The sequence below is a fragment of the Nicotiana sylvestris genome, chromosome 1, assembly GCF_000393655.2.
Source record: "Nicotiana sylvestris chromosome 1, ASM39365v2, whole genome shotgun sequence".
NCBI classification, from domain to species: domain Eukaryota; kingdom Viridiplantae; phylum Streptophyta; class Magnoliopsida; order Solanales; family Solanaceae; genus Nicotiana; species Nicotiana sylvestris.
In genome coordinates, this window is record NC_091057.1 from 183,790,826 (window position 1) to 183,862,914 (window position 72,089).

At 36.0% G+C, this 72,089-nt stretch overlaps 5 protein-coding genes across 6 annotated transcripts; 3 read left to right on the forward strand and 2 right to left on the reverse strand.

Annotated features, from left to right (window-relative positions):
- Window positions 1-11,144: 11,144 nt before the first annotated feature.
- Window positions 11,145-17,983, forward strand: LOC104212767 (kinesin-like protein KIN-7E). 2 transcript variants are annotated; one of them, XM_009762121.2, is made up of 15 exons: window positions 11,145-11,295; window positions 11,751-11,848; window positions 12,347-12,692; window positions 12,951-13,040; window positions 13,137-13,237; window positions 13,371-13,484; window positions 13,558-13,639; window positions 13,743-13,810; window positions 13,912-13,977; window positions 14,063-14,187; window positions 14,560-14,887; window positions 15,370-15,474; window positions 15,553-16,413; window positions 16,891-17,198; window positions 17,450-17,983. In XM_009762121.2, the coding sequence occupies exons 3-15, from the start codon at window positions 12,470-12,472 to the stop codon at window positions 17,766-17,768; spliced, it is 2,790 nt and encodes a 929-aa protein (XP_009760423.1). In that variant the 5' UTR covers window positions 11,145-11,295; window positions 11,751-11,848; window positions 12,347-12,469; the 3' UTR covers window positions 17,769-17,983. The 2 variants fall into 2 exon arrangements, with proteins under 2 accessions (XP_009760423.1, XP_009760421.1); XM_009762119.2 differs by having other exon boundaries at window positions 11,173-11,295; window positions 11,754-11,848.
- Window positions 17,984-25,930: 7,947 nt separating this feature from the next.
- On the forward strand, window positions 25,931-30,694 carry LOC104210302 (NADH dehydrogenase [ubiquinone] 1 beta subcomplex subunit 9-like). The gene is made up of 6 exons (XM_009759168.2): window positions 25,931-26,240; window positions 26,381-26,422; window positions 27,056-27,137; window positions 28,380-28,435; window positions 29,847-29,920; window positions 30,430-30,694. The coding sequence occupies exons 1-5, from the start codon at window positions 26,109-26,111 to the stop codon at window positions 29,892-29,894; spliced, it is 360 nt and encodes a 119-aa protein (XP_009757470.1). The 5' UTR covers window positions 25,931-26,108; the 3' UTR covers window positions 29,895-29,920; window positions 30,430-30,694.
- Window positions 30,695-34,843: 4,149 nt separating this feature from the next.
- LOC138877857 (uncharacterized) lies at window positions 34,844-35,341 on the reverse strand. Its single transcript, XM_070157504.1, has one exon. It carries the CDS (start codon window positions 35,339-35,341, stop codon window positions 34,844-34,846), a length of 498 nt encoding a protein of 165 aa, XP_070013605.1.
- Window positions 35,342-36,451: 1,110 nt separating this feature from the next.
- On the reverse strand, window positions 36,452-41,506 carry LOC104210304 (uncharacterized). The gene is made up of 10 exons (XM_009759170.2): window positions 41,460-41,506; window positions 41,017-41,063; window positions 40,203-40,280; window positions 39,717-39,741; window positions 39,591-39,623; window positions 39,358-39,479; window positions 39,143-39,273; window positions 37,842-38,062; window positions 36,799-37,058; window positions 36,452-36,659 (listed from the first exon to the last, which is right to left on the reverse strand). Exons 2-10 carry the CDS (start codon window positions 41,017-41,019, stop codon window positions 36,576-36,578), a joined length of 957 nt encoding a protein of 318 aa, XP_009757472.1. The 5' UTR covers window positions 41,020-41,063; window positions 41,460-41,506; the 3' UTR covers window positions 36,452-36,575.
- Window positions 41,507-49,849: 8,343 nt separating this feature from the next.
- LOC104210305 (V-type proton ATPase 16 kDa proteolipid subunit) lies at window positions 49,850-53,768 on the forward strand. The gene is made up of 3 exons (XM_009759172.2): window positions 49,850-50,181; window positions 50,257-50,542; window positions 53,293-53,768. Exons 1-3 carry the CDS (start codon window positions 50,103-50,105, stop codon window positions 53,423-53,425), a joined length of 498 nt encoding a protein of 165 aa, XP_009757474.1. The 5' UTR covers window positions 49,850-50,102; the 3' UTR covers window positions 53,426-53,768.
- Window positions 53,769-72,089: the final 18,321 nt, after the last annotated feature.

The following is a 72,089-nucleotide window of genomic DNA, read 5'->3' on the forward strand; positions in this document are numbered from 1 at the left end:
CCTTTTGTACCCTAGCTAAGGCCAGCTGCATTTCTTTCATCTCCTGTCTCATCTTATCCATTTCCTCCTTCAGCATTTGATTCTCCGTCCTTTCATCCTCGACACTTTGGTCTGAACTAGTCATGCTTTTTAATACGGGCCCTTTGGATCTTGTTTGGTAATGGTAATTTGCCAGAACGTTCTAACAAACTAACTTGTTCGAAATCTCTGGATAAACAACAAACTTGTTAGCGTTAGAGTTTAACACATATTGCAATTCCACGTTGGGGGATGCATTGTTCCTAAGCAGTTTAACCATTTCTAACATGTCTTTGCTTCGACCGCATGCGTCATTCCGGCTTACTTTGTTTGTGCCTCGTTTAAGTGTTTCTGAAAATTTCTTTATTTCTCTTTTTATTTCTTTCTTTTCCTTTCTTTTATTCACTTTGCCTCTTTTTTTTTTCTTTTTTCTTTTAGTGGTGGTCGAATCTTATGTGGATTGCCTACGTATCATGTCCCCGCATGAATCAGACCGGGCGTAGTTCTGCCACAAGTGCGAAAAATAAAGACACCCTTTTTGGAGTTTTCAACCTTTACTAGCAAAACGTTTTATTACAAGGCAAAACATTTTTGAAAGGAAATTGACAGACTTGATACAGACTACAGACTTTATGCCAAAAAGGGAAATACAAACTCCGACGGACAACAGACTCTGAAGACAAGGAAAATACAGACTCAAACTATGAATGCTTCCGAGTTTTGAATTTTGGCGCCCGCGGGGCGTCGTTCGGCCTCGCCGCGGGTTTTGGTGCAAGGCCCCTTTGCAGATCTTTCAAATCTTCCATGATCTGGTGGACATAAATCATTATTGAAGCAAAGAAGGTGGCCCTTCGCCACCTAAATCATCCCACCATAGCCGCAACTTGAAAGGGATTTTAGTCATTATTGGAAACAGTTCATTTTGCATCGTGCTCATCCTGCACATTTATTAAGGTGATTAAGAAATAAAATTTATTTGACTCAACAAATTGACTATTTTTTAATTTTTCACAGATTAAAAGGAAGATCCGGCTCCGCACACGGCTTTTCAGCACTTCGGGAACGAAGATTTTAAAGCTGGGTGAGTCAACCGGTCAAAAATCCAAAAATAACTAAAAGTGACCGCTTATGCAAAGTCAGCCTTCCGGCGTCCCTTTTGGGAACATTCGGCTATTTTGACAAAACGGCGTCACCCGACTTATTTATGACGATTTTTTTTTGACATTTTTTGTAAAGGGGAGGTTGGACCCGATGGGGGTTGCCTACGTATCTCGCGCCTTGTGAGAATCAAACCGGCGTATTTCGGGTAGATAAAACAAACTTCTTTTGAAAATAAGACTCTTTTCAATGGCAAATAAAAACCATTTTTCATAAACAAAACCCTTTTTTTTCTCAAAAATTCGACGGAGTTTCGACGCTATTTGGACATTGATTTTTTTTTCTTTCTTTTTTTTCAAAACAGGCGATTAACTACCTCTATATCTCTTTGCTCAAAGTATTCAAAAGCCGGTCAGCATGCAAGTCCGAAACAAACAAATGCACAGGTAGCAAGTTGGATGCATCAGGATGGTCTTTTGTCGTTTTGGTACACCTGTCCTAGACAGACCCAACCCCTGTGTTGAGCCTCCAAAGTCAAATGCACATGATGCAAACAAACGTTCCTACTAGGGATCCGGCATGAAGCTGAGTTATTCTAGGTTCGTAACCTGGGTATTTGTTCTAGACTGTGTACCCGAGCGGACAACTCGAGTCGAGGAGGGGGCTACGTACCGGGGACCCGCGAGATCGTCCGGCTTTGTAACTTGTCCGGCCTCTTTCTTATTTCAGGTATTGACACTAACAGAATAGGGAGTCTCGACCAGCGAGCTTCTCCCCGGAGGTAAGAAGAGAAGGGTTTCGGCACAGTTTATATACAGTTCAAATAATATCAAAGCGGTAAAAGCAGCATTTAGCACATTAGGCTCAAAACATGTAATAATCAGATAATAAATAAAGCCAAATAATAACAATTATTCTAAGCTCGAATTCTTAACCCTGAACCAGTGGTTCTGGGTGTAAAGTCCCCAGCAGAGTCGCCAGAGCTGTCACACCTCCTTTTGCACCTGCGCCCACAGGGGCGTAGGGGGAGTTTTTCCAACTAAGGGACAATCAAAACGAGATTTATAATTTAATTCAGAGTTTCCACTTAGGAGATTTATGGTGTCCCAAGTCACCGGTTGAATCCCGAATCGAGGAAAAGATTGACTCTGTATTACAGTCCGCGAACCAGAAATCTAAGTTAGGAATTCTGTTAACCCGGGAGAAGGTGTTAGGCATTCCCGAGTTTCGTGGTTCTAGCACGGTCGCTCAACTGTCATATTCGGTTTGTTTATCTGATTTTAATACATTTTGAACCTATGTACCAATTTTAACCTTGAACCGCTTTTATCATTATCATTATTATTTTAACAGAGAATTGCAACGTTGTGAAAACGTATCTCGAACCACGTCACATCAATGTACCCGTGGTTATCGACACATTTCGACTCCTTTGAGATTTGGATTTGGGTCACATAAATGTGCACCCGAGTTTAAGAAAGTAAATTATTAAAGGCGCGCCTAAAGCGACTAGCGTATTATCATTTTGGGGAAGGCCATGAACTTTTGCTAAACGGCCCATCCCGGAGTCTAAGGATTTTTACATACACTTATAGAGGGACCCGCATCTTATGTATTTTTGTTTGTCGAGGCTCGTCTCATTCATTATTTAAAAGGAATTTGCAACATCGTGGAAATGCATCTCGAACCACGTCACAATCAATGTACCCGTGATTAGCGACACATTTCGACTTCGTTGAGACTTGGATTTGGGTCACATAAATGTGCACCCGAGTTTAAGAGAGTAAATTATTTAAAGCGTGTCGGAAGTGACTTGTGTGGTATTATCTTTTGGGGAAGGCCGTGAAATTCGCTAAACGGCCCGTCTCTAAGTCTAAGTATTTTAAAACAAATATTTATTGAGGGCCCTGCAATTTTGTATTTTTTATTCGGCGAGGCTCATCTCATTTTTATTCAAGGATATCCTAAAGCGACTATGATTTTCTATTTATTTGTCTCTAAGAATAAAGAAAAATCCTAATCAATTAGCATTAAAAGTTCGGGCTTCAAGTTCAAGTCCGGGTCCAAACAAAAGGAAACACCTTCTAGTTTGAACCCGCTACCTAACTTAAGATCCGCCGCCTGCCGTTGTAGATATTGACAAACCAGCTACCATTTGATTCAGTTCAACTTTAGCTTTATTATATGAATTGGACTATTGGAATTAACTATGTGGAATACAAAGCCATTTTTGGACTATTGGAATTACTCAAGTGAACTCTCAATTTCAGAATTAGATCTATTAAACCAACATGCTGATTTCCATAAACTATTTGAACCTGTTTTGTGACATAAACTATTTGAAACTATTTCACGACTACTGAAAAAAAAGAATTAAATACAGTATATTTCATAATTAGTAATCACCAACTAAGATTAATTACAATTAATATTCCATGTTTGTAGAAATAGATTCAATCAGTCCATTTTATGCATTCCAAAGTCATTCCAATACATACTATGAAATATCAAGTGAACTACTGCTTATACATCAAATTAAACACAAAGAAACAGGGAAAATTCAGAAATCCATTCCAACAACTCTTTACTTCCTTTCCTTTAAATTTGAGAGCTTTAGAACGTGTACCTGGATAACGGAAATACAAGAAGATGAATGAGAGTGGGCGGGTGGTTTAGGATTTTTTGTTAGGGGTTTGGAAATGAAAAATGAAGTGAAGAAAGGGGAGTGGTTGTTTGGGCTATGGGGCAGACCGAGTCGGGGATGGGGTGTGGGCTGGGTATCCGGGTTTTAATTTCAAAGGGGAAGAAAAATTATTTGGGATGATGAACTTTAAATTGATTTGGCCCAAATATGACTTAACACTCCTTTATTTTGCCTTTCTTTTCTAAAACTAATAAAACTAAAAATTCCAAAAATCCTAAATTAACTTATAGGACTAGATTAATTTATAAGAGTACTAACTAACTTTTAATAACAATTAACACATACAATCAAATAAAATCACATAACTTGGACATGAAATGCTAAAAATGCAAAAAATACATTATTTTGTGATTTTCTTTCTCTTAAAAACAAAGCATGGTTCAATTAATTCCTAAGTGCACAATTAAATCTTAAATGTGCCTGCAACATATATTTTTGTATTTTTAATTAATTAAAACATGATAAACATTCACAGACAAAAATACAAACAATTATCCACAGATGCCACGCAAATTCTTAAAATTGTACAGCACAGAAATTTGTTTTATTTTTGATTTTCTTTGGGAGTAGTTTTCGTGAAGCAAAAATCACGTGCTCACAGGACGCCGTGGAGATCTTTGGCCAACGCTTAGGGAAGGTGGAAGACACCTTTAACGTTCTTGAGGGGCACACTCTTGAAGAGATTGAGAGTATCCGAAATGACTTGGAGGGATGTACACAGACTGAGGTGGAACTAAGGCAAACCATCACTGCCTTAGAGTGCAGACTCATGGAGGCTTTGAGTACGATCGATGCTATGAAAGCAAGATAGAGTCACTCAAGGAGCATGTCAATGCTGGCGTGACCGAGGTAGCCAACAATGTTGTGGTGACGAGGGATGCCAAGATCGAGGCTCCCAAACCCCCGGTGTTCAAAGGTATTCGTGATGCACAAGAAGTGGAAAACTTCCTTTGGCACTTGGAGAACTACTTCAGGCATGGCAAAGTGAGGGACGACGAGGCCAAGATCAACACTACGGTATTGTACCTCTCAGAGACTGCCATGCTATGGTGGAGAAGGAAGATGGCCGACGTGGATAAAGGTCTATGTACTATTAGCATATGAGATCAGTTCAAAGCGGAGTTCAAGAGACAGTTCTTTCCAAACAATGTCTTGAACGAGGCAAGGCGCAAGCATAGTGAATTGAAGCAAACAGGGAGCATACGTAACTATGTCAAGGAGTTCACTACCCTTATGCTTCAAATCCCCAACCTAATCAATGATGATTTGTTGTTCTAATTCATGGACGGATTTCAAAATTGGGCTAAACAGGAGTTACAACGCCGACAAGTCACTGATATAAACCAAGACATTTAAGGTGCACACAGATGCCTCAAGACATTTGAGAGCCACAAGTTAAATGAGAAGGAGCGGCGTTACACGGTGCATGAGAAGGAAATGACTGCCATTGTACATTGCCTTCGTACATGGAGACATTATCTGCTCGGATCGAGGTTCGTGGTCAAGACTGATAATGTGTCTACTAGCTACTTTCAGACACAGAAGAAGATCATACCAAAGCACACTAGGTTGCAGGATTTCTTAGCCGAGTTTGATTATGCGCTGGAGTATAAGCCGGGAAAAGGTAATGTTGTAGCTGATGCCTTGAGCCGGAAAGCCGAGCTTGCTACAATCACTTTAGCGAGATGGGACATTCGGGAGGCTATAAAAGAAGGCATACAGCATGATCCAGCAGCCAGACAGCTTATCGAGTTAGCTAATAAAGGCAAGATGAGGCGGTTTTGGATAGAATACGGCTTACTACTTACCACAGGTCGGCGGGTCTACGTTCCTAAGTTTGGAGATATTAGATGACAGATCATAAGAGAGAGTCATGATACAATATGGGCTGGTCATCCAGGTCAACGTCACACTAGCGCCTTGGTTGAGTCAGTCTACTATTGGCCACGCATGCGAGATGACATAAAGTGCTATGTGCAGACTTGTCTTGTCTGTCAACAGGACAAGGTTGAACAACAACAAACCGGAGGACTTTTGGAGCCACTACCAGTTGCATAGCATCCATGGGAGAGCGTGACAATGGACTTTATCACTTGCCTATCGAAGTCTGACGGTTATGGTACTATTATGGTGGTCTTGGATAGATTTTCCAAATATGTCACCTTCATGCCCGCCTCACCGGGTTGTACAGCTAAGGAAGCCGCCAAACTATTCTTTAAGAATGTGGTAAAGTATTGGGCTTACCAAGGCATATCATCAGTGATCGAGACCCCCGCTTCACACTGGAAACTTTTGGAGAGAGTTGTTCGACATACTTGGCACGGAACTGCACTTTTCTACTAGTTTTCACCCACAGACGGATGGACAAACGGAACGGGTTGCCTTACTAGGATGCTACTTGATGCATTATGTAAGCGTGCATCAGAAAGAATGGGCAAAGCTCCTAGACATCGCCCAATTCTCTTATAACTTGCAGCGGAGTGAGTCCACTGGGCGGACACCATTTGAGCTAGCCACAGGCCAACAACCACAAACTCCACATTCATTACCAGCCGCGTTCGAGGGAAAGAGTTTGGGGGCTTATCATATGGCCAAAGGATGGGAGGAACAACTCGACACTGCTAAGTCCTACTTGGATAAGGCATTTAAGAAGATGAAGAAGTTTGCGGACCATAAGCGGCGTCCCACATACTATAGAATTGGGGATATGGTCATGGTGAAGTTTAACCCAAGACAGTTCAAGGCACTACGGGGCATGCATCAGAATCTGATTCGCAAGTATGAGGGGCCATTTAAGATCGTCGCCAAGGTAGGCAAGGTCTCATACAAGCTTGACATGCCATCGTATCTTAAGATCTACCCAGTCTTCCATGCCAGCATACTTAAGCCATATCATGAAGATAAGGATGATCCGAGTAGGGGCCAATCAAGTCGAGCGCCAATAACTATCACCGCCTCGCATGATCGGGAGATTGAGGCTATCATAGATTACCAGGCCAAGCGAAAACAAGAGCAAAAAGCCACCGCTATGTTCCTCGCCCATTGGAAAGGGCAATCACTGGAGGAGGCCACATCGGAACAATATGAAGACTTGTGGCAATTCAAAGATAAAATCCGAGAGTTTATGCAGCAGCATTGCGCCGCGGTCGTCGCAATATTAGGTGGGGGAGAGTATGATGACCCGCCATGTCATCATGCCACATAGGCGCCATTTGGCATATATTAATGCCATGTGGAAGCTTACATAAGAAGAAGACTAGCATTTGTGAGAAGATTCTAGAGAGGTATGAACATTTCCTTAGAAAGAACCTAGATCCTTATGGATTTGCTAAGAAAGTCCTTAGAATCTTCCAGACTTGTAGAGAAATCTAGAGAAAGCCCTTATCTTGTAAATATCAAGGACTTGTATAATAATTAATATTTACACACTAGACCCTAGGAGACTAGTATATAAAGGAGGCCAATCATTTGTAATTCACTAAGCAAACAATTCAAGTTCTCTCTAATACAAAGCTTCCTTTAACAATTCTCTTGTGTTCTTTCTTCCATTCTCTTAGCGATCTTGAGTGTAGTAAGGCTGACTTGACATAGCAAGAACGTGAGCAAGTCATGCAAGATCGTGAGCGAGTTGTCAAGTGTCACACGTGTACTTAGTTAATAACTAAGGACGTGACATTAACCTATTAATTGATAATCTGAAAAAAGTAATAAGTAATATAGTACATAAGGTTAAATGTCATTAATAATATATATAAAAAATTATACTGTCAATACATTTACCTTAAAAGAAAGCTTTTCATCGTTAATTTGACTATGGAAAAGTTACTTGATTATAGCAATTACTCCCCAAGTGTATCGAGGGTCAGGGATTAATTATATGGCACTTGAAAATGAAAAGACATAAAGTCAAAAGGTTTCAAAGAAGTCATTGATTAAATATATACTTGCTCGGTTGCTTCGACTTATTTTAATTGCGCTGTCTGACATGACAATTTTAATACTACGAACAACCTCTCTATAATAGTCTCATCTGTTTTAAAGATATTTTTTGATTGTTATAGTGAAGTGTTGTGATAGAGGACATATATTATATCATAACATAAAATTGGTTCCAAGAAAAAATTTGGTTATTATATAGAGATGTTGTTATAAAAAGGTCTTACTGAAATACAAATTTTCACTAATTTACCTTTTTAATTTGATTTGACACGCTTATTGCGAAAATGGGTTAATTTTCCATTTTACTTGTCCATTGGACTAGTAGAAGGGAATGGATGAAGTAGAAGTTAATGCTGTTATTTAATTATATTTTTTGAGAAATATGTAGAGCCACATTTGACTTATTTGATATTGTAAAATTCTCGGCACCTTTTTTTTTTTTTTGTTAAATTAAACATATTCTACTTAGGAAGAATTAAGAATATTTTCAATCATAGAGAATATATATTTTGCTGTTCGGCTTCAAATGGTGCAACTGGTGGCGGAAATGAAATATAACAAATAATATGGTTTCTGACTTTTCGAATGAACCTAACATCATAATGATAATAATAATAAGTAATAATAATAATAATAATAATAATAATAATAATAATAATAATAATAATAGTAATAATAAGACGAAGATATATGGTTTCTGTTGGAGGATTACCTAGCTCACCAACTGTTAGATTGAAACAGTCCTTAATTATAATTTGTGTGTAGAAGATTGGATCTATCAAATCAGCTTATGTTCATTCCTCTAAATTCATTTATTTCCCTTCACTTCACCTAGTATCATAATGTTTGGGCTCCAGAAACCATTTTAGAATGAATTTCTTTTTTTTTTCCTAAACGATTTCTCATTCGATGTTTGGTACCCGTATTAAGATCAGTGGTGGAGTCACCTTATGCTAAGGGGTGTCATTGGCAGGAGGTGAAGTGCAGAGGCACCCCTTCATTGACACCCCTTCAATTTTGACAGGAGGTGAAGTGTTATTGACACCCCTTCGCCCAAAAGTTACATTATTTACTTATGTCAAACTTTTATTTATATACATATACTATTGTTGACTCCCCTTATTTTCTTCGTGTATTTTTTTTAATAAATATTTTGATAATCTTTAGTAAATTTTCTAGTTTTGCTACTGATTAGGACTCGATTAAATTCGCATTCGTATCGGCAAGTTCCACATTAGGAGTAAAGTATTTTCTAACAAATGTGACTCTATACTCACGGCTTGAACTTCAAACTTCTAATTAATATCGAAGAAATACTTATAGCTCCAGTGCAATCCTAGTGAGTAATTGATGTTTTTTTTAGTTGTAGTATAAAGGCGAGAGAAAATTGCGGTGGGTGTCACGAAGGGAAGCATCTTCATAATTAAACCATGTGGACTTTTGCCTTTTTATCTGCAATCTCTTTCACTTTTCAACTATGGACTTAATACAAAGTCTGCAAAAAACAAGTACTGAAAAATTACTTTAATTAGTTGCAGTAACTGTATTGAATTTCTATTAGACAGGTGAAGCGATCACTGATGCGTGAATGCCGGGTTTGACAATTATATTAACCAAATCCTTTCAGCTAAATCTTAGCAAGTTATCAACATAGTAGTAATTGATTTGATCTCCTTTTGGGAAATGAGAACAGGTGTGCAGTTCTAAATCTCGACAACAAAACCTTCCTTTTTCCTCCTGATGAGAGTTGAATTATCATCTTTTGGAATAGATTTACATAATGTACATAGAAAACGTTTACATTTTTGTAAATCTTTTGGAATAGATTACATTTTCTTTTGCATTATCAGTATAATTTAATCAATTAAAGGAAAATTATTTTATTTGAACCCACATGCTTGGTGCGCGAACAAAACTTTACATTGGTAGCTAAAAATATCATGAACTTACATATAATGTGTAAGCATCTCTTAATGATGTGAGGATTTTGGGAAAAATTATGTGGACCGGACAAAAAACGGACAACATCATGGCAAAGTGATAGTCGGGGGCTCAGTTTACTTACCGTTACGAGTTTGAAAACGCTCGCACAAGAAGAAGCCAGTTGCGAGCTTCGATTGCTAAACTCTAATAATGTGGGTGACACACATAAAATCTTGAAAAAGGACCCGTGGAGCATAGATTAAGGGAACAACCCATAGATCGTAGTAGTAGGCCATGTGAAACTTAGTTCGAGTGGAGAGATTGTTGGGTGTGTGAACAAAGTCTCACATTGGTAACCGAAAAAAATGGAGAGCCTACATATAAGATGTAGAGATTTTTTAATAGTATGAGGCCTTTTGAAAAAAATTGTACGAATTTCGTCCAAAGCGAACAGTATCACATCATATTTATTAAGAGTAATTTGAGCTGTTTTAGGCTTTTACCCCAACATCATAAACATATATTTGGTAAACCTATCTACCAAAACTGTAACATATGGTTTTACATTAGAACGCTGTCTATTATTTAAGTATGAACGTGAGATCTTCATGTTGTTATCTCTCTGTCTCAACTACTCAGCCATCTCCTTAGAGGCTTTCCATCACTTGTTGTAAATGATTGTTTTTTTTTTGGCTTGTGACCTTTTATTATGTTATTATTTCTTCTTTATGTGATACTACAATCTATTTGAAAAGTTAAACAATTTTTTATTTGATTATGATTTTAATATCATCTGAATATTAGGTGTAAAAAACTTTGACTTATAGTGTTTGGAATCTATTTTTCACCTTTAGTGTTTGTGATCTATATATATCTAGCTATTTTATATATACCGAAAAATTAGAAGTATATGATTTGATTCTTATCGAATTCCGTCATTCTTTTCGCGCTGAAGATAAGAATCATAATAGTAATAGGAGTATGATTCTAATTTCTAAGTATCGTGCGCTACTTGACAAAAGTCATGCTAATTTTGACAAATGTGTTTGTCCTAATAAAATACTAATAAAACGTGAAACTAAATAAAAAGAGGTCCCCAATTAATTAAAGTTCTGTTTGGTAGGAGAAGACCGAATGAGGGAAATAATAAATTAAACAGAACAAAAATAAGATCTCAAAATGGTCCCTAAACTAAACAAACAATGTTTTATAGTTTCCTTAATCTCACAGTTTCTTTCACTCGAGCCGTTTAGTGGTCCGCCACTGAAAAGTGACACGTGTCACATAACTATACGATGAAAATCACACTTTCTTCTCGTTGTAATTAAGCATCGTATTTATGCACCGATATTCCAGAGCCACGTGGTCACGTGGTTCATATCCAGTAACTCTTTTTTGAGAAAACAAAGAAAGGGTAAATTTGTCATTGCACTTAATCCTCACCGTCACACGAAAAAAAGACGTTGACGCTCTCTCCGATCCATAAAACTGCTCCCATATCTGATTTTTTGCAGTTCCCAGAAGTGTAAATTGTGTGTAACAGCGTGTTTCAGTGTGTGTGTGTGTGTTATTTTCTGTGTAATTGTTGTTTGATGGAGAATTTAACAATGGAGGTAAGATTTCGTTAATTACTATTCTATCTGAAAGTTTTATGGTTGCTTTTGTTGGTTCATCTTTTTTTTCCTTCTCTTTTGTATTCAATAATATTGACTTTATTCGACGCGTAAAGCTTCATCTTCATACACTGAGAACAATTCTTCAGTATTCTGGTGGCATCAAATTCACATTCTGTTTGTTATAATCACTTGAAGAAAAAGGAATTTTAATTTTTCAAGCTCCTTTAAAAAAAAAGTTTATTTGCACGCTTTGCTGAATATCGAATTACGTGGATCTTGTTATTTGAATATTTTTCTACCCTTGAAATCTTATTAAGAACAAGGTTATAGTTATCAATCTGAATAAACCGATCTTTTTACCGTTAGAATCTTACAGTTTTTATTGTGATAATAATTTAATACGTATCTCGGATTGTTCAACGTTATATTTTATTTATTTATTTAAATCTCAGCAGAGGAATTGAAGCTGAAGCAGAGAACATTGTGACCGTTAAATCGCAACATTAACAATATCTCAGGTTGCTACTTTTCAGTTGATACGGCAGAGGAGGTGAATAGTGAACCTTTTCTTTTCAATGTGATTTTTTTTTTATATCAACAATTGTATACAAAATTATGTTGTTTAGATACTTTTATTTTAATGAAAAAAAGATACTATTTGTATTTTATTTAGGTTTTGGGGTCCACCATTGCTGAAAGTTCCAAGCTTCAGAGCTACTGTGGAAATTACTTAGAATAGTACTGAGACTTGGTCTTGAAGCATACTTGGGTCCCAATATTGGTCCCTGTTAAGCAAAGTAATGTGGATTGAGTCATGGCGCTTTTCATGGAATTTTAGGTCTTGAAAATACTTGGTATTAAGGGTTTTAAGCAAAGTGCTTAATCACAACTAACCCATGAATCAACCTACCTAATCGTGTGGTGTTAATTGTTTTAAATTCTTTTTACAATTAGTTCCCTGGGGTCAATAGCTACTGTGTTATTTTAGCAATCACAACCACCATGTCTCAAACATTCTAACTGTCTTTCCTTTTTCTGTTGGCAGCAGGGTTTATGAGACAGTGAGACGTTTTGGCATCTTTTTACCTTTCGCTCTGAAACTTCGAATCATGGGTCTATTGTTGGCTATGTGATCGGGGCCTCTACAAGAGAAGAGGGGGGAAATTTTGGGATGGGAGCTATTGGTGGGGAAGAGTTGAAGAAGTGGGAGAAAATGCAAGGGGCTGCATTGGGCGGTGAAGAGAAGATCCTGGTATTGGTAAGGTTGAGGCCTCTAAGTGAAAAGGAAATTGTGAGGAGTGAAGTTTCAGATTGGGAGTGTATCAATGAGACCACCATTTTGTACAGGAACAGTCTCCAGGAACGGTCTGGATTGCCTACTGCTTATACCTTTGGTAAGAAGTTCCCCGTTTCAGCCTTTGCATTTTGAACTGATCTTTTTAGATTTGGAAATAATTAGTGAGAGGTATGTTGAGGTTTAGATCTGGATATTTTAGCTTGCAAACTGCTCTGAGATCACATCCTTGGTTGGCCGTTCTACTCTGTAGAACCATATACATTTACTGGGATAAATTTCAGTTTTAGCTTAATACCATTTAAAAATGATTTACTGATACTACACGTATCTTCTTGCTCTTCTCTTCTGAGATTAGATAGGGTATATAGGGGTGATTGCTCAACAAGGGAAGTGTATGAGGGAGGAACGAAGGACATTGCTCTTTCTGTTGTCAGTGGAATCAACTGTGAGTGTTCCAATCATATGCCTTCCACATTTTGTTGTAGATTCCTATCATTTGAAAGAGAACTCATTAATACGACTACCTAAACATATTATGCAGCAACTATCTTTGCGTATGGGCAAACAAGCAGTGGAAAGACATACACAATGAATGGAATTACAGAGTTTACAGTGACAGACATATATGATTATATGCAAAGGGTAATTTAATGTTTATCTGTTTGCTCCCTATAGCATCACATCATATTCTAACTTGTGGATGAGAAATTTTATCTGATCCTCTTTTGGTTTTCCTTTATTTGTTGCAAACATGATTTTTCCTTCACTTGTCCAGCACGAGGAAAGAGCTTTTGTTTTGAAGTTTTCTGCAATGGAGATCTACAATGAAGTTGTTCGAGACCTCCTCGGCTCAGATACTACTCCACTAAGGCTGCTTGATGATCCTGAGGTGAGTTTCTGTTTCTTTGTTTTAACTTTTAACAGGGAGTAGATGAAGTTTTCTAATGGTTCGAGTTCTGCAGAAAGGGACCATTATTGAGAAACTGACAGAAGAAACTTTAAGGGACTGGGACCATCTGAAAGAGCTCTTGTCCATCTGTGAAGGTAGTGTAAATCTCCAACTCTATGCTTTAGACTTTATCATAGTAACAATTAGCACCTATAGATGTTTTAACCAGAAGTTACAAGTTTTGTGGCCTTTCTGCAGCTCAAAGACAAATTGGGGAGACTTATCTTAATGAAAATAGCTCCAGGTCTCATCAAATTCTTAGACTGGTATTCCCTTCTTGTCTTTTTTTGATAAAGTTGGTATTACCATGTTTATCCTGGAATAAGGACACGTGTCTCCTTATACTTTTTCTTGGTTCTTTCTTCAGACAATTGAAAGTTCAGCTCGTGAGTTTATAGGGAAGGACAACAAAACAACTCTTTCTGCTAGTGTGGTATGCATCAAAATTACTATTTTTTCTACATTCTTGACATGGACGCATGAATTGCTGATGGCGAACTTATGATTTTCGAATGCAGAATTTTGTTGATCTGGCAGGAAGTGAACGTGCATCTCAGGCGTTGTCAGTTGGGCAGAGATTGAAAGAAGGCTGTCATATTAATCGTAGTTTGTTGACTTTGGGAACTGTTATCCGCAAGCTAAGGTTGATTGCTTGGTTTTTCTAATCTGAATCTGCTGCACTAAACTACATGTGTGTATGAATAATAAACATGTGACTCACTTTTGCTGTCCACATTCAAAGTTGGGGATTTTTTTTTTGGTCTCTCAGATTAGTGAAGATTTTTATGCTATTGAATACTGTTTGCTACCTGAAATGTGTATGTTCAACCGTACATGAGATGAACCTTACTTTTTCAAAACAGTTCATGAAATGACCTTTACTGCATTATCAGTGATTGGTTCATTTTTTCCATCACTTTTTCGCTGTTTATACATGCAAGATTTGTGCATTTAATTCATCCCTGAGTTCTCTACTACATTTACTTGTGCATGTAACGGCTTTCCTCAATTGCAGCAAGGGAAGACAAGGGCATGTAAATTACAGAGATTCTAAGCTAACTCGTATTCTTCAACCTGCTTTGGGAGGCAATGCAAGGACTGCCATAATCTGCACCTTGAGCCCTGCACGAAGCCATGTAGAACAATCTAGGAATACACTTCTATTTGCCTGTTGTGCCAAAGAAGTGTCCACTAATGCACAAGTCAATGTAGTCATGTCTGACAAGGCATTGGTGAAGCATTTGCAGAAAGAGTTGGCTAGATTAGAGAGTGAATTAAAAACTCCTACAACTACTTGTGATCATGTGTCATTGCTGAGAAAGAAAGACCAGCAGATTGAAAAGGTGAATGTTCTTTCCTATTGTTGCTCTTGTGCTTATGGTTGTGTTCTGAAAATTTCAGCTAGCAGATTTTGGATTGGTCACCTCTAGCCTTTGAATTGAATCTGGCAGACCAATAGTTAATCTACTTCCTGTTCATACCAAGACTTTCATCTAACTGCTGATTTCAGTTATTCTTCACTCAGTAATTTTGCATGTGATTGGAATCGAAGCATCCTTGCTTTCATGTTACAGCAAAAGTCCCCACTCATGCCAAGGCTTTCATCTAACGGCTGATTTCACTTATTCTTCATTCAGTTATCTTCCATGTAATCGGAATCAAAGCATCTTTGTTTCTTGTTACAGCAAAAGTTCCCGAGTGTTTATTGAAGTGTTTTTATTGCCAAATTCTTTCAATCTGAAAAATTGTTATTGAAGTGGAGTTCAATTAGATGTGACCACACTTTGTAGAATGTTCACATATTTTATCTGGTTAAAATCTGCAGTTAGAGAAAGAAGTGAGGGAACTAACTAAGCAACGTGATCTTGCTCAATCGCGAGTTGAGGATCTGCTGAGGACGATTAAAAGTGATAAAACCTCCAGCCAGAAGGTTTGTATTAAGTTACATGATTGAACTACCCATTAGAGATGTTCCTTTATCTGTTGCTTATTTTTTGCAAATTTTCAGGGCGTGTCGAGTCTACCTTCTAAATCGGTGGAAGGTAACATGTACGAAGGTGAAAGCTCTGTGTCTTGCTCATCAGCCATAGAGGAGTCCTACATCAGGGACAATGAAAGTGATGCTACATCCTGTGCTGTGCCTGCTGCTGATCAACATCAGAGGGGCAAAGAATCTGCAAATGTGACAGGAGAAGATTCTGATGACCTTTGCAAGGAAGTGCGATGTATTGAGATGGATGAATCTAGTGAAAATAGAAATTTTGAATCCATCAGCTTGTCAAACACAGCGTATGGAGAAAGAATGTCAATGCCTCCTGCTTCCAGTATCAGACATTCTGACATCCGGCAGTCATCACCAATGTTACTTGAACAAACAAATAGCACCAGCGATCGTTCTCTTCATGCAGCCTGGGAGCAGAAAATGCAAGATATCCAGAATACAATCAGTTCTCTTGTCAGACCTTTCCCTGATGATTCATCTTCACCTGCCCTTTCGACAAGTATATCCGGTTCAAGAAGCCAGAAATTAACAAGAAGCAGGAGCTGTAGAGCTAATTTTATGGTGGGATCACTTCCACCCGATTTTGAGACAGTTGAAGATAGCGAGACCACCCCGCCTAATGTGCTAGAGAAGGATTTTCCTGGAAGACCTGAAAGTTTCCAGCGGAAGCACTGGAAACTTCCTCTATTGATTTATGGAGCAAATAGACCTAAATTATCCAGAAACAATTCACAGTCTTCAATTGGTAGTGCTTTTATAGATGGGAGTAATGCTCCTGGAGATGAGGATATCCCAAGTGTTGACAATTTTGTGGCAGGTTTGAAGGAGATGGCAAAGCTTGAATATGATAATCAGCTTCATGATCAGGTCTGAACTATCTTGGTTCCAGCCATATGTTCTTTCAGAGTTGCTTGCTCTTTTCTTGTGTTTATTATATGTATGGAATTACTGGTAGATATCACAGTATTTGGTTTCAGTGCATCATTTTACTTTGGTCAATTTGATGATAGATATTGCTTGCATGATCAGTTCCTGCTCTTTGATCTGTGCTTGCTTTCTTTTATTATGGGGTAACTGCTAGCCAATGCAAAAATAACTATTCAGATTGAATTATGTATGCATATAGATAGAGAAACAAAACTTAGATTTTCGTGTAATTCTAGTTTAAGCAGTTTTGGAATTTTTTGTTTGGTAGGCATTAAATTTATAACTTGACGTACTTGATGTATATTATGCATTTTTCTCATGTTTATTCTCCAGGGAATGTACTTGCTTACATGACTTGGAAAAACTGTTACTTATCCCAAACTTTATCCTCATTACATGTATTAATATCTATGTTAGGCTCAAGAGGCTGGAAAGTCAAAAAGGAGTGTCAAAAGTGTAGGAGTGGACCCAATGCTGGACTCATCAGAGGCTCCTTCAGATTGGCCTCTTGAATTTGGAAGGCTACAGAAAATGATCATTGAACTATGGCAAACTTGCCATATTTCATTGATCCATAGGACATACTTCTTTCTGCTGTTTAAAGGTGACCCGATGGATTCTATCTACATGGAGGTAGAAGTAAGAAGACTTTCCTTCCTCAAGGAAATACTTTCGAGCGGAAATTCTGCTGTGCAAGGAGGTCAGACAATCACGCTTGCATCAAGGTATAATCTGTACCTTGCTGCTCTTATACCCCTAACTCCCTCCCAATTTTTGGTGTGTGTGTGCATGCGTGTGTGTACAGTTTACACAATAGTCTTCTGTATTAATGCCACGTTTGTAACTTATATGTTTGGAAAAAAGATGATGCCACTGTAATGTTTTAGAACCATATAGACTGAACATGTCAATCTTGTAACTACCATCTCTGCATCATCTGCTAATATGATTCGATTATTATTGTTGATTTTAACAGCCTTAAAGCTCTTAGACGCGAAAGAGATATGCTTAGTAGGCTGATATATAAAAGAATTCCGGGAACTGAAAGAAACGAAATATACCAGAAATGGGGCATAAACTTGAATTCCAAGAGGAGGAGACACCAACTGGTTCATCATCTGTGGAGTGACACAGATTTGAATCGTGTGATAGAGAGTGCTGCGGTTGTTGCAAAGCTAATTGGGTTCTCTGATCAGGGGCCGGCTCTCAAGGAGATGTTTGGGCTTACCATTACACCTCCGCGGAAGAGCAGGAGATCTTTTGGCTGGAAGAATAGTATGACATCCCTTATCTGAGCTTGTGAAAGTTCAGCTAGAAAAAGATATAGGCGAAACTAGCATAGTCTCATTATGAATTAGTTGGATTCAATATATGTTTTCAGTTCACTAGTTAGAATTGTATGGTTTCCTTTTAGTTTGTCTAGGATTCTGTAATACAACTCTGGATTCACTTATTACTTTTTGCTTCATATTGATAACAGATTAATGTCACGTCCTTAGTTGTTAACTAAGTACACGTGCGACACTTGACAACTCGCTCACGATCTTGCACAACTTGTTCACGTTCTTGCTATGTCAAGTCAGTCTTACTACACTCAAGATCGCTAAGAGAATGGAAGAAAGAACACAAGAGAATTGTTAAAGGAAGCTTTGTACTAGAGAGAACTTGAATTGTTTTCTTGGTGAATTACAAATGAATGACTCCCTTTATATACTAGTCTCTTAGAGGCTAGTGTGTAAATATTAATTACTACACAAGTCCTTGATATTTACAAGATAAGGGCTTTTTCTAGAATTCTCTACAAGCCTAGAAGATTCCAAGGACTTTCCTAGCAAATCCATAAGGATCTAGGTTCTTCCTAAGGAAATGTCCATACCTCTCTAGAATCTTCTCACAAATGCTAGCCTTCTTCTTATGTAAGCTTCCACATGGCATTAATATATGCCAAATGGCGCCTATGTGGCATGATGACATGGCGGGTCATCACTCTCCCCCACCCAATATTGCGATGACTGCAGCGCAATGCTGTTGCATAAACTCTCGGATCTTATCTTTGAATTGCCACAAGTCTTCATATCGTTCCCACGTGGCCTCCTCCGGTGATTGCCCTTTCCAATGGACGAGGAACATAACGGTGGCTTTTTGCCCTTGTTTTCGCCTGACCTGGTAATCTATGATAGCCTCAATCTCCCGATCATGTGAGGCGGTGATAGTCATTGGCGTCCGACTTGATTGGCCCCTACTCGGATCATCCTTATCTTCGTGATATGGCTTAAGCATGCTGGCATGGAAGACAGGGTAGATCTTAAGATACGATGGCATGTCAAGCTTGTATGAGATCTTGCCTACCTTGGCGACGATCTTAAATGGCCCCTCATACTTGCGAATCAGATTCTGATGCATGCCCCGTAGTGCCTTGAACTGTCTTAGGTTAAACTTCACCATGACCATGTCCCCAACTCTATAGTCTGTGGGACGCCGCTTACGGTCAGCAAACTTCTTCATCTTCTTAGTTGCCTTATCCAAGTAGGACTTAGCAGTGTCGAGCTGCTCCTCCCTTCCTTTGGCCATATGATAAGCCCCCAAATTCTTTCCCTCGGACGCGACTGGTAATGAATGTGGAGTTTGTGGTTGTTGGCATGTGGCTAGCTCAAATGGTGTCCGCCCCGTGGACTCACTCCGCTGCAAGTTATAAGAGAATTGGGCGATGTTTATGAGCCTTGCCCAATCTTTCTGGTGCGCGCTTACATAATGCCTCAAGTAGCATTCTAGTAAGGCATTGACCTGTTCTGTTTGTCTATCCGTCTGTGGGTGGAAACTAGTAGAAAAGTGCAATTCCGTGCCAAGTATGTCGAACAACTCTCTCCAAAAGTTCCCAGTGAAGCGGGGGTCTCGATCACTAATGATATGCCTTGGTAAGCCCCAATATTTTACCACGTTCTTAAAGAATAGCTTGGCGGCTTCCTTAGCTGTGCAACCTGGTGAGGCGGGAATGAAGGTGGCATATTTGGAAAATCTATCCACGACCACCATAATAGTACCATAACCGTCAGACTTCGGTAGGCAAGTGATAAAGTCCATAGTCACGCTCTCCCATGGACGCTCTGGAACTGGTAGTGGCTCCAAAAGTCCTCCGGGTTGTTGTTGTTCAACCTTGTCCTATTGACAGACAAGACAAGTCTGCACATAGCACTCTATGTCATCACGCATGCGTGGCCAATAGTAGACTGACTCAACCAAGGCCCTAGTGCAACGTTGACCTGGATGATCAGCCCACATTGTGTCATGACTCTTCTTTATAATCCGTCGTCTAATGTCTCCAAACTTAGGAGTGTAGACCCGCCGACCTGTGGTAAGTAGTAGGCCGTCTTCTATCCAAAACCGTCTCGTCTTGCCTTTGTTAGCTAACTCGATAAGCTGTTTGGCTGCTGGATCATGTTGCATGCCTTCTTTTATAGCCTCCCGAATGTCCCATCTCGCTGAAGTGATTGCAGCAAGCTCGGCTTTCCGGCTCAAGGCATCGGCTACAACATTACCTTTTTCCGGCTTATACTCCAGCGCATAATCAAACTCGGCTAAGAAATCCTGCCACCTAGCCTGCTTTGGTGTGAGGTTCTTCTGTGTCTGAAAGTAGCTAGTAGCCACATTATCAGTCTTGACCACGAACCTCGACCCGAGCAGATAATGTCTCCATGTATGAAGGCAATGCACAATGACCGTCATTTTCTTCTCTTGTACCGTGTAACGCCGCTCCGTCTCATTTAACTTGCGGCTTTCAAATGCTATGGGATGCTTATCCTGCATCAGGACACCCTAAATGGCGAAGTCTGAGGCATCTGTGTGCACCTCAAATGTCTTGGCAAAGTCAGGTAATGCCAAGACTGGCTCCTTTGTTACAGCTGTCTTAAGGCATTCAAATGCCTTTTGACAATGCTCCGTCCGAACACATGGCTTGTTCTTCTTTAACAACTCAGTCAATGGTGCGGCCTTTGCTGAGTATTCATTGATGAACCGACGATAGTAGTTAACAAGGCCAAGGAAGGATCTCAACTCAGTTACCTTTATAGGTGTCTCCCACTCCTGGATAGCACGTACCTTAGCCTCGTCCATGCGTAGCTCTCCATTGCTAATGACATGGCCCAAGAAGTGCACCTTTGATTGTGCGAACTCACATTTCTCCCTCTTGATGTATAGCTCGTTTTCTCGCAAGACTTGGAAAACCTTCCTTAAGTGCTCCATGTGCTCCTCCAAGGTGTTGCTGTAGATGACTATGTCGTTTAGGTAGACTACCATGAACTGATCAAGGTAGGGATGGAGGATCTTGTTCATAAGGGTGCAAAATGTGGCTGGTGCATTGGTTAAGCCGAAGGGCATCACCAACCACTCAAAGGCTCCATATCTCGTCACATATGCTGTCTTTAGCTCATCCTCTTCCGCAATGCGAACCTGGTAGTAGCCCTTTCGAAGATCCACCTTGGTAAAGTACTTGGCTTGCCCAAGTCTATCGAACAAGTCAGCAATGAGCGAGATCGGGTACTTATTCTTCACGGTGACCTTATTAAGTGCTCGGTAGTCTATGCACAAACGCAACAATCCATCCTTTTTCTTCTGGAACAATACTGGTGCGCCAAAATGTCCCTTTGATGGGCGAATGTGACCAACATCTAGTAGCTCCTTCAATTGTTTCCTGAGCTCCTCTAGCTCGGGAGGTGCCATACGATATGGGGCAAATGCGGGTGGCTTAGCCCCTGGCTCCAACTCAATCTTGTGATCCACCTCTCGCCTAGGCGACAGGTGCTTAGGCAACTCCTCGGGCATGACATCTTTGTTTTCCTCAAGCAACTTCTTTATGCAAGGCGGCAATGTCTCTTGAAAACTCTTGTTTTCTTCCATACTTGTGATGGTTGCCACGAACGTCGGCTCCTCCTTCTTGATCCCCTTGACAACCTACATAGCTGAGAGTTGTGCTTGGCTCTGTTCATGTGGCATAGTCATTGTAGGTACCATGCAAGCTCCTTCTCGCTCCATAACCAAGAGACGTTGGAGGTAGGGGTCAATTAAAGTATGACAATGTCTAAAGAACTCTTGCCCCAGTATGATGTCAAAGATATCCATAGCGGTTACGGTAAAGTTTGTCATACCTTTCCAAGTTCCCAATTTGACACCAACTCCATTAGCTACCCCACGAGCATTCTGTATCTCGGCATTCACGGTCTTGACGCGAGAGTTGGTTGGAGCAAGCTTCAATTCTAGTCTCTTTGCGGCAGCCTCAGTCACAAAATTATGAGTTGTTCCAGTATCCACCATTGCACGAACATGCTTGTTGTTGATGGTGAGATCCACGTACTGATTGCCATTCTCGGTAGGATGTATAGCTTGCTTCGTGACAACACTACATAATCCGATCATACCCAACTGTGCGGTTCCCGGACTCTCTCGTTGTGGCTGCTCCTTCCGCTCACGTACCATGGCACTGAGGCTCTTGAGGTCGGGACAATTCCTGAAGCCATGTGGCCCTCCGCATATATAGCATCCCTTTTTCTCGACCTATGCCTTCTTCTCGGCGTAGCCCTAACGACCACTCGACTTTTTGAAGTCTTTAGTCTTGGAGTTTTGTTGTTGAATCTCCTTAACTTTGTCACGGTCTCCCCCACCTTTGACATTGTTAACCTTTGACTCATTGCCATTGCCTATGTCGTACTTGTCATGCCTGAAATCTATCAATGATTCGGCCTCCACTATGGCTTGGTCTATATCAGTGACTTGTCGGCATTGCAACTCCTGCTTAGCCCAATTTTGCAACCCGTCCATGAAGTGGAACAACAAGTCATCATTGGTCAGGTTGGGGATTTGAAGCATAAGGGTAGTGAACTCCTTGACATAGTTATGTATGCTCCCTGTTTGCTTCAATTCCCTAAGCTTGCGCCTTGCCTCGTACAAGACATTGTTTGGAAAGAACTGTCGCTTGAGCTCCGCTTTGAACTGATCCCATGTGCTAATAGTACCTAGACCCTTATCCACGTCGGCCATCTTCCTTCTCCACCATAGCATGGCAGTCTCTGAGAGGTACAATACCGCAGTATTGATCTTGGCCTCGTCGTCCCTCACTTTGTCGTGCCTGAAGTAGTTCTCCAAGTGCCAAAGGAAGTTTTCCACTTTTTGTGCATCATGAACACCTTTGAACACCGAGGGTTTGGGAGCCTCGATCTTGGCCTCCCTCGTCACCACAACATTACTAGCTACCTCGGTCACGCCAGCATTGACATGCTCCTCGAGTGACTCTATCTTTGCCTTCATAGCATCGATAGTACTCAAAGCCTCCATGAGTCTGCACTCTAAGGCAGTGATGGTTTGCCTTAGTTCCATCTCAGTCTGTGTACGTCCCTCCAAGTCATTTCGGATACCCTCAATCTCTTCAAGAGTGTGCCCCTCAAGAACGTTAAGGGTGCCTTCCACCTTCCCTAAGCGTTGGCCAAAGATCTCCACGGCATCCATCCCCGCGTTCATCTTCATCACCCACTCTTTACCGAGCGAGACGTCCTCTAGAAGGACCTCCACTTCATCCTCGTTCACCTCAGTGGCGGATGGTTCTTGGGATGTAAGCCCTTCGTTTGACACAACCTCAGGTGGCACCTCCTGGCTCTTGTTGGTGACATTCCTCTTTTTGCTACGGCAGCTCTTGCCAGCAGCATCCTGGATAACGTTGGCTTGGGTGTTGGCAACGTTAATTTCTCCGTCGTTCGCCATTCCCTTAGTTGAAACCTTCGCTCTGATACCACGTTGTCACGTCCTTAGTTGTTAACTAAGTACACGTGCGGCACTTGACAACTCGCTCACGATCTTGCACAACTTGCTCACATTCTTGCTATGTCAAGTCAGTCTTACTACACTCAAGATCGCTAAGAGAATGGAAGAAAGAACACAAGAAATTTGTTAAAGGAAGCTTTGTATTAGAGAGAACTTGAATTGTTTTCTTGGTGAATTACAAATGAATGGCCCCCTTTATATATTAGTCTCCTAGGGGCTAGTGTGTAAATATTAATTACTACACAAGTCCTTGATATTTACAAGATAAGGGCTTTTTCTAGAATTCTCTACAAGCCTAGAAGATTCCAAGGACATTCCTAGGTAAGGAAATGTCCATACCTCTTTAAAATCTTCTTACAAATGCTAGCCTTCTTCTTATGTAAGCTTCCACATGGCATTAATATATGTCAAATGACGCCTATGTGGCATGATGACATGGTGGATCATCACATTAAGCTTTTGATTTAGTCAAGCAGCTCAGCAACAGTCCAACTAGTGAGTAAAAAAAATTGCATATCATGTTGGTTTTAGAACCAATTACATACAACCTACTACAACCGGTTAAACTATACTGATAACGGTAAAAAAAATTGCAAGCGATATTTATATATAAAATGCTTATGCTTAAATCATCATTCCCACACAACAAGTTGAGCTATTGGGGTACTGAAATTGTATTTTGTAAGTGAAGCTGATACGTGGTATAAAGAACAGCAAAAGTCCAGAATCTGGACTACAGATGATATTCCTGTAGCTAGCTTTAAGGCTCAAACTATTCCTTATTCTTTTTCTTTTTGGAATTTCCTACTATTGTTATACACTATACTAGGGGTGTTCATGGTTCGGTTTGGATCGGTTTTTCCCTAAAAAGAAACCAAATTAAGTAAGTTGGTTTTTCAAATATTAGAACCAAACCAAACCAATTAAGTCGGTTTTTCTTGATTCGGTTTATGTCGATTTTTCGGTTTTTTGGTTATTTGTCGGGTTTTTCTTAAATATAAGACATACTACACATATTCCGGCGACCACGTTTTCAATGTAACACTATCAAATCAATTGCCCTTTGAGAAATCTATTATTTACCAAAATATATTGATGATAATTGAATCAAATAGTGATGAATAATTTAAGGACTCAATTAAAAATATGTTATTTTTAACACGAAATGGATTCTTACACTAAACAAAAGAAAACTACCAATCAAACTAGAATGTAAAGGTAAAGAATTATATTAAAAGCGCAAACTATTAACATTTACCATAATTTTTTTGAAACTTTGTATAACAATATACATATATATAGGTGTAATAATAAATTTGAAATAGCTACTCCTATAGTCGGTTTGGTTCGATTTTTTTCCGATTAAAACCAAAACCAAACCAAATTTGATCGCTTTTTAAAATTCAAAACCAAAACCAAACTAAACCAAAAAGTATCGATTTTTTTGATCGGTTTGGTTTGGTTTTCGGTTTGGTTCGATTTTTCGGGTTTTTACGAACACCCCTACAATATACTAGCTAATAAGGAAAAAAAGAAAAAGAGACGTAGACCCAAGTCCTTTTAATTCTATGGTGTTACAATTTCTAAGGTTCAGGCAAAGCTTTACTTAATATCTTGTTATTCGTCGCCGTATTGTTTTTCAGTTTTAGCTTGGCATAAATTTAGATACTCAAGTTAGCGCCAAATTCAAAAACAGAAATTGTTAAATAGCGATAAGAACAACTTGGGTAGGATCGTAGGACTACTAACAACTTGTTTGGATGGTTACGTTGTTTGATGATGTCACGCATCAATATGAAAAATAAAATTGCAACATTACAAACAAAAAAATAGGATACATAGCAGATTATTATATAAAATGTAGGATAAAGGATTATCCTAATAGATTATTATATAAAAAAGTAGGATAAAGGATAAAATATGATTATTTAATAGTAAGGAAGTGCAAGATGAGAGGAAAAACAAGGTAACGATGCCACCACATCAAATCCGTCGTTACATAAAGTGACACTTTTCAACGCTACATAACGATGGATTTAAGGATACGATGCAATAAAATTAAAGTAACAATCAAAACAAATATTGTATTTAAAGTAACAATACGATACAATACAATATGTAACAACCCTCCAAACAAGACGTAAGGAACCAAAAAATTCCAATTTCATCTTTATACTGTGTAGCAAGGGAGAAATGTATGAATGGAGTACTGAAATAAGTCTAAATTTGATTTTAGGCTTAAGTTGGATTAGATAAAACTTAAAGACCGGTAATCACAAATAATGCGAGGTAGTATATGCTTTTATTAAAATTTACATCGTGTTTATGCTTTATTTTTTATTCAGTCTTTCAAAGCTCACACCAATGACTCTTGCAATCTTCTTTTAAAGAAATTTTTATTATAAGATATTTTTATAAATATAAAAATGTATAATTTTGACCGAAATATTTCAGTAGTATGTAACTTTTTTGAGAATTTCAGAAATATATAAAACATATATGTAAAATGCATTTTACTTAATTCTAGTTGAATGAGGTAACATATGATTTGGGAGATGATGTTACCTTAAAGGGATATTAAAAATACAACTTATAAATCACATTTTGAAAATATCGACTTATATAAGCATTTAAGTCGCACTTGAGAAACGGATTCCAGCGACTTATAAATTGAAGTCTAGAATGGGATATATAATCGCAATCCGTGAATACGACTTGTATACGATTTAAGCTGCGGAACGACATCGTAAGGGAATAGTAGCTCAGAAAAGAAAGATCGAGAAAGGGGAGAACTCAGCTCAGAGAGATTGAGAAAGTGAGAAGCAGCGATGAGCGGAATAGCAAAAGCATCGTTCATAGCTCGAAGGGCGGCGCAGAAGGAGAGAGTTCGGATCCTCTACAGGCGTGCCCTCAGAGACACTCTCAATTGGGCCGTCCATCGCCACCTCTTCTATCCTGATGTAAAATGTTATCCCCCATTTCCTAGGGTTTCTTCCATTCTTTCGATTTTCCACATTTCCTTCATACGATCTCTATATCTTATTTTTCGAATAATCGGTAATTCGTTTTATTTATATATTTATTTATTTGTTTGTTTCAGGCGGACGCCCTAAGGGAGAGATTTGAGGCCAACAGAAATGTGGTTTGTTTTCATTTTCTAGTTTTCCTTTATTTATGATTTTTATGTTTACTAGCTCGTTTGTTTAAAAAATAGTCATTTTCTGTTAAGAATCATAAATTTAGCTCGATATTGGGATTAAAGTTTATATATTTACTCTTCTATGTCCCCACTAGTGGGATTTTACTGAGTATGTTGTTGTTGTATATTTACTGTTCTATGGAATGCGCATGTGAACTATTTTGATCACGTCTGTATCAAAAAGTAATCACCAGCATTATTTGTTTTTGATGCACTAGTTATACTGGAAACAATGTAAGCTTATTGCCGTGCACTCCGTACAATGAGAAAAAAATGGTTTCTGATTGAAGTTTTTGTCTATGTCGATTAATAGATAACATATTGAGAATTGCTAATTTTTGGAATAGATGATTCTGCATTAAAGTGCATCGTGGATAATGAGAAATGACTCTACCTCTTATCTTACTGGTGGGCTAATTTCATGGCCAAAGCCCAAATGAATGAGGAGCTCAATTTTTTTTCAACTAGGGGAATTGTATTTCTGAAGTTGTTATAAATTCCCTGTATTATGTTTGATTCTTTTTGCAATTTGATGAATAAATTCATCTTCTTCTGTTTTGCTTTGTTAACATCCAGGAAGACGTTGAAACTATTGACAGACTTATAGCTGATGGTGAAGCATCCTATAATAAGTGGCGGCACCCTGATCCTTACATTGGTATGTTTCCTATGTCTGTGTTTGCTTTATGAACTTCATGCTTGTAGTAAACTGGATTGAACCCTATAAATGGAACATGTCAAGGATATGATGCCGGAGACCATATTGTATGAGAAACAGGTGTTTAATTGAATTGTTTTCTTAATAGTGAGGAAGAAACTGCGTCTATTCATCTTTCTTAAAAAAGACTGTCTCTATTCATAAAATATCTAATGGATGCTTATACAAAAACAAAAAAAGAAAAGAAATATATTTAGAGGATTTCTCATCCTATTTTTTTTTTTTTTTGAAGTTTGAAGATACTAACAGATAACTGATTTCCGTAATCTTGTTTTATTTGCCTCTGCATGTTTCCTTGTTGGACTATGTGAATCTTTGGTCAATGAGATGTTTGTTAAATATTGAACAGTTTTAATCGATTATTCAGGACGCTCTCTCATTGTCGTGGGTCCTTCATTTTCATTACATCGATGCGGATTCCCTCGTCTGAAACTTTAAAAGTTCTTATTTATGTGAATAGATATAGAAGGCACATGCATAAGCCAGCTTATTATCAGATTTTCAAAGACAAGAGTCTATTTGATATTTTGGCATGCTGTGGATAGGGGTGTACATGGACCGGGTTGGTTCGATTTTTATCAAAACCAAACCAAACCAGTTATATCGGTTTGGATTGGTTCGGTTTTGTCGGGTTTTTCGGGTTTTCGGGTTTTTTTGTTACATGAATATTATTTCAATCTTACTTTATTAAAATTGTAGATAAAGCTTTGATAAGTGAATATATGTTTAGTAAATATGGAAAAAATTGACAAACATATGATCTATTAAAATATTCTAATGGGAGAATTTTTTTAGTAACACAGTAATAGTTATTTTCTTAGTCGTCTAACAATAATTTTTCGTTAATTTACGCTTTCAAGATTAATAGATGAGAGGATCCCAAATATTTTTACATTTCTAAAGAAAAATCACTATAAAGTCTTAAAAATATAAATAAATTTTATATATTTATATGTCGGTTTGGTTCGGGTTTTTTTTACTCAATATTAAAACCAAGTCAAACCAAACCTAGTCGGGTTTTTTAATCGATTTGGTTTGGTTTTTCCGTTTGGTGCGGTTTTCGGTTCTGTTTGAACACCCCTAGCTGTGGATATGTGACAAGTTTTAGAAACATGATTGATTGAATAATCTCTTTTTTCTTTAGACTTGTAATAATAGGTTTTCTCTTTCTGTGATGAACAGTTCCATGGGCACCTGGTGGTTCCAAGTTCAACCGAAATCCAGTACCGCCGGAAGGGGTAATTTGCTTAAACATTTATTTACATCACGCTCTAGTATCAGCTTATGCTAGGTGCTTACATTATTCACATTCATTGTGTCAGTTTACACTAGGTGCTTAAGTCATTTGCTTTCCTGTTTCATCAGTTTCTGTGAATACCATCTGGTATAATCTCCAAGTGTTAATCTTTTGCCTGTATTTACGACGTTGCTTGGATGCTAAAGACACTGACGATATATCTAGTTCATTTTATTTCTTCTTTTTCTTGCCAATGCTCTGACTCGAGTTGAATTTGTTTTTTCTCATTGTTAATTGCTGGCTAAAATTTTAACTTTATTCTCCTCGTTTTGTATGACTACGACAGTCGGTTTGGTCAATTATTTTCAAAATTCATGCAGCGTTGTTTCATTTTAAGCACCTTTGTTCAAATCAAAATAGTTAAACATTGAACTGTCAAAAAGAGGGAACTTGTCAAAAAGATGTCACATCAACATCATAAGAATACAGTGTTATACTTAGTTGTATTACTGCTCTTTATTTAGATGGAAATCAGGACAGAGTAGTAAGAGAAGCAAGACAAGCATATTGTGACAAAAGATTATGTTGAACTTTTTGCTCCCTCCATAAAAGTTTGTAGCCTTACTTAAGCTAGCTTGATTGTTAACATAATAGTTATAATTTTTATTTATTAGCGAATACTATTATTAGAAAAGTGCACCCAAGGGTGTGGTGTAGTTGTCAATGAAGTGGGTGAGAACCATGAGGGTCTCAGGTTCAAATCCCAGCGGAGGCAAAAAACACTAGGTGATTTCTTTCTACCTATCCAAGCCTTGGTGGATAGAGTTACCTGTTGCTGGTGGGAGGTGGTAGGTATCCCGTGGAATTAATGAAGGTGCGAGCAAGCTGCAAGCTGGCCCGGACACCATGGTTATCAAAAAAAATATATTATTGGAAAAGTATCCTGGGGAGTGGGGATGTTGCATTGGCCCACATTTTTTTTGTTGATAGATATGTACATCAATCCACACATGAACTAAAAGCACTAAGTTGTCCTTCTATATTAACCAATCCAAATTTGTCTGCTATGACAATCAACAGGACCCTCCAATCTCTGCAGGTCATGCTTTCCCCTAGCTTCTGCTCTCCCCTAGCTTCTGCTCTTCTTCTTTGCGACTCTAGCCTATTAACATTCATTTCAGTAGTTCCCTGCAGAATGGAAGGGACAATACTTATGTTTTTTTGCCTTTTGTAACATGATGAATTTTTGCAGCACCATCTTAGTGCTGCTGATCAATGAACTGCTATTTTACCTTTTCACAAACTGAATTTTAATTTGGTGTCACATGCCATCCAGTTTTTCTAATTCCTTTTACCATCAAGCAGACTTCATGGAATTCCTTTTCTAATCTCTAACTTGTTGCATGATGCAGATTGAGATAGTGTATGACTATGGCAAAGAAGAGGCTGAACTAATTTGATACTTTCACATGCATATGAATAACAGGTAGAATCATTTTCCCTCGTGCAATACATTTGCTGTGTCCAATAGTTGCATTATGTTTATCTCCTGTCCCGAGGAAAAAATGGGAAAAACAAGAATCCCCAACCAGAAAAAAGGAAGAAAAGTGGCTGATGCAATTTCTTTTAAAAGTTAGTTTTGGCCATAATTCAAAATTTCAACACCAACAATAAAGATTAAAAAGGTCCGGTCATTTTTGTACATAACAGAAGAATAATTTTGGACCTCTGACTTTTGGAAAATTTTGAGCTATTTAAGTAATTTCAGCAAAGTGGCACTGTTGGAAAGATAATACAGAGCATCTGTTGTAAATTGCAAGTAATTCCAATTCACTGATACTTTTGTCTGGTGCTTTTCTCGTCTTAAACATTCGGTGATTAAAATTGAATAATGTTTTTGATATTGGTAATGACTTGCTGTTATATGTTTTTTACTAGGATTTATATTTGTAAATTTTGCCATTTGATTGAATATTGTCATATATTGATTTGCAGATTCAGAAACTGCAGGCATGCGAGGACAGTCAGATCCAGTCTCGTCTTTTTTTCTTAGTGATTCCATCTGCTTCACTAACATTGAACAATGAGACATTAAATATTTTTTGCTGGTTTGATGTTTAGAGAAATGGGGATTGGCATGGGACGATGCTCATGTAAATTTCTCCGTTTAGTAGTTGTGAGCTGCAAACCCAGAATTTCAAAAATAAATGTCAGACTTCGAGTCAAAATTGGAAAATGCGAGGATTTATTTGGATTGCCATTGCTCAGTTTCTGATAATCATCATTCATGTCTTTACACCATTTTTCCTGGTGACAATCGTGAGTCAATCGCTAATATATTGATGTTTGAACAGCTTCTTGTTAAAATCTCGTGTACTTACCTTATATGCCACAGTGGCGGAAAAATAGTTGTCTCCTTTTTTCAACTGCTGTGACGAGTGTGGCAATAGCGCAGATATGCTGTTCTTTCTTAGTCTTGGAATTTTTGTTTGGATGGAAAGGAAAGTAAAATAACTAATGAAATTAAAGATACATAGGAGAGGAAGTAAACATCCTGCAGTAAAAAGGAACATAATTTACAACACAGTGATCGCATTCGAGAGCTAAGGACTCTTAACTTTCGAATTTTGTGCAAGTCAAATTGATGCCTTGTCTTATTCTGGTTTATCAATTTATCTGCTAATTTAATCAACTGATGCCTTTAACTTGGAAAAGAAAAAAAGAATTACTACGTCATCTTCCTCTGCTTCCAATTAGCTGCACATAAGCAAAAGTCTACCAATCTACAACGCCAGCGAAGTTGCAATTCACGCATTCTGTTTTCTTAAACCGTAAAGTGTTTTATGCCAAGATGACACAAAAGATGTTTTTGATGTGTAATCGAACGGGATCATTGTCATTAGATTTCTAATTCAAATCTTTCACTGGCTCCGCATAATAAGAAATCTTCAAATAACATTTCACTAGAGATATTCAAATTTATTACGCTCAAGTCAAATTTAACACTATATAAGAGAGGGTTGTCCCCCGGAAAGAGATAAAAGATGCATGATTTGCCCTCTTCAAAAGATGTGCTAAGATTACGTTGCATGCTCCATAAGAATGATGCAAACTCATTTCACTACACAATGTCCATACACAATCAGAGACGAATCCAAAATTTGAACTTGACAGATCTAACCTTAAAGGTTCTTATGATTGAACCAATTGTACATTTGAAACTATGGCGTTCGATTCACATGTATATCTATGCTCTGTGTCTGAATAAATCCAAGGTCCGCCCGACTCTATTTGCAATCTCTACCTAACAAGACTAATTTCAGTAGAAAGCAGTAACTGGCAGAATCATTTAACTTCAGAATTGATTATTCTCCATTCGGTTCTCTGTCATATACCAATTCAAATATCTATTAAAAGAGAGTAGAGAAGGACAAGCTGAGAAGCCATTGGGATACTCATCCTAACCTCTATGTATATACTCCAGCATGTCAATTAACGGTCACTTAAGAAGGTTCACTAATTATTTGGGTGTCCGATAGTATTAAGATAAAGATCAAGAAAATTAGACTGACGAAATAGGAGGACAAAAGTGACATATATGTCAAGCAATAATAAAGCAAACAGTACCTTAATTGATCTAATGAGATGCAAAACCGCCAACAGAAAAGCACATCTCTAGCTCAGAGCTTCAACTATAAAGAATATGGGAGGCTGGATTTCCCACACACTGAAACATGAAGTTCAATGTTGAAAGCTGCAGATTTTATCCATTCAATTCACTTCAACCTCCCAAACATGCCTAATACATGAGAACGACTCTTCTAATGTCCGTCTTAAATGGCCAAGTTCTACAACTATAGATGTGTATTTGAAGCCAGCAACTACAATCGGTAATATGAAGAAAAAGCAAATCCATATCCTTGTTTCTCCATTTGTTTATTTTCTATTGGAATCTGACACCATCTAACTCAGACACAAGAACAGCACGAGACTAGATCAGCTCATATAGTCATATCAACCAAGGAAAGTGGAGATATGCATATGTCCCAAATCTTGGGAAATGGAGATACATTAGATGTCTATAAAAATTAGATCTTTATTGATAAGAAGGCAAAATGAGTAGCCAAAACTAATCCCATTTTGGAGCTTTAGTTTTCTGGACCCAAAATTGCCAATATGCAAAACATAACCAGTTCCAAGACAACATAAATGAGGAGGATTGTGTTCGGTCATTAACGAACAACATTAAGAAATCAAAGTATGATTGATGCTGAACCCAACTAATTTGGGATCGAGCGTAGTTGAATTTAGTTGAGTTTTGACATCAAATAACCAAATAATTCAGCTCTTATTCCCAATTCCTACAGCTCCTAATCTTACATTGCCATATGATAATACCTTTGTACTGCAATACGCCTAGTAGCTAAACAAAACAATTAAAACACAACTGCCTACACTGTCTTGAGTAGTAAATACATTCAATATTCATAAAAAAATCCATAAATCTTCTTATCAGAGGATTGCAAACGGGACAAAAGAGTCGATTTTTTTTCAGGGTACAGAAAATAAATGCATAATAAAATCAGATGAGTTTGAAAGGAAGAGGCCAAGGGGTAGACCTGGGAACCTCAACTTTATCCTTGATCCGTTCAATCTTCTTCTCCTTTTTGGGTCTCGAATTCCCATATGAGCCTTTGAATCTCTTCCCCTTTTTCGTCCTCTTATCCCCTCGTCCGCACAGAATCGGACCTCCCATTGCCGCTGACGTGGCAGCTGGAGATGATGATGATGTTAGGGATGAATATGCGATTCGTTGCTCCGTAGCCATCATCGTCAGCATTCTCCTCGCTGCTGCGCTGCACCACTGTGTCATCGCCATCTCCGTTTTCTTAAACCCTAGAGCTCAACTGAAATTGCCTCAATACAAAGAAATGAAAAAAAGGAGACAAAATAGAAAAGTTTAATTAAAGGTTTTATCTTTTGATTATCTTATTCCAAAGAGCACAAAAATTTTATGAGGCTTTTGTTTTTGTTTGAATTTGAAGTAATGGATAAGGTAATAATTGTGAGTATGTATGATTTTATTTATTTGGGGTTAACTATTAAAATTTCAATAATATTGTTTAGCAAAATATTAATCCTTTGTTTAATAGCCACAAAATATTTTCCTAGATTTTTATTCCCACAAAAATGAGAAAAATAATCTTCCTCACTTTTGTATGAAGTATTTCTTTCACATTGTTTCAACTATTAACTTATAGCTTGTTTGGATGGTTGTTACACATCCTTTTATAATGTATTGTATTGTATTATATTGTATTGTATTGTATCGTTTGATAAATATAATATTTGGATAGATTGTATCATTTGTTGTTGATTCATGATATCACGCACCAACAATATGAAGAATAAACTTGCAATATTATAAAGAAAATTATGATACTTTAAATTTATTATATAAAAAGGTAAGGTAATGATAAAATAAAATTATTTAATAATAATGAAGGGTGGGATGAGAGAAAAAGACAAGATAATGACGCAACCACACCAAATTGGTCGTTACATAAAGTGACACATTTTGTCGTTATGTAACGATAGATTTAACGATACGATACAATAAAATTTAAGTAACAACTAAAACAAATATCGTATTTAAAGTAACAATACAATATAATATACTAACAATCATCCAAACAAGCTGTTAATATAACTGTTACAATAAACATTCAATTTCTAATACTTCAAAAATTACATTACAACAACAATAACAACATACCCAGTATTATCCCACACTGTTGAGTCTGGGGAGGGTAGTGTGTACTCATACTTTATCCCTACCTTGTGAGAATAGAGAGGTTGTTTCCAATAAACCCTCGGCTCAGGAAAGCATAAGCATCACATTAATAAAAATATAGACAAGAAGGAACAATACTAAAAAGCCATATAAAAACAAAATAAAAATATAAGATAGTAAGGTGATCAACAATGAAAGAAAACAATGGTTAGTCCTAAAAATCTACTACCAATATAAATTGTCAATCTTACTCTTATGAACATTCTAGACTTCAAAAATTTACATTAAGAAAGTAATTTATTTATTTATTTGAATTTTGTACTATTAAAGGTGGCATGTGAAATGTTAGAATTGAAGAGTTATTAAATATTAAAAAAAAAATCCTTTTAAAACAACTTCTTCTTTTTTTATAAAAGGTAAGATACGTAAATTTAAACAGAGGAAATATCAATTTTCAATGCATGTATTTGAAAAACAAATTTCACTCGACTTTTTTCTTTTATTGGTTGTAATACGAACTTTTCATTCATTAACTAATATTATTACATAGAGTAGGAGATCCATCGGCCTCAGGCATTGGTGCTGCCACCATATTGTCTACATTAGTAGTGCAAGTTACAAAAGGATTCCAATTTCCACCAACTTAGAAAATATAGTAGTAGATACTGTTCTAGATTTTGTGCATCCAATTTTATCATCATGGATTGCTTTCAAAAGAGCGTTGGGAGGTTGTTCCAATACAAATAGTTGACTACTGCCTAACTGCTTGGATCCCTGGGTGGCCAAAAAATGAGCAACTTTATTTCCCTCCCTGAAATTATGCCGGATCAACGGATTCTGCAGTTTCTTCAGTAATGACCTGCACTCAAACACCAAGTTAAAACAAATTGAACAAGTATCATTTTCGAGTAAACAAAATATGTCTGTTGCATCAGTTTCAATTTCCACATTAACAATTTTTTTGTCAGAGGCAAGTTGTAGGCCAGTTTTGAGCACGTAGGTTGGGGTGTAGGCTATGGCTGATTTGTAGTATCCCAAAATCCAACACCCATGGCTATTTCTGAAAATTCCACCAATGCCACCTTTTTTTATATTTTCCTTTGAAAGCCTCATCGATGTAAATTTTATAAAAGAATTTGTTGTGGGGGGGGGGGGGAGGGAGCCATTTGATAGAGATGGTGGTAGTGGGAGGTATGAAGTTTGGGGAGTTGGTACAATACTTAAATTCTTTGCAGCAGCCGATTATCACATCAAGCGGTAGTTGGTTGCATTTATTGTTAAAAGAGTTATTATTTCTATTAAGCCACAAGTTCCAAATAGCAAATGGAAAGAAAATATCTCAAGAGATATCCCACTGATCCAATGCTATGTTGGAATTCTTTAGAATAGTGAGCCAGTGATCAGAGTTGCTGTGAAAGGGAAGAAAATTGACTCGTGCATCGCTCCAAAATTTGATAGCTATGGGGCATTCAAAGAAGACATGAATTATTGTTTCCTCCGCTCCTTTGCATATAGAACAGAGGGTGTCAATATTGAGTCCAATTTTATGTAAGTAACTTTGGGTAGGGATACGATAATTGGAACATTGTCAAAAGAAGTATTTGATTTTATGGAGTGTGTTAAGTTTCCATATCCATTGGAACTTAAAACTATTGGAATATGGCGACGAGATAAGTTTGTATGTAGAGCTACTTGAAAAGACACCGTTTCACTCGACTAAATAACAAAGTATCTTTTAGAAAATATTATTTTCTAAAAATATTGTTTCTTGAAAAATGACTTGTGACATACCAAGCATGGGTGGCTCTAAATTGAAACCAAATTCACTACATCTGTTTGTAAAATATACAAATCAAACCAGGGCAAATTACATAGAGTCCATTTTTCCACGGTTTTATTGGTTTTTCGGATTCTTTTTCTTCTCACACAACATACATAGAAAAAAAGGGTTTAAAAGAAAAGAAATTACGTGTTGTACGCTAAAATTTTCTGGAAACGGTTACTAGTGCATATCAGAATGTTCCTTTCAAGTACTAATGCAAAAGTATTAAAAATTTTACGAAATTCATCTTATCTCACTTGAAAAAATATATTATTCGGTAATAATAAGCTTAGATATAAGAAAATAAATAATAACTATGATTAATGCGGTGATCAAAAGGCAATTAGAGTGTCTGAACAAATTACTCCATGCTTTATAAGAGAGCCTACGACAGCCAACCGTTTTCAAGATTACTCCTAATTTTTATAGATTATATAATAAGTTAAACATAATTCAGATATTTGACTGGCAAAAGAAATGGTTAATACATAGAAGGTAAATAGACAGAACGTCATTATATCACAATTAACCCCTCAAAGAATACTTTTTCCCAGAGAAAGCATGAAACTTGGGTTCTTCTTTCTTTTCAGGTTCCTCTTTCACGGGTTCCTGCATATGGAAAGGAGCATTAAGAGAGTGAGATACAATAGAAACCGAGGTATAAACAGTCGAATTTGTATTAGCATGGAAAAGGAAAAGAGAGAAGAAATAAAGATTATGAATATTAGCATGTATAGAGATATAAAACCTTTTGTTTTTCAGGAGCGCGATTTGCGTTTGAGCCAAATACAAGCTTCCCCTGTGACTGACGACTAGAAGTTTGAGAGCTTGCAGCAGCAGCAGAAGCAGACTTCCCACTACCATTAGTAACATTGGTTCGCTTGTCTGAGGATCCAGAAGCGGCCAAAGGTGGAGGTTGCTGTTTTAATGGTTTCCCATCCAAACGTCTCGCTTCACCAGTAAAAGGGTTGAATTTTGGCTCTTCTGGTTCAGCTGCAGCCTCTTGACCTGCATGAGCGAAAAATCATTAAGCTACCAGAACAAAGTTCAGACATAGCAAGGTTTACGGTAATCTACAGGAATAAGCAATTACAGTTGAAAAGCTAACTCCTAGAACTGCAACATACCGGCCAAATAACAATTGGCCAAACAATATCCACCAGACTTCCCAACATGGAAGTATCAAAAAGTCATCGCACTTCCAAGGGCACCAAGCTCCCTTTTGTTAACCACACAGATGTACAGATAAAATGAACTTAAAACTGTAGAAAGGCAATCGCAATAGCCATGAAACTCTGGTCATATTAAGAATTTGTTGTTGGTCTCTACAACCATACTAGATATTGCCTCCGTCTCAACTAGCTGCTGTTATTTGAATAGTATAAGATAAAATAGTTTGAAGAGGTGTCAGGAGTTGATTAACAGTATTTCCAGAAGAACAATTAAATATGTCTGAAATATGGAGTTCTCCGCTGACAGGTATTACAGCATGATCAACTAATATAAGCAATAATATGTGGTGCTTCTTGAGGATGGAGAAAATTAATTTCAGTAAATTTGTCTTGGAGGGAGAAGTATCAAATAATATTTAGTTCAAGTGTCAAAGGTTGAGGGACTTGTAATTTAGGTCACAGGTCAAGCCCTGCGGCATGCGAACTAAGCCTGGTATTTAAGTGGAGAAGGGTAAAGATGCGGGCCCATATCCCCGAGTTTCAAAGGCTGTGGTTGGCCCTATTGACCCTAGGCGGATTTCTCGGTCATCAAAGAAAAAAAACATTGAAGAATATGCACCTACTGCTGGAGCCTTGCTTGGATGAGAAGGAACCACTCTTTCAGGTTCTTTATAATCAAGAGGGGGAGCAAAGTCTACTTCGCAGTCTGTCTCAATGATACTTATTCCATTCGAAGGTTTTGTCTCCACAATATCTATGTAATACTTTTTGTTGTTGTAAGCCACCATAATACTATCTCCTGTCGTTAAGCAGGAAAAGTTTCTGAGTGTCGTCTCCAAGCTGCATCAGTGAGGAAAGAAGTCAAACGTCAAAGCATCCATCAGTATGTGGATATTTCGTAAATGAGAGTAAACTAATAAACAACTGAACAAACAAGCTTTGGTTATACCAGTTAGCAGATGTAATTCTCCTTAGGCTAAAAATTTTAAAAATGAAAATAAATTATACTTGTCAATTATTTCACCTAACTATGCCTAGTATTCAAGCAGGAAACATACAAATACTAGAGCAATTAGAATAAAGGGCAAGACTCTATGGATTAGGACATGCGGAAGTCAAATCTGTGCATATTCATAAATGGAACACAAAGTCAATTATTATTCATGTTTTATACCTCTATAAAATATCATTTCAATTCCACATTTACTCATAGAAGGAGATATGTCAACCATTAGCACACTATCATTATCTCAATTTAAAAGAACAACGAAAAAGCTAATGCGGAAAGTATTTGAACAATAAGAACTCTTTGCTTAGATCTTTGTGCTTCTTCCCTAAGCCCTTTCTCTCTACTTAGCTACATGTCAAACATAATTATTTCAATCCTGGACAACAAAATGTTTCCCTTTCGCCGACGACACTCCTTTGGTGCTTCTAGCTCTACAAGGAAGAATTTACCTCATAAACAAATAAACAATCTCACAAAAAGTTAATCCAGCAACAAAGAGGTGAAATTGCTCTATGTTCTTATACATCCATGTACTGAAGCAATATCACTTCAAAGTTGACTCAGCTTTTTTAACTGGTTAAGACTTAAGAGAAATGACTAGTGCACCAACAATAGACTTTCAATCTCTAATGTTCCATATGGTGAGTAGTTACGGTGTACACCAACAATAAAGTGCCAATCCGATTGAATTAGTCTCGTGATCTCTCCTAAATGATTTAACTCAAAATTGTCCTTAAGTTCCACTTAACTCAGGAACATGGATTTGGTCTATTTTTACCACATCCCACTCTCCTATTTTGAAGACCATTATCTCCTATTCGCTTGTTTCATAATTTGATACATTTTAATATTTTATTATTACTAAAATGGAATTGAACCGCAGAAAAGTAACAGAAGTTCAGTAAACTCACATGGCCTTTGGGTTCGAAATATCCAAAAAATCCTTTGTGTGCGGTTGCAACTTGACATATTTCCCCTTAGGAAGTGTTACATTTTTCACTGTAACAATATCTCCTTCTTGTAGGAATAAATTTTGCATCATCTACAAGGCCCATACCTTAATGATTTTACGCACAACAGTTAAGCTGAACTGAAGAAAATAAGATTACACAGAAGTAACTCGTACCCAGTATGGCATATATATCATGCCCTCTTCTGCAATGAACTCCAAAACTCCACAGTGAGAAACCCGCTCTGCGGCAGCGTTTCGAAGCTCAAACAACATTGGGTAATCAATGTGAAGTGATGCTGCAAAATTACGTTCAATGTTGAATACAGGTGAAGAAAAGGACAATCTGCCAACTGTTAAAGGTGCAAAATCTAAATAACTGATAATGCCAACATACAAAACAAACTGACCTAGACGATCAAGAGCAGAGGGAGGCATTATAACTGGAAAAAAAAAAAAGCAATATAAGACTCAGAGATAGAATCACCTATCGCAGATTTTTTATTAAAAAAAAAAAAGGTATAGGCATTACTTACTTTTGTCTCCATTTTCTAACTGTGGCTGCAAAGTGTGAAACAAACGGAATCAGGATTGAAGCAAAAGTAACAGAAAATAAATACCAACGAAAACAATTTGAAAAGGTGACACATGAGACAAACATCTGAAGTACAAGTTTATTACACATATAAGATCCATCTTCCGCAGCATATATATGTATATAGGTATTAAAAAAAAAAGAGCTCTTTCGACGTACAACTACAGCAAAAAGAACTGCTAGATAGTTAAATCCAACCCCCTCCTTCCCCTTATCACAAAAAATTCCATGCCTTCCTCCACCCTACCCCCTTCTCTTGAACAACAAAAAATGTACATGACGCAACCTTGGGAAATAAGATGTAATGAGACTTTTGTGAGAATGACAATCTGATGGAAGTCAAAGGAACAAGAAGGATTTTGTGAAACCTTCACAGACAATTACCACAGTAGATTAGAGTAGTAAAGGAATTAAAAAACCTTCCAACCTTATCAATGAATGATACAGGATAACACCGGTACGTCTGTTCGAATGATCTTCCATGATATCCATATCCATCAAAAAACTGCAGATCACAAACCAAAAAGTACAATAATGACAAAGGAAGATAACACAAACAACGTAGACGTCAATAAAGTCAATCACAGATTTGTGAAGGTTACAACACAGAATTAAATAATATCAAACAAAGAACCGCTGCCATCAACAAAGAAGGTGCTCCTCTGAAGGTAGAAGCACCGAATGATTGGCTTTGTTTCGAGAAGCTTATGGGAAACAAAGTCGGTTTAGCCAATTCCAATTAAAAGATTTACCCTCTCAATATTATGTTTCTTTAAAAGAAATTCTGCTCTGTTGCAGATGTACAAACTTTTATCACTTAATGGTACTCAACCTATTAACTACTGCAGTGGCCAACTCTCCTCCTCCTTTCTCGGAATTTAACAAAAGGAGGAAATGTGCCCCTACTGATGACATTCTATTCATAAGTTTAGTGCTACCAATGCTAGCACTCAGTGAGCTCTTGTTAAATTAAGAAACCCCAAGTAATATAAGTTCAGTCAGAATCCAGTTCCATCTTTTACTCAAGAGAAGAATATTACGAAAACAGCCTAGCTTCTTGCAAACGTGCAAAAGTAAGGTTGCATACAATAAATCCAATATGGTCTAGCCCTTTTTATTATTCTTAAAACAATGCCAACTAAGTTATATCTAAAAAAAATTAGTACAACCATGGGGTTATATACATCAAAGAAGCAGTAATACTATTGCTGCATATTAACGGCGGAGAACAGAAAATTTACCATGATTGCTATCTCCGAATCACCTGAACTCAACTGTCTCAGCTAACCTAAAAGAACGGCAAAAAAAAGGATATTATAAAAATATATATCCTTTTCAAAACAATGGCTGATCATTAGAAGAATCAGGATTCAGGATATGCTTTACTAGTAATTCAGATTATTTTCAGAAATTTTGGAACACAGTCACAAGTTCGAGCCTTTATCACATGAGAAGCAAATAAGAAAAGATATTAACTCGTAAAAATTACAGAGAACGGTGATATTAAAGTAGAACGTTTCTATAATCAAAGGAAGCAAATATAGCATTAATCCAATTCACCAAAATTTATGTGTTTACACTTAAGGATCATTAAAAAAAAAAAAAAAAAAAAAGGCTAAGGCTTGTTGTCAAATTAAGAAGCAAACAGAACAGGAAAAATTATGAGAGGAAAAGAGAAACATACAATTTGATTCCTTTACAGAGAGGGAGAGAGAATGTGAGGAGTTCGTGCAGAGTGAGAAAGAGCTTATATGGGTCTTGTTTGTTTAGCCGACCCGCTAAAAGGAATTTGGGCTTGGGCCAATCTCTGGGCCATGAAACAAATTTGATTCACAAATTCATAGCTACACTCCTACTCGGAAAAGGAAATTGGATTTTTTCTCCCGTACAATATTTGAAACTTATTTACTAAAGTTGTCCTAATTTTGTATATTACCCACCCTAAAGAAAGATTACTTACAAATTATATACAGTCTATTATTAATGCCTTAAATTAGGGGATTTAGTTACATCCTTTTTATTTTGTTCTATCCTCTCCTCTTTCCTCACTGTCGCCTTTCTCATCAGTTTTTCTTTCTTTCTTCATCACTCTCTCTCCCTCGCCGTCTTTCTCTCTCAATAAGGTAAGCCTAAAAGTTGTCTTACGACAATCAACCTATTAAAGTAACCTCTAGTTTGTCACTGTCCTTTTTCTCTTTTACATTGTTACCCACTAAGTATGGAACTTTAACAGTGCGGGAATGTTATTGAATTCAAACTTGTGACACTTCAGTTTGTATCGTGCTCTCTTGAAAATCAGATTATCCTGCAGTTTGATAGTCTTTTTCTAGAGATGAATTCAGCACCTTGTAAGAAGATCGTAGGAATTGAAGATTCCAACACTAATCTATCATAAAGTTTTGAATTCGAATTTGGGTTTTCAATAATCATTATTTGTTTGAATTGAGTGTTGTTGCAAACAATTGTGAATATTGTTTGAAGTTTATATCTCAATTTTGAGAGTGTTTGGTGAAGATTAGACTTGGTTTTGACTGAATTTCAGATTAAAATTCGAAGAAGAAGAAGAAGAACACATGACATACAATATACTTACGAAATTGTCGTAAAGTTGTAGTATAATTGTATTTAAATTGTATTGTGTTAATTATATATATTTTTTATTTGGATATTGTATAAAAGTTGAAAAATAGATGTATAATGTATGAATCATCGTATAAAATTTGTATTTAAGTTATCAATACTATCTTTTTACATAAAGTTGTTGATATATATTAAAATTTGTCCAAAGATTTTACGAGGTTAATAATTATCGTGTGGGGCCAGTAAAATATTCTCCTTCACTAGATTGGTTAATTTACCCAATACACTAATCTATCACAAATTAACGAAACCTAATTAAATGAGCACTAAAATGGATACATCGTACTTACAATTAATATTATACAATTTGATGGTACAACAACATACAACTTTAAAAATAAACTTCGTACAAATTTAATAAAAATTGATATATCTATAACAACATACAAACTAAAAATAAATTTCATACAACTAATTATATAGTATACACTTATTTACAACTCATCTACAACGTTTATACATTAGTTTACCTAGTTAAAATATATCTACAATATCATACAACTTAAATGCAACTTTCATACAAATTTTATACAATATGTCTTTTGTATATTTTGTATATGAGTTGTATGGAATTTGGGGGAAAGTTGTAGTACCATATCACTGCTCGTTTTGACAGAGTTTCCCCGAAATTTTTTAATAACACTAACTCGATTTCGTCGTCTTCCAAGTCATTACCTTTGATGGTGCACGTGTTGGAGGTCACATGCTCATTTGGATTCGTGGTTCCGTTATATTTCGGAATATGGGGCATACGAAACTTCTTCGGGATTGGCTTCAGTGCGCGCTTGGAGGAAAAGGCTTTTGGACAAGGTGCTCCCAGGATTTGATCGACTCGGGAATTATATGTCTCTACCTTGTTGTCGTTTGCTTCAATTTTCTTTTCACCCGACTCCATTTATTTGATTAATGATTCGGGCATTTTCATTACTTTGGAGCTGACACTGGTATCAGTTTCACCCGCCCTTTCGGTGACCTGCTTATTTCTTCTGGAATTTTTCCGGGATGGTTCGGGCTCAACCATGCTAGGGGCGCGACTTTGATTTTGCAACGACGTTATCGGCACCTGTTGGGCCTGTAACATTTCGAAAATCACCAGTAGACTAACCTTCACCTTGGGGCGCCCCTCGACGAATGCTATTCTCAGGTTCGGTAGGTAGGTTGGCATCGATGTCACATGCGAGTTAACATCGACTGAATCTGCAACCGGGACTCCATCGGGATCAGCAAGGGGCACCTCATTGCTAGGTACCATATTGGTGTTTTCGCCATAATGGCCAGACTCAACATCAGCGTTCAAGTGAGCAGACCAAGAGTTTGACATTTTTTAGCTGATCTGAAATTAAAATCTTAAATAACAAGCATAAAATAGAGAGTGTTATGAAAATTTTGTATCAAACCATCATTATTATCCTTAACCCCCCGGTGGGCGCCAAACTATTTACCCTTAAATGGATAACAGTTGAATTTATACGCGATTTTAAAGATATGTATTGACTCAACACAAATGAACAAGAATGTTAGATAAACGAATTAAAGATAAAATAAATAACCAAACCAATTGTGACGTTGAATCCATGCTCGAATCTAAGCTTAGCAGTTGCTCTGCCCCCGGTTCGGAGCCAAATGTGTATGAAGAGTTGTGATTAAAATAAGAACCTTTTAATAACTAGAAAGCAGAGAAATAAGTTTATATTGTCTTAATATGTGTGTTACAGTGTTGGTATTGAATAAAAACTACTCCTTTATGTAGTAGGAGAGTTTCACTTCTAGTACAATTCTAAGAAAGGTAAAAATCTTCTTTTTCATTAATCACTGATTTGCTGCTAATGCGGGTCGAGATCTGTGCCGTGATATCCGATAGGGTGCAGATATCGCGGCCCTCCGTTAGTCATGTGCAAGCGTTATCATGTTTTCCGAGATCTCGGAGCTCATTCCGGGTTCGAGGAAGTGTTGTCTTCTCGAGCACTCCTTTTGGGCCCCAGTACGAGAGGTCTCCAACTCCAAATCTGATCCCATGCGATCACGTCCTCGCTTCGTTTGTCCTACCGGGAAATCGGGGTATATGTTACCTTCAGTTTCACTCGTATGCAGATAGTCCCCTCATTTCTTAGAGAGTAGGTTTGCCGAAATGATGAGAGACGATAGATGAACCCCGACTCTTTCCTTCGTATGTTACAACCTAGACGACGAAGAAGCCGAAACGTTCCATTAGTCGCGTCGTTCTGACTTCGGACACGTGTCAACCATCAGCTAGTCACTTCTGAATGTGAAACATCGCGTAATGATTACATTTTGCTACTATAAAAGCTTCGACCTTTTGTACCTCTTCCACTTTGTAATCTTAGCTTTTATCTTCGAACTCCCTAAAAGCTTCCAACTTTTTTTTAAATCTTCATCTCTTTTACCTTTGATCTTCAAATCTGCGCAGTTGTATCAATGTGTAAATAATCTTTATACTTGTTGTGAAAGACTTTTATTGATACGACTAGAGTATGAGCCAGAGTACAAAGCATACCAAAAACAAATTTCATACTCTTTCCTTCCAAAGAGATGTAAAAAGTAGAACATTAAACAAATGAGATATTGAAATAAAATACGAGAACTTTTTTCCCATTGTTCAAGTGAACTCTGCCATGGGAACGAGTTGGTGGACAAGCGAAAGCGTCTCACCTTTATTTGTATTTACTTTAATTTAATCTACGTTAGTACTCTATTAAACTGAGGGCTTTTATTTAATCAGAGTTCGACTAACCCCATACCCCTTTCAGCAAGGGTTGACGTGGTCTCCAAGAATCTTCTTCCGACCTCTGAGGTGGTCAGTCAAGTCCTCTAGCCTAGGGTAGTCAAAATAAAGGCAGGATCCTCTCGTCTTTTATTTCCCTTTTTTCTGAGAGAGATGTCGTCCTTCCAGCTCCTAATGAATTGAGTCCGCCATCTATTTCATAGTAATCACGAAAAGCAAGCCTTATGTGTCACAAGCAGGCACCACGGGTTCTTACTTTTTGGTGGGGTGGAGGGCTTACGATGGGGGATACGAAAAGTTAGTGAGAAGCTTTTTAAAAGAAACCTGAACTCCGATTGAATTTCTATCAGCGGTAAATAATGAGCTGTTCGATATCAAAGTTTTAGAGTTAAAAGCGGATCTTCAGGATCAACTTTTTAATCTCTTTCTCAATGGACCGGACAACGAATTTCTTCCGATTTTACGCGAATCCCCTTTTAGGGAATAAGGCGATTTGCAGCCATACCTTATATTTATGCCACCTTTTAACCTGTACCCTAATTTTAAAAACTATTGATTTCGCAGCCAACTAATAAAAAATCCGTAATAATATGACCATTATACCCCATCCAAAACAAAAAATCCCTTTTTTCATATGTTTTGGATAGCCAGATATATTCCATGGAAATAAAAGTTCTGTCCAGCGGAATCCGCCACTCTACTATCCCTCAAAGTTATATCCGCCCTCAATCCGATAGACCACTCCTTTCTGAAGTCGCTGATTGTGAAAATGTTTCAGTAATTGACATGGGTTGTGGAGATAGAAACCTTTTAGTTCATCAATTTGGTATTTAAGAAGTATACCAAATGGGAGGAATCTGATCAAGAGGATTATATAAGTTAGTGAGCACCTGTATTTCCATCTAATACTTTCAACGTTCGAATCATATAGAAAGTCAGTTAAAACTTCAACTCTAAGAAGGCTGAAGTTTGCCAGTTACAAACAAAAACTTCATCTCTAGAGCTGAAATTCGCTCAGTTACAAACAAAAACTTCAGCTCTAGAGTTGAAGTTTGCCAGTTACAAACAAAAACTTCAGCTCTAGAGCTGAAATTCGCTCAGTTACAAACAAAAACTTCAGCTCTAGAGTTGAAGTTTGCCAGTTACAAACAAAAACTTCAGGTCTAGAGCTGAAGTTCGACAGTTACAAAACAAAAATTCACTAGTTACTAAAATAAAAACTTCAGCTCTAGAGCTGAAGATCGCCAGTTATAAAACAAAAACTTCAGCTCCTAAAGCTGAAGTTCACCAATTACAAAACAAAAACTTCAACTTTAGAACTGAAGTTCGCCAGTTACAAAACGGCTCGAAGTATATTTCGACACCGTGGGAACGTGCAATCACAGGTACAATCAATCATGAAAAAGATGAAGATTCTCTTTCTAATGAATTCTTCCATGCATGTTCACTATAAAAAGGTAATGGCAAAGGCTTTATAAGATCATACTTTTGTAGTGCTAGAAGAAAAGAAAATTTTGAAAGTGAATTTATTGGTGATGAAATTAACTTTTCCTCCCATTTTTGGTTCTGAAAAGTCCTAAAACGTGCTTAACGACTTTGCATTGTTCCTTGAAATAACATAGGTGTACTGTTAGCTTCCTTTGAGAAAAATTCAATTTTAACATAGAGAACTAGCGTATACTTGGAGAGAAAGTAGTCTTTTAATAAAAAAGGGCAAAATAGTTTTTTTAAAAGGCTTTTAACAAAAAAAACGGGTACAGTGCAAACAACAAACAAAGCGGACACAGGTTAAAAAGGGGCGCCCACCCCATGTAATTTTTACGACTCACGGTGAGCATAATAAAAAGGAGAAGTTACATATTTGACCGTTCAGATAAAAATAATTATATTATTTTTATATAGGAGATCATTTTCTCTATCAACCCCCCTCGAATAGACCTTTGGTTTACAATCTCTGTCTTAAAGATATTGTTACATCTGGTTCCATTTGTATAAATTTTTATAAATGTAATTTAATATATATATATATATATATATATATTATTATTATTATTATTATTATTATTATAAAAGCATGAATACAATATCGGTTTACAAACATATCCTTATAATATTAAGCATAATAACTCATTATAAAAGGACATAACCGAAATTTTAGATATTAGCCTTATAATCCAATTAGGATATAATACTACACGTTAGGAATTCTACGTGATTATCTTTAGGAATTCTATTAGTATAATTACTTTCGGGGCATCTAAAAGGAATTTAAATTCATTAACGAGTTCTTCCCACATCAGGTCACGTTTAACTTCTTCTTTTTTCTTCCGTTTCTTTTTATTTATTTATTTGAGTATTAGTTACTAACAAATTAATTTCTTTTTTCGTATTAACATTTGATTATAAATTCGTGCTTAGGATGTCCAATTGTCCATAACGAGCATAGGTCTTCCAAAAAAAAAAAAAAAAGAAGAAGATAGAAGCAACACCATCCTGTCAAAAAGTGAATACACTTGCCCACAAAAAGTAATTTATCTATCTATATTATTGTAAAAGTATGAATTTATGTCGGTTTACAAAAATAATTTTATAATATTAAGCATAATAACTCATAATAAAAGGACATAACCGGAATTTTATATATCAGTCTTATAATCCTATTAGTTTTAGGACATAATACTACACGTTAGGAATCCTACATGATTACTTTTAGAAATCCTAGTGTGTGTGTATATATATATATATATATATATATATATATATATACATACATACGCATATATAAAGCCTGAATTTTAATTTAATGAATATATAATTTTTAAATTTTTTCAACTATAATATTAAATAATATATTTGAGTTTTAAAATAAAAATTAAAGAAAGAAAGTAGACTATAATTACTTTAGATGTAAGTAGAAGTTAGTAATCTTTTTTATAATCAGGTTGACTTTATTTATAGAACAATCAACCACAATTTTAGTCTAAAAGATGTTTGTCACCTTCATTATTCTATAAATATTTCTTTATGATGTATTTTTGTTTAGTATAAAAGACGGTGTCATAAATTATATATAATAAAAATTTATTTTTTTTGTGTAAAAATTAAGTGTGATTCATAAAAGATAATTGAATTGGATCGGGAATAAAAAAGCGTTAGCCTTAAAGATTTTGAAAGGAGTTATTTTTTTTTAGTTTCCCATCCGATATCCGGTACCCCCATTGAAGCCCGACTATATCCGAATTCGCGCCGTGCATGGCCTCATTTGGGAGGGGGGAGCGCTCCCTACCAAAATTTTTTCATACCAAAGGCTCGAACTCAAGACCTCTAGTTAAGGAAATGAGTTATTGCTAAGAAAGAAAACTTGAATATTAGTAGCAAAATTTCATATTGATGCGACATTAGTTTTTAGATATTTTTTTAAGCATAAACCCCTTTTTAACCCAAAGTATTAACCAGCATAGTCTTTTATCCTAAAAAATTGAATTATATGGTGTAAAGAAAAAGACTTAAACTGAAAATAACTCTTCCAAAATCCTATAAAAGATTAAAAACAAAATTAACAATAAACTAAACTAAGAAAAATTGCTAGAGGTTACAATAATATTCTATAAAACGAAAAAATAAAAAAGTTTAAGGGACTCACATGCTAAGGTGTAATTCATATCTCATTTGATGAGGAACAAAATAAATAATAATTTACCTCGATATACTTTGTTGTGTTAGTTTCAAAGGATCCAAAAGCTTCTACGATCTAGAATCGATAACCTAAATTGGAAGAAAGAAAGCACAAAAGTTAGACAATACCAAGTTAAGAACATAAAAAAAAATGATAAATAGAAGCAAAAGCACTAATAAGCAATAAAGGAGTTCGAATCACAATCAACGATTAAAACTTCAACAACCCTAATGAAAATATCAAACTTCTCATATGGCAAACTAAAAAGAACATAAAAGAGAATTCAAAGCAAGAGTTTTTTCAAGTTAAAACAACAACCAATAACGAAAGACAACAAGGTAAAAGACAACTAGATTGACTCTTAAAGTAATAACTAAATTTTTAACCAAGGCAGAAACTAAACCCTAATGTCATGAAAATTGGTACACATTTCTAATGCCCTTTAATAGGGATATCATCAATAATAAATTTTCTACTTATTCACTTGAGTGTTTTATTTTTGAACCCATCAAACATTTGACTTTTCTTTTTATAGGGATATTAAATGTTTCCTACTTATTCTCCTTTTAAGTTCTATTTTCCCTTTTTAGCCTACGAAAATAACATTTTGTGATGGATATTAATTGAAGAAGTTGTTTTTTACTTATTCACTTTTTCTTTCTCCTTTTTTGGTCATACGGTAGTTTTATTTTTTCTTCCCAAAAATATTTTATTGATATTTACAGTTTTAGCCAGCTTAAAATGCACTTACACAAGGTAAAAAAGACGAACGATATTTCGCTAAGGGCCTTCGTGCTTTTAATATATATATATATATACATACATACACACACACTCAATTCCTTCGGTTTTAATTTAGACGATATATTTTGATTTGACACGAACTTTAAGAGAAAAAAAAGACTTTTGAATCATGTGGCCCTAAAAGTTTATAAGGGCAAAGAGTTTTGTGAGACCATGATATTTTTGTGGCTATAAAAGTTTCGCGAAATGTGTAAAATAAAAAGTGTATTATTTATTAAAGGGGCTATAATATTTTTCCCTATTAAAAAAGTTAAAACAGTGTGAAATCCCGGGGGAAAAAAAATCCCAAACCCAACTGCATCAGAACACGGAAGCCACGTGTATGAAGCTTGACTTTATTTATCAACCAGATTTCAATTATTAACTTGTAGAGCATAAAATCAGATCCATACACAAATACTCGATAAAACTCTCCTTGTATCTAAATCTAATCAACTTCTCAGATCCAAAATCCGATCGGAACAATGTCGTCGACATTCAGCGGCGATGAAACTGCTCCTTTCTTCGGCTTCCTCGGCGCCGCTGCGGCTCTGGTCTTCTCCTGTAAGTTCTCAAAAGATTCGCATCAAGTCGTAAAATACTTTAGATCTAATTGATATTTTGTCGAATATTTCGTAGGCATGGGAGCAGCGTACGGAACAGCAAAGAGCGGTGTAGGAGTGGCGTCTATGGGAGTGATGAGACCAGAGCTGGTGATGAAATCCATTGTTCCGGTGGTTATGGCTGGTGTGTTGGGTATTTATGGTTTGATTATTGCTGTTATTATCAGTACTGGTATTAATCCCAAAACAAAGTCGTATTACCTGTTTGATGGATATGCTCATCTCTCCTCTGGTCTCGCTTGTGGTCTTGCTGGACTTTCTGCTGGAATGGCTATTGGTATTGTTGGTGATGCCGGTGTTAGGTATTCATTCCTTTATTTTGTTTTATCCTTTTTTTGCTGCTTCATTGTCCAATTATTACTTCCATGCTAATGCCTGTTGACTTGAATCTGAGAGATTTTATGTTGTTGAGAATTAGGCGAAGTTGAGTATTTATCTTGTATTACTTGTTAAAATATGGTTAGGGTTCGGCTTTCTTGTTATCTCTTTTTATAGGTTCCAAAGGTTACAATGTTGTATCTTGATCGAGATACTTGCTATGTATGCTCATTAAGTTGTGATTTCTTTATAGGAAGATGTTGGTAGTATTAAAAAAATGTGAACTTTTGTTTCGAGCTAGTTAACCATGTGAATAGGAAGGCATCTTGGGTAACTTTTGTTAAGGTCAAACTTCATAGTTCTAGTGTATCATCTAAATTTGTCTGATCTTGGTTAGAAATAATTTTCTTGTTTACTTTTCAAAGTTATATCGGGAATTATGCAGCAGGACTAAGGTTAAGTGGCTTGAGTTATATGTCTAATGAAGGTTAGAATCAAAACCACAGATAATAAATGGGTTAGGTTGCAGTTAGCAAATTGTCGAGAACAGGTCAAACACTCTTATCAAAGTATTTATTGAGAAGTTCTGTTGTAATAGATTGTAAGCATTGCTTTTGGGACTACCAGCAACCTTACACACAAACATTAGTTAGATGTATGTAGTAGTACATTAGATGTTATCATTGAAGACAGTGTTCTTATAACTCCCAAATAATAAAATGAGCCATATGTAACTATAATGGCATCCCATATCATTTTTATATTTTGGTCTATCATTGATATCATTGTTAAGTCAAGTTAACATATTAAATTCTGTTCTCTCGCCAAAACAATCACCTAAAATGGGAAGACTGAGTGTTTATGATCTAGGAAAATTGATTTATTCTCTTTCTGAGTTGTCCAACAATTGTCTGCACTTTCATTAAATAAGAACTTCCGAATATAGTGCTATTTCAAAAAGTTTACAAACGTTTCACTTTTCATTCAATCAATCAATCAACTTTGAGTCTATTATGCTACGTACAGTATTTAGAGGATTCATTATCATTAGATTGATTTTACCCAGGCAGTTAACCTACAATAAGTCAATAACTCTTTTCCTTTATTTGGGCTTAGGATTGGATACGCTTCTATCTTACAGAACTTCTACCTTTTCAAAGCGTGGCCTTTATCTGTTCTTTTAAGCCATCTTCTTCTCTGACTACTATATAATTTTACCATCACCTTTAAACACTATATTCTGCCTCTTTTAGTTTTTCAATTTTGGCTTCAGCAAATACCAGTTTGTGTTTAGAGAATACTTGACATCACGTGGCAGTTGAAAGATTCAGATGATGATTGATCTTGCTTCTCTCTGTGTGTTTGCTCCTTTTGGCATGTATTTTGTGTTACAGAATTCTGTATCTTTGATAATCTTTGACTTGATTGTAATCATCTTGGATGAACATTCTTTCATATGTGTTTTCCATTTCATGTAATGTAAATGATTAAGTTGATATTTTATATGCTAATGAATAAGTTGAAACCTTAAAAAGAAGTCTAGAAGATGCGCAAAAGATAAAGGAATAACTTTTCTCCCTTTTGGTGATGTAAACTTTTGGAAGAAAACTGAGTTCTGTAATACCAACAGATCCTTTTTTGAAACTATGGGATTGCTCAGATATTTCTGTAGATTTTCTCAGTGCAAAGATTTTAAAAAGAAAAGGGGCAGGATTGGAACATATGGGACCAGTTTTTTGTTTCCTTAAGATAACAGGGAAGCTTATATCTTTTATAAGACTGGCTCCTCATTTTTTCTCATGTCAATGTGATTGGTGTTAGTGATATAGGTTTCTAATTTCTGGCCTCGATACAGAATATGGTTTTTAACAAGCCAAGACAATCTAGAAATCTTCTGCAATTATGCTCTTCTTTGCATTGTGTTATGCAGTTATTATGCTTGGACACGATGGGGTGTCTCCCATGATTTTGGTTAATTTCCCTCCTCTTACATAAATTGTTGCCTTTGGTTAGCCAAAAGGCCACTGATTCATTTCATTTGCCTTTTCCAATTCCAACCTGCTCTAAAGGAAAAGACTGTAACATGAATGTCACTAGATTGTATTTCTTATCTTATAAAAAGAAAAATAAATGACACTAGATTGAGCTCCATGATGTCCTGCAGAGAAGTCTTTCTCCTAATAAAGTGAGGGGAAGTAAAGGGAAAAATAAAAAGTATTCTTGCAGTTGAAGGTCAGCTGATAGTTAGTACCTATGGTGTCCTTCAAAGTGTTTGTTATTTTAGCAATGGGTTTTCCTGACGTGGAATCTGCGTTTGATGGAAGACTGATCCAGAAAATGTAATTTGTAGTCTTGATAATGCTGCAGCATGTTAGTATATTTCAACATACTTTAGGTCGTCCATCCATGATGCCTTTGTTTTCCTCTCTGATTTCTTTGCCATATATCTTTACGTTCTGTCAGACACATTTTGCTTAATTATCATTCTCAATAATTGTCTGGCTTCTTTAAGTGGCGAAGCCAAACTGTGCAAGGTCCACAGTTGCCTTTTCTTAGAGCGTCTCATTTTTGTTGGAAGAAATTAAGCAACCAGCGAGTCATTGTTAGGGCTACTGCATCTTAATTATTGTATTTACTATTCTCTTCTGTTTACGTCATTGGCGCTATTATTGCATTGTGTCATGTTGATTGCATTTTATTGCTAATGTACTCAACAATATTTATATTTTTACAGGGCTAATGCACAACAGCCAAAGCTTTTTGTTGGGATGATCCTCATTCTCATTTTTGCTGAAGCTTTGGCTCTTTATGGGCTTATTGTTGGAATTATATTGTCTTCACGAGCTGGGCAGTCCAGAGCAGAGTGAAGTTGGCTTATTAATGCTATTCTTACTATGATGTATGTGAGACTCAGTAAACGCCGGCAAAACTTGATCCTTGCTAAAGTCGAAAAGCTATCTATGTCTATGTTTGTTATTCATGATGGCACTGCTATGTGCTGTTTGTAGAAGTAGGATTGAGTATTTATTTAATAATAACTTAAGAAGTTTTTGTATTTGATCACTATTTGTTGTATCTTGCAGTTTTCTATTTTTGAACGGCGTTGTGCATGTAATGATTTTTTGCTATAATTTGTTATGGCCCCGTGCAACATGTATGACATTCCGCTTAAATATTTCTCTGAATAACAAACTCTATTGGGTGATGCTACTTGAAGATGCAGACATGGTTCATGTATTATTTAGTTAGTTTTAGAACTATCTTGTGCTGCACAAAGGTAATCTTATGGTCACTATTTTTTTTTTAACTCATATCTTGTAGTCACTATTATCTGCTCTGATCCTCTGGCGATTAGAACTGGATCTCTTCTTCTTTATAAATTTGTTTTGTTTGGGGTTGTGGTCGGGGTTATGAAATTGATACACTACCAGAACTACGGTTGTACGCGTCCTGCATATATCATTGGCTTCGTTTGGGCTCATTTCATTTTAATGTTCAATAATTTATATTTAAGACAAATTTAGGTTTCTCTAACACTACAAGTTAAGGTTCTATAAAACCAAGATGCAATCATAAGGTAAAATCTTCGATCAAGATGCAGCAGGTCTGATATTGAGTGGAATAAATGTCGGGGAAACTTATGCTGCTTAAATGTAACAGGTATTTTCGATATCTCTGAAATATGACATGGTGTTAATCATCTGTTTATGCAGTGGCGGATCCAGAATTTATAGGTCGTGGGTGCTTCATTGATTTTAATTTAAATTTTAGATGGCCAAGCATAGTCATAGTGGGTGCTCATGATCAATTAGTGAAGTTTTTAGGTATTATATATAAATATATTATATAATTTGGCCAAAGCCAATGGGTGCTTCAGCACCCATATGTCCAAAGGTGTATCCGCCACTGTGTTTATAGCAAGAGAATGGTATTAACAAGTGAACAATTATGTGACTCGCGACCCTGATATTTTTTTTCTTCCTGATAACAATATTGTTCGCGCCATAAGTAATTTCGCCGGATACCTGCTATTTCCCACCAACACAAGTTTCAGGTAATCTGTCAACCAAAGCTGGGACGTACGGGAAAAACTCATCTAATATTTTCACAGAGATCTGGACCTTAGACTTCATGGTTCTCAACCCTCCTCATAAATCGCTATACTTTCTTCTCTACCTTTTGTTTTAATATTAACATATGCTTCTGTTTTTACACTTAGATCTTGAAAGAATTTTCTGGTGCGTAATTCTGTAGTCTGCTATAAGGGCTCAATTTTCTTCTTCAACTGATCTTAGTTCTCTTGGTCAAATATTTTTGGAGGGTCCTTTCCTGAGCTATAATATATTCTCGAGCTACTAAGCTCCTAATATCCTTTTTTGCATCTGAAATCTTTGTGATAGAGATTTTCCAAGGAATTCTGGAATTCCTCTATGAAACGTTATTCTGAACAAGACTAGAGAAGAAAAAAAGGGAAAAAGAAAAACTGAAGTCGTAAATATTTTTTATCTACTTAGTGTAAAGCATAAATCCACCAAAATTGAGAAACACCCGATTCCTTCGATTTCTTTTATTCCAATCTGTAATACCAACACCAAAAACTTCATCCAAAGGATAATATCAAACTTCTTGATTTTAAAAAAATCACTTATTATATAAAATATACAATACCGCTTCTTCTCTTTAATATTGATACATTTCGGCTTATTTTCGAGCTCTAATTTTAAAATATGCGAGAATCATACTATTGTTAAGATGTCTTATTTCATATGTAAAATAATAACAAGCTTTACCATTTGATTTCGTGATCTTACATCATGCGTTTAATTGCCAACCAGAAAAAAAAAGTTTTCCCTTTTTAAATGCAAATACCTTATCCTGTTTTGCATTTCTAATTGTGCAGAATACTTTTTTAATTGAGTAGATAAGATAGAGTAGTAAATTAAGGCATGTTTCAAGAATTTTAATTATTAATATATGTTTTTGTGCGCATATGTGCTATCTGGATTTATGTTGTATGTATTGAGCGCATATAAAGATTTTTTATATTGTTAGTGTATCCTAACTTGAGATAAATAGTTATTATTTTTACCAATACCAATTAATATTTTATGGTAAAAAATGAATATGCAATTATCTTAGTGACTTGACTGTTTTAATACATTTAAACTGTCAGTGCAAGAAAATTAAACTCCTATCCTATATAAAAATCTAAGGAATGGCCCAACAATATTTTTATATTCTATATTTAGAGAATTTTACACCCTATAGAAAACCTTAGTACCCTATTTATCTTAAATAAATACCATTTTAAAATATTACATCCTATAAATATCTTTTATCCTTTATAGCAAAATATCTAATTATAGTTACATCCTACATTTAAGGCACCATATATGCTAAATAATATTTTTCTCTCCCCTTTTTAGTATTTTCTCTCACATAATCACCATATAACTCCTAAACACATTCTCTCTCTTTTACATTGTGAAATATGCAATGTATTCAACTGTATTTTTGTCTGCAACTGTTCAATTTTTCAGTAAGTTTTCAAATGTATTCATATGTATTCAGCTTACTTATTTTTTATGTCATGTGTGTGGTATCTAGTTTTTAATATGTATTTAGCCTTGTTACTGTATTTGGTCTTTTGTAAGTGTTTGTAGTTGTATTGATATGTATTCAAAACTGATTTGCTATGAAATATGCAATTCTGTAAGTGTTTGCTCTGTTTTTTGCTTCTTTTCACGAAAAAAGGTAGAAGATTATTTTGCTTTCTTTGAGCAGATTAATGTGTACTCGTATTATTTCTTTGAGTTAAATTCGGAGACTATCATGTGAATTTATTTCCTTCCGTTTTTAACAAGTTTAACTTCCCAGAATTTGCGCAAAAATGTTACTGTATTTAATTTGTATTCAGCTTGAATACAGATAAATACAGATACTCATTAGCTGGAGTTCCCGTTTTTACGCCTATTTTTTTGGTTGTATTAATGAATACAACTGCTTAAATACATGAAATACATTGTATAAAAACATAAAAGGTATTTATAACAAGTAATATAGCAAAGGGTATCTATAAATGACTAATTAGGGCTAAAAGATGGTACTTTATAAAAAATTCTCTTCTATTTATGATCTTTATGGGAAACTTAAAGAGATGATGATGTTTTTTCAAAGGAGGATTAGGTCTTGATTGAAATGCAATTTGTCACATTTGCAAAAGAGGTTCAATTGTTTAATACCATTGTTCCCTTTTTCTTGTGCTTTCTACGTAATTAATTAAGGTTTTAATTCACAATTACTTGTATAATAATAACCTTAGAAAACGATATGCTACCATAGAGGATATATTAAAATAGTGTATATGACATTATTAAAATAGACTTTTTTGTAATGTCATCAATTCATTAGCTCATCTTTGGAAAAGTTTCAAAAAAACTATCTTATTTTTTGGCTATGTTGAAGGACTTCCACACATCTACACAATGACCTAACATGCTTACTCTTACAAAATTTCGAGAGACAATTTATTTAATTTGCTATTTATGTTTATAGATATTGTGCATCTCTTTTGTTATCTTAAAATTTTGAATACAAGAGGATGATATTCTGACGTTATCTTATTAGCCAATAAAAGAAAAAAGCAATTAAAAAGTGAAAGATTAAAGGTTTAGTGAGATCATCTTAGTATTTTCTTTGGGGTGGGGACTTGACATATAGAAAAAGGAACAGAAAAGATTGATTAAAATTTAAGGTGCAAATTTAAAACTAAACTATTTCTAAGATCTATAAAGATAATTGCTGCTGTTATAGGTAAAATTTTACTATAGACGGGTAAAATATAATATAAAAAATTAATTCAAAAAAAGAACAAGATTTTTATAATAAATGATGTTATATAGGTTGACAATTATAAAGAGGTCAGATTGTATCCTAATTTTTAAAAATATTTTATTCAAGGAAGTAAAGTTTATATATTATTTTGCTTTACTGTCTACATTTCTGGCTTTAGCCTACCTATTGGAAAACTAATTCAAAGTTGTAATAGGAAACCTTAGTTATTTAGGATTTGATTTATTTAATTCATGTCTAAATAGGATTTGCAGTTAGAACAAAAATATAGGAATAGACTTTCCTGTTTCTAGTTGAAATATGTTTCATACTATTATAAATAGGGGTATTGATAGCTTATTTTATGTGTGGAGGAAACAAAAAATTATAGATATCGATCAGAGATTTATATTAAATAAATTTTCCTTCATATTGGTATCAGAGCTTCTAAGGTTTCTTATAGTAGAAGTGTTAGAAAAATATTGTCAAGATAATTTCTTTGAATTTATATTTATTTTTTTCTTTTAGAAAAAAATATTTTTTGTTATAGTTTCTATTAGGAGTATTTGGAGAGGACATGATATTTTGACTGATTAATAAAATTTTACGTCTGATTACGAATCTCGTAGAACTTATTTTCAAATATTAAGTAACAATATAAATTTAGCATAGTATGATCATAATTAAGAGATTTAATATTTAATTAATAATTTGTTAATTTTATGAATTTTCATTGGCAGAGAGCTCAAAATTGCTCATTTAATCATAGTTAAAGATTATATGTGCTTAACCAAATATTACAAGGTTAAAACAAGAATATGTGACATTTGAAGAATTGTAGATGTATACCAAAAAAAATGGAGGAAAAGGAGTAGCAGACTAATGAAAATTGAAGCGTACGTATCCTAAGACATTTCTAAAACTTTAACATGATTAAGTATATATTACTCCCTCGGTTTTAATTAGTATAATAATTTGACTCGGCACAAAATTTATGTAAAGGAGTCACGAGACTCCGTTAGCCTCAAAAATCTTGTATATATATATGTTATATATATCGGTGCATATATATAGGACCTCTTAAATATCTTAGTTGTGCCCCCAGACAATTGTGTTGGGCGCTTAAATTCCCTTGTTTGATGGCAGGGGCGGATTTAGAGGGGCGCAAGGGTGTTCACCCGAACCCACATCGCCGGAAAATTATACTATATATATAAGGCAAAATCTGATTTTAACCTCTATATATTATGTTTTGAATTCCTTTCACACAACCCAAAAACATGGCTTAGTGGTCAAGGGGAATTCAAAATCATTATTATAAGGTCATTGGTTCAATTCCCCTTAGCTACTATCTCTTTAAATTTTTTAACTTATTCCTTTTTTGAACCCCTTTAGCAAAAGTTCTGGCTCCGCCACTGTTTGCTGGATGATCCAATCTCATCTTCATCGTTTTTAGTTCATTGAATACGACGTACTTACTTTATACTTAATAACAAATTGTTTTATTTTTTCTTTATTCTTTTAAATTCAATTATAGTTTAATTCTAACTTCTAATACATAATAGTCAACTTAATTTATTTATTTTTTAAAATTCATCCTTTAAAGTTAAAAGTTTCAAATTGCAACTTATCATTCCACAAATAGAAAAATACAAAACCTTATGCCACGACCTTCATCATCATTCACTTTGACTCCGACTCGGCAATGGTAACTAATAGTTTAAGACTCTTCTTTAATTTTTTTACTATTAACATACCCTTAATCTTGATTTCTTTAAAGTTTGAACACACTTTTGATCACTGACCCATTTTTTTTTATTAAGAAAAACTAGAAATTTTAAAGTGCGAACATGCTTAATAAAACATTTTCCCTTCCCATAGCACCCAATTTGCGAAGAAATCTCTCTTTGTTCGATGCTTTCTTTTCATTAGAACTTCCTTTTGTTTATACGTGGATGATAAATCATCATAATCATTAAGTTTTTAAAGAGTTGGAGGCCGAATTTTATTGCTAGTGATTAGCATACAGTGGTGCCCCCGTCGTGCTCAAGTCCTGGGTTAGTGATCAAAAGGGCCGAACCACAAGAGTCTATTATATGCAGTCTTACCAACATTTCTGTAAGAGTATTTTTTCACGGCTCGAACCCGTAATTTTGAAAATTGTGATTTTAAAAATTTAAAGAATAAAAGCATTTGTGGGGTCATAACATTTGTGTGAGTGTAAGAATCTTTTCAAAACAGATAGTTCAACGTTAAATTATATATATATTACTAATATATAAAAATGGGACTTTGGTGGGACGAACATGGGACAAACACAGGTATACCTGAAATTTAGTTTTAAATTAGGGCTAAATTATTAATTACGGTCATTTCTATAGAAACACATGAATTCACTAAGGGAACACATGTGTCCATCCGTATTCATCTATGTGTAGGCAATGTCTATTTAGTCGTCCAGGGAAAAGCTAGCAAAAAATATATTGAAAGGTTAATGCAATAACCTTACTTCCTTATACAAGTATAAACAATAATTTTCTTTTGTCTTGATTCTTGAGGTATTGGTATATTCTCTGATTTATTTTTGGAGTCTCTGTCCTACAATAATGTGGTAGCATGAAGCTGGTTTTGAACTTAATAAGTTGGTTTTCTCTGAGACTATCTTCCTTTAACTATGTCTTATAGCTCTTTATTGGCTCTTTTTTTTATGGACTATCTACATAAATTAACAAATTTATTGGCTCTTTAGATTCTTGTGTTTAACTAATTGATTAACAAATTAAAATAATAAATTAACAAATAAAGATACTAAGGGTTAGAGACAAGATTAAGGAGGTCTAGAGTTATGATTTCCCCAATTGTCGGAATTCTTCCCGCTATGTCTTCTATAATTTCGCCTAAGTATTCTCTACCGATCATGAGCACTCTTATTACTGTAAATCTCTCCCGAGTGATCACGACAATTTACTAGACGCACTCTCCCGAGCTACGCTAGCTGGCTTTTGATACAGCTCACTTCAGATCGCACTCAAGGCTTCGTTATCCCTAATCCCGCCTTTAAACCCTCGATTATTGATCCCTCATATACTCTGGGAGTGGTGTTGTTCAATAATTACCTAAATATGAACTCTCTCCCGAGTTATGCATACTAAATAGACACAGCTAATTGAGAGCTCTTCAATTAACTACAATAAGAATGTAGTTGAACAAATAGAGATTATACTACGGCTCAATTATATAAAAACATAACAAGAATTTATCAGGTTCTATTAAAACTCTAGATAACAAATTAGCTATTCATAATAGTATGTAAAACTACAATACTAAAAGTCATAATCAACAATGAAAAATAGGAAGAGGAAAGAAAAAAACTTGTAGAAGAATTCCCAAGCCTTGCTCCTATTGTGTCTCTGCCTCCTTAGGTCAAACCTTATGTCAAAAATATATCCAATTCCTTTTCTTGGCCGGCTTCCTTGGTTTAATATAGGGTTTAGGGCTTAAAATCCCGTGTTTTGCACTTTGGTCCCTGAAATTTACGCATCCTGCCGCGGTTCCACCGCGGTTACGCCGGAACCGCGGCCAAACACCCTCTCAGGTTCTTCATTTGTCCGCGACTGCCTTCTGCCGCGGTCCTACCGTAACCGCGGGTTCTCACCCTGTTCCATTTGGAATTTGGAAAAACATAAAACATGAAAGTTGTAGCTCTTTGCGTTATCTTTCCAACCATATATTATAGAGCTCAAATGGAGTTCAGAGATAAATGTTATGTCTATTTTACTAGACAGTGCGCAATATGCCTTTTCGAGTTTTCGTTTTGTTGTTTTATCATCCGTTGATCCCCGAATGCGATCCCGGCTTAATTTCTTGAGCTATTACTCAGACTTCAGAGCTCCAAATCACTTAAATTCATTCCATAACATCTATATAGCTCGGAATCATACCTACAAGGCATAAAACACACAATTAGTGCAAAACACTAGCGATTAAAGCGCAAACTCAACTAAAGTGCAGTAAATTAGAGTGTAATAATCGACTAAAATACGTAATTATAGCCTATCATCAACACCCCACACTTAAACATTGCTCGTCCTCGAGCAATCAAACTACATTTTTTTTATAGACACGACCTTTTTAAATAATTCTCCTAACTCATCACACCAAGAGTATTTAAAATAGACTAAGCACAAAAGCGTAACATCTTCACCTCAAGATTTGACTCTTAAGTACCATGCATTATTCACAATTCACCTACTTACTCTAACATAGAGGTCACTGACATTACCTTTCCTTCATGAATCAAGTGCCCTCACACAACAAAAGAGAGAAGTTCCACACAATAAAATTTAAGAACACTTAGGAACTCAAGATAGAAAGAATTCACTCACTCTCAGAAATAACATTGATATGCCTCAAAAGATGCACCATAAGCTTGCCCGTAGTGTACTACTTTACTAATGGAGCTCATTCAATCTAGGATCAATTAGGACTTTATTTGATTGTAATGTAGGCTACGGGACGGGTAGGATACATTTAGATATAAGAGTGACTACACCTCGCTAAGCACTTTAATACATATACTTTTAACACTCAAACCACATACTTATGTCAAACCAAACTCCACCTTCACATCAATGTATATTACCACATACTTCTTTAAGCACTCTTACATCAAGAGCCACCACTTATCAAGGAATTTTTCTTTTTCTTTTTTTTACAACAATCCAGCTATTTATTTTTTCAATTCAAGTGGCTTTTACTTTTTCAAAACAGTGCACCTTTCTCTTTATTTCATTAGTTCCACTCAAAAGCCAAACCAATCACCCCACACTTTAACTTTTACAAAGTTCATAACAATTCAAGTGCTCCTGAGAGATTACAATGGTTCGAATAGATGGTTAATTCAAATAAATGGGTAAGGCTTGTAATGTGTTTGCCAAAGAAACAAGATTACAGACTCAAAGGGATTAACTACGATATATAACTATTAGGTGGGTAGAATATACATATCTGGCTCAACAAAGAAACGCCTATATCACTTCCAAGACTGAATAAAACTACTATTTCGCTTTGCAAACACACGAGACAAGTTCTAGGGATCAAATGCAATGCACAGAATATAACAAATTCTTACACACACATGACACATGACTCACTCAAGATTGGATCATCAAGACACTCTAGTCAAAGCAATTAAGCAAAGTTAAGATCATCAATTTAAGGTACTTCTACAAGAGTCAAAACCTGAGCTTAAGCGTCACAACCAAAGTACTCACTATTCTCAAGGCATAACAAAGTCAAGAGATATTGCTTCAATTCAAAACACAACACAATGGCTCCTGTCACACCTCCTTTTTCGCCCGCGCCGCCCGCGAAGGGGCACGAAAGGTAGTTTTTTCTAATTAAAGGACAATCGAATCAGGATTTATTTATTTATTTCAGAGTCGCCACTTGGGAGATTTATGGTGTCCCAAGTCACCGATTGAATCCCGAATCGAGGAAAATATTCGACTTTCCAAATGAAGTCCGCGAACCAGAAATTCTAAGTAAGGAATTCTGTTGACCCGAGGGAAGGTGTTAGGCACCCCCGAATCCCGTGGTTCTAGCACGGTCGCTTAAACTGTTGTAATGGCTAGATATCTGATATACATATTATAATTTATGTGCTTTTATCAACATTAAACTGCTTTTATTATTATTATTTTAGAATTGCAACGTCGTGAAAATGCGTTTCGAACCACATCGCAATCAATGCACCCATGGTTGTTGACATGTTTTGACTCCGTTGAGATTTGGATTTGGGTCGCATAAATGCGCACCCGAGTTTAGGGATGTAGTATTATTAAAATCGTGCCTAAAGAATTTAAAGCTTTATTACGTTGGAGAAGGCCGTGAAATTTGCTAAACGACCAATCTCGAAATCTAAGTATTCAATTAAACATTTATTGAGGGCCCCGCAATTTGTGCGTTTTATTGGGCGAGGCTCATCTCATTTATTTTAAAAGGGTAATCCTAAAGTGCCTACATTTTTTCTATTAAATTTGTCTCTATATAATGAAAGAGAAAATGTCTTAATTTATTTACATGCTTTAGTTGTTATAGTTGGGTTTCGAATATGATTCATAAAATCTGAAAATAATGCAATCCGGGCAGTCCGTTGCCAATGCGGGCCCAAGCCCAACGTGGATGACATAAAACTGGACCTGGGCCATATCATTCACATGTTACTACCTAATTACATTACACTAGGCATGTTCACAGTTTGTCAAAATAAAAAAAACTTGGCAATCTAATTTTAATCCTAGACCATTTACATGCTGAAATTAACCAATAGTATTTAGCTAAACAATATTCTTACAAATTCCGAAACGGCCTATTCGTTTAATGAACTAACTGTTGAATGTTTAAGAATAGTCTAAATCAGCTAACATGCTTTTTTGAGACATAATAATCACCCAACAATAACGAATTAACTAGACAGAGTTACTACACCATTTATTTATTTATTAGGGTAATACCTAGATAGTTCGTCCGCTAAGCTATCGTCAGATGTTCTACTGTATATATTAAACAGCTACATATTCTGATTAGAGTAAGCTAAATAATTTATATATACAAATACAATTCAGAATATAATTAAATAAATTCAGAACTTCAACTCTTCATTTCGTATTCATGCTTCATGTTTCAGTTTACAGTAACCAGCGTGTCAGTTGTGTACCTGATATTGGAAGCAAAAGAAAAGGGAGATCAGCAGAAATTCAGTAGCATACAACAACAACAACACCCAGCAACCAGTAACAACCAGCAACGAGAAACCAGAGACAGATTTTAAAATCAACATAAAATCCAGAAACACCAACAACAATCAACGGACAGAAGCAAAGGGAATCTTTTCAGCTTTGAAAGACTAGTTAATGTTTAGCCCTTAATTTCTGAATCCGTATATCAGAATAGTTAGATTGTATATCAGGTGTATACTACTCTTCTTTTGAATTTCCAGAATGTTTTTCTTTGTATTTTTGGAAGTCTTAATATTTTCGAAATTTTTCTCTCTCTTCAATATTCAGCTCCCTCCTTTTATTTTTCTAAGTCTGTTCTATTTATCTTATCACAGACCCCTTAATCAATTAATAAAAACAACCATTTTCTCTTACCAAACCCACTACTACATAAAAAATACAATTATTATTTTTTTAATCAACTTTTCTTGAGCCCCGTAATCCCACTATGTCTTGTTCCCCATTTTTGATTAAACAAGTGCATTATTCCCCACCATTATGTCTTGTCCCTCACCATGTACTATTTTAATATTATTAAAATATTATTTAATCTTAATGGACAGAGTACTCAAAATAAATAATTGTTCAGAATTTTAATTCCAAAAATACCCCTCTGACCTTACTGAAATTACCATTTTAACCCTGAAAATACTGCAATTTACCAATCTACACCGTCAGCTATAACCAATTCACCTAATCAAATATTATGAACAAACTTAAACTAAATGATGAACAACAAAGAAACAACTGGAATTATTTTGACTGAACAATGTTTTTTAAACAACAAATCTATTTTCAGATTCAACAACAATAACAAACAAATATATTCAAAGCATGAGCTCAAATTCAAATTAAACTTAAACAAAATAAATGAACAGATTCAAATCACTAAACTCAAATAATCAATTGATCTTCAAATTAAATCCAATAAAATTACAACAAAGATGCATGATTCAAACTAAATCAAAAAATTAAAAACCAAAACATAAACTCACATTAAATCACTGGATTAAAAACGAACTTCAAACAAAAAATGAACACGAGTTAAATCTATATTAAATAACAAATATGGCGGATTCAAACGATTTAAACTAACACTCTTCTATATTAAAACTAAATCCTTTTAAATTAATAAAACAAACTAAAGAAATAATTAATTGACCTTCAACTTAAATCTAGCAACATTATAATTAAACTAACAATTTCTTCCTAAAAAAACAAGAAAAATGAGACAAACTGAAAAAATAAAAAACGATAAACATGAAATTAATATCAAACATATCTGATTTCAAATCCAAAAAATATCAAACAAATTACAGACAGAAACGAAACTTAAACCAACTAACCGGATCGGAACGACGATGAACTCGAGTGAAAACAAATCTGCCCGGAAACAATTATCGCACCAAAATAACTCGACGCCGAAGACGACCAAGAACGGACCATCGAAGAAGATGGTCATTTGGTGTCGTTTGAAAAACGAAGCAGAAGGCAACATCAACGGTGAAGAAACAAGAACGCAACAGCAGTCCACAGCTGGAAGACGCAGCCATGGCAGCAGCGACGCGAAGGAGAAGAAGAAGCAACGAGCAGCAGTGCGACGTGAAGGAGGAGAAGCAGCAACGGGCAGTAGTGAAGGAGGAGAAGCAACAACGGGCAGCAACCATGGATGTCGTTGGTTGTTTTGGATGGTTTCGACGTGAGGATGAGGGGGAAAGCAGCCATGGCTGCTCGTGTTGGGGTCGAAGGGACGATGGAGAATGACGTGCGTGTGTGTATGTGTATTGAGGGTGAGGCGTCGTTGGACTGGGTGGTGGTGGTTGTGTTGAAGATGGTGGAGGCGTGAGGGGGGGCAGCCATGGTTGCTGGGCTTGGATGGGTGTGGTCTTGGAGAAGAAGAGAAAGAGAGAGGGGGGGGTAGTGTAGGTTTAGTTTTAGGGTTTGTTTAAGAATGAAAAATAGAAAGGGTGGGATGAGGTTTTGGGTTATGGACTGGGTCGACCCGGTTTGAAATGGACCGGGTCGTAGGGGAAGGTTGGGTATCCTTGGGCTTGTGGTTTAAAATTGAAGAAGAGGCCCAATCCGATTTTCGTCTATTTTTTGTTCTCTTTTCTTTCACTTATTGATAAAACTAAAATGTATGAAATTAAATTATAAAAACCAAAATTATCTTAAAATACTAATTAACTTCTAATAATAATTATCACCCAAAATTAAACATCAATAAAATAAAATCACACAATTTGGACATTAAATGCTAAAAATGCAAAAGATGCCTATTTTTGTAATTTTTTCATTTTGTAAAACAAACTTAATTACTCCTAATTGTAGAATTACATATTAAATGCAAATGTGACATATTTTTTTATATTTTTATTAATTTAAACAAATAAATATGCACAGACAAAATATAAATAATTATCCAAAAGTGTCACGAAAATTCAAACATTGCACACAAAGGAAAATTGTTTTTATTTTGAATTTTTGGGAGTAATTCTCATATAGGGCAAAAATCACGTGCCCACAGCTCCTACTCCCAAAAAAAAATAACTACACCCGGTTCAAATAAAACCCTTGAAAAAAAACCGTGGTTTAAAGAAAACCCAAGGGGTAATTATTACACTACCTAACAAAAGAAAATCTTTTTGTACTTTTTCTTTAGACTTAAATCCCTCAAGAAAATTGTCTAATAGATTCATCGTCGGGAAAAGTCCAATCTTTTCTATTTAAAAAAAATTATTCAATTAAACTAACACAACTAAAATAGCATAGAAAGTCACCAAGACAATTTCCTCACTGTAAGCACGTGATTTTTTCCCTATGTGAGAATTACTCCCAAAAATTCATAATAAAATAATTTTCCTTTGTGTGCAATTTTGAGAATTTTCGTGGCATTTTTGGATAATTATTTGTATTTGCCCATGCATGTTTATTTGTTAAATTAATAAGAAATACAAAAATATGTCGCATTTGCATTTAGGATTTAATTCTACAATTAGGAGCAATTAAGTTTGTTTTACAAGAACAAAAAATCATAAAAATAATGTACGTTGCATTTTTAGCATTTAATGTCCCAATTGTGTTTTTTTTTGTCGTAATTGCTATTCAATTGTGTGTTAATTGTTATTAAGAGTTAATTAGCACTTTTATAAATCAATTTAGTTCTATAGGATAATTTAGGATTTTTAGAGTTTAGTTTTTAGTTTAAGAAAAAATAAAAGAAGAAAAAAGAAGCAAGAAAAGAAGAAGAAAATCGGATTGGGCCTTTTCTTCAATTTTAAACCCCAGGCCCAAACCAAGTAACCCCTTAACCAAACCCCTACCGGGTCAACCCGACCTGGTCCACCCCATAACCCAAGCTAACTACCCCACTTCTATTTTCCATTCCCTAACAACAACAAAAGAAAAACCCTAAAAAAGAAAGACACCTGCCCCACCCCTGCTGCTTCATCTTCTTCATCACCTTCTCCGCCGACGACCACCAACAACACAGCAGCCAAGCAGGCTGCTTTCTTCTTCGTCTTCATCAAACGACCACGTCCATGGATGCCCTCCGCCTCACGCCCACCACGACCGCATCCATGGATGCTTCACCTGTCCGTGAATGACCCTCTCTCACGTGGCTGCTTCACCCCTCGTCCCAAACGACCACCAGCTTCTGCTCCTTCACACCGCTGCGATTTCTTCATCTTCGAGCTGCCCTCCAGCCCCTCCAGCTCCAGCCCTCATGTATATGACTGCCTTCCTCCTCTCATCAAGCAAACGACCACCGTCGACTCCATCAGTCCGTCGACGAACCACCAAGCCGGCGACGAAACCAAGCCTCACCATCGTTACCACCCCAGCTCCCCCACAACCTGAAACAGTCGTCCCCCAATCCGTCTCCAAACACCAGCCATCCGAGGTCATTGCTCCGTCACACGCACACACACAGTACATCGAGGTTTCGTTCGAGTCTGTACCTGTTAGTCAAGTGTCGAAACAGTGTTGCGAACAAAGTTGTGTTTCATCGGAAGTTCAACATTTTTCGACGTCGGATCGTTATCATAAAGGTCAGCCATAGTTCGTTCACGGATTTTTGTTGCTTTTTCTTTGGTTTCGTTTTAATATGTGGTTTCATTTTTGAACATTTTCGCATGATATTCCTACTGCATATTCGTTGAAATTGTGTGTGTGCGTTTTGGACGACTTTCCTACTATTTCGAGTTCGATTGATGCTCAAGTTAGTGATTGAAATCTACTCGTTTGTTCAGTTAAGATTGTTCGGATATAAATCTAACTCTGTTGATTATTCATGAACGTTGTCGATTAAGAGTTTATTTGTCGAGTTTGTTACGCAGAGTTTGATTATTAATTGGAAATTGATTAGATGAATTGGTTATAGCTGCTAAAGTTTGGTTAACTGACTTAGGAGGATTGGATATGGCTGATGGGGTAGAATGGTAAATTGCAGTATTTTCAGGGGTATTTTCAGGATTTTAAGTCATAAATAATGATTAATTTGAGTGTTCCGTCCACTAGGCACTAATAATATTAAAATAATACGTAATAGGGGACAAGACATGATGGTGGGAATTAATTAGTGCATAATGACATATGGTAGTGGGCAATAATGCATTGTTTAATATAGTGGGGGACAAAACATATGGTGGTGAAAATTAATGTACTTGTTTAGTATAGTGGGAGACAAAGCATGCAGTAGTGGGGAACAAAGCATGCAAGTGTGGGAAACAAAATATAATGGGATGGAAAGATTAAAAAGGGATTGATTAAAGTATGTTGTCCATACCTGTTTTGGGTTATAAATAGAGTCACTTAGGACTAATTTTAGGGGATGGTTTTTTGAGAGAGGATTTTTGGGAGAGAGGAAGACATTCTGGAAATCTAGAGAAGGGTTGAACATTTCTCTGAAAATCTTAAGAGAGTGCTGGAGAGTTTAAAAAGAGAAAACAAAAACAAAGTGAGAGACGAGTTTAGTTTCGGGTTTAGTAACGCATGGTTGAGTCTGTTTATGGTGATGTTGGTTGTTGCTGTTTAGTCTTTTACAAACTTTTGGGGTTGTTCTATCGAGCTTGCTTGGTTTCCTTCAAACTTTCCCGGGCCTCGAATCTGTTTTGACTTGCTGCTGTTGGGTTGCTGTTACGTTGATGTGTTAGTACTGTTGCTGACTCCTCCTTCTTTTCTTCTTGTATTGCCATTTCCAGGTACATGTCCTGAATCTCAAACCATGTAGCTGTCCATTTGGAATGAAATGAAAAATGGAAATATAACTTCATTGAAAGCTTTAGTTCTTGCCGTATTTTATCATAATGGATTGTAGTAGTTTGGAATGTAATTAAAATTGTTTTACAACGATTTAGATTGGTTTGGACTGTCAAATCATGGACTGTTCGGGACATTTGATAGTTTGTTAAGACATGTGGTAATTTAATTTCATTTAGTGTAGTTAAGTTTTAAAAATCAGAAGTTATTTAAAACATAAAGCGATCTTGTGATTCACAGTCCTCACTCGTCCTAATAATTGGCAGTGCAATCCCGGAGTCATACTGTTTTGTACTTAGTAATGGTAATTGTGAGTTAGTTCAAAACTGGAGGTGTAATTTGACTGTTGGATTTGCTTAACACTAATTAGCCTAGAATAGTTTGTTGATTAACTCTGTTAAAGGAAATAAGTTTGGAAATTGATTCTGGACTTGCATTTTTTGATAATTGGATATTTGAATGATTGTGGATAATTAGTTAAGGTTAATTGCAACATAAGTTAGGAAGTATTATTAACTAGGATTCCTCCCTTTATTTTAGAAACAAACTCAATAGAAATGTAGTCACTTTAGGATTGCCTTTTTTAAAAAAAATAAATGAGACGAGCCTCGCCAAATAAAACGCAAGCTACGGGGCCCTCAATAAACGGTTAATAATTAATTGAACTTCGGATGGGCCGTTTTAGCAAGATTTCACGGCCTTCTCAAAAATAATAATGCGCTAGTCACTTTAGACGCGCCTTTAATAATTTACTTTCTTAAATGTGGGTGTACATTGATGTGACCCAAATCCAAATCTCAACGGAGTCAAAGTGTGTCGACGACCACGGGTACATTGATTGTGACGTGGTTCGAGATACATTTTCACAACGTTGCAATTCCCTGTAAAATAATAATAATAATAATAATGAAAGCGGTAAAGAGTTAAAATCTACACATAAATTCATATTTGTATAAAATCAGATAATCAAGCCGAATATGACAGTTGAGCGACCGTGCAAGAACCACGGAACTCGGGAATGCCTAACACCTTCTCCCGGTTTAACAGAATTCCTTATCTGGATTTCTGGTGCGCAGACTGTTAAACAGAGTCATTCTTTTCCTCGATTCGGGATTCAACCGGTGACTTGGGACACCATAAATCTCCCAAGTGGCGACTCTGAATCTTTAAAACAAATCCCCTTTCGATTGTCGTTTAATTGGAAAAACTCCCATCCGCGTCCCTACGCGGGCGGCGCGGGCGAAAAAGGACGTGTGACACTCACCCCACACTTAAAATTGTGCATTGTCCCCAATGCACACCATACTAAAAAGAGGGTAAAAGAAACTCTCTGGTAGGCCAAAGGACGAAGCATTAACAACTCCTGGGGTACTCAGACTTCTCCCAAGCTTGGTCCTTTGTGCGGGTACCGCACACTTAGTTCCAACCATTTGGTTTGCTGTTGCATCCTTCCAATACCTTTGCTTTCCATGCTCCTAGAAAATAAAAAACTTACACTACAAAAATAATACAATTAAAAAAATAAAAAATAAATAAAAGAAATCAATAAAGTTAGGTTGCCTCCCAACAAGCGCTTGATTTAACGTCGCGGCATGATGCAGATCACTTTTTGCCTCCACCTCGAGCTTATGAATTGAACCCCAAGTTTTGATTCAAGCTTATGATTATGGTCATGGGGTGGTGGAACGAATCTGAATGGCCCAATAAAATAATGTAGTATTCTGCACTTCTTTGCCTTTAGATGAGGTGTGTAATCCCGACTTTCTGTAAAGAAAAATTCCAAAATGTAAGCACTTTGTTCCTCATTCCTTGACTCCTCAAGTGGCTCGGACGACTCTATTTTCATATCATCATTTAAACACAATGTGGAAAAATGCTTGGATTGAGGACCAATGCGCTCAACTACATGAACATTGGGACAGTCTAAATTCTCAACACTAATGATAATAGAGTCAACTAAATATGTATCCTCAATATCCTCGGTTGACTCTAGTATCTCCTCTACGACATCGGCATCCTCAAAATCTAGTTCGATTGATTGTTGGTGTTCTACTCTAGCCTCCTCCTCTAGCTCATCCTTGTATTTTTTTTAATCCTCCAGTAATATGGCAATTTCTACAGCCCGTTCTTGCTCATATTGGCTACTATCCACAATGTCAACTTGTTGCGCTTTACCAGGTTCAATTAATTTATTCGCTTGAGCCTCCAAGTTGTGAATAGTTGCCCCTTGCCTTTGTACCCGCAGTTGTATCTCATCATATTGTTTCGTAAGGCACTTTAACATATTCTCGATCTCTTTCAGGTCCTCATACCTGGGTTCTTTGCTCCTATTATCCTCACAAGAAAACATAGAATCATCATAATAAGGGGTTGGGGGAAGATAAGAAATATAGGCACAACCATGAAAGTGACCATCTTGACCACCACACATATCACACACATTCCACACATAAAATTGAGTTGATGCACAAAACTCGCTCTCGGAAATATTTTGATAATTTTGCCAAGGGTGGTTTTCATCACAATATGCATAAGGAGGATTAAAAGTAGAATTACCAACATCAAAACTTTCATAATTCCATGATGCCATGTTTTTTTAATCAACAAATAAAAGAAAAAAATCAAATACAAAAAAATAAAAATAAAAGTTCAAACTTGA

Coding starts and splice junctions, on each gene's coding strand:
- LOC104210304 (XM_009759170.2), bottom strand. Junction 39,624..39,716: donor GTTAGAAAATGGAGACAAAA/GTAAGTAATGCC, acceptor TTTTTTTTCCAG/TTATAATGCCTCCCTCTGCT. Junction 36,660..36,798: donor GCGCTCCTGAAAAACAAAAG/GTTTTATATCTC, acceptor TTCCATATGCAG/GAACCCGTGAAAGAGGAACC.
- LOC104212767 (XM_009762121.2), top strand. CDS start 12,470: ATGGGAGCTATTGGTGGGGAAGAGTTGAAGAAGTGGGAGAAAATGCAA. Junction 13,238..13,370: donor TATATGATTATATGCAAAGG/GTAATTTAATGT, acceptor TCACTTGTCCAG/CACGAGGAAAGAGCTTTTGT. Junction 14,888..15,369: donor AAGACCAGCAGATTGAAAAG/GTGAATGTTCTT, acceptor TAAAATCTGCAG/TTAGAGAAAGAAGTGAGGGA.
- LOC138877857 (XM_070157504.1), bottom strand. CDS start 35,341: ATGAGGCTTTCAAAGGAAAATATAAAAAAAGGTGGCATTGGTGGAATT.
- LOC104210302 (XM_009759168.2), top strand. CDS start 26,109: ATGAGCGGAATAGCAAAAGCATCGTTCATAGCTCGAAGGGCGGCGCAG. Junction 26,241..26,380: donor GCCACCTCTTCTATCCTGAT/GTAAAATGTTAT, acceptor TGTTTGTTTCAG/GCGGACGCCCTAAGGGAGAG. Junction 27,138..28,379: donor GCACCCTGATCCTTACATTG/GTATGTTTCCTA, acceptor TGTGATGAACAG/TTCCATGGGCACCTGGTGGT.
- LOC104210305 (XM_009759172.2), top strand. CDS start 50,103: ATGTCGTCGACATTCAGCGGCGATGAAACTGCTCCTTTCTTCGGCTTC. Junction 50,182..50,256: donor TGCGGCTCTGGTCTTCTCCT/GTAAGTTCTCAA, acceptor AATATTTCGTAG/GCATGGGAGCAGCGTACGGA. Junction 50,543..53,292: donor GTTGGTGATGCCGGTGTTAG/GTATTCATTCCT, acceptor ATATTTTTACAG/GGCTAATGCACAACAGCCAA.